This window comes from Apium graveolens, chromosome 4 (assembly GCF_009905375.1).
Source record: "Apium graveolens cultivar Ventura chromosome 4, ASM990537v1, whole genome shotgun sequence".
Lineage (NCBI taxonomy): Eukaryota > Viridiplantae > Streptophyta > Magnoliopsida > Apiales > Apiaceae > Apium > Apium graveolens.
Window position 1 is genome coordinate 141,592,876 of NC_133650.1, and position 72,089 is coordinate 141,664,964.

The 72,089-nt window shown below is 36.8% G+C and overlaps 1 protein-coding gene and 2 non-coding genes across 3 annotated transcripts in view; 2 read left to right on the plus strand and 1 right to left on the minus strand.

Annotated features, from left to right (window-relative positions):
- Positions 1–2,040, minus strand: part of LOC141719037 (uncharacterized) — a 12,371-nt gene extending 10,331 nt beyond the window's left edge. The window contains exons 1-2 of the mRNA XM_074521422.1: positions 1,865–2,040; positions 1,707–1,789 (exon numbers count right to left, since the gene is read on the minus strand). Of these exons, the coding sequence (XP_074377523.1) occupies positions 1,707–1,789; positions 1,865–2,040 (259 nt within the window). The remainder of the gene's footprint in view (positions 1–1,706; positions 1,790–1,864) is intronic.
- Positions 2,041–16,669: 14,629 nt separating this feature from the next.
- Positions 16,670–16,776, plus strand: LOC141722673 (small nucleolar RNA R71). The gene has a single exon (XR_012575679.1). It is a non-coding gene; the product is annotated as a small nucleolar RNA R71 (small nucleolar RNA).
- A 52,883-nt stretch (positions 16,777–69,659) lies between these two features.
- Positions 69,660–69,766, plus strand: LOC141722087 (small nucleolar RNA R71). The gene has a single exon (XR_012575119.1). It is a non-coding gene; the product is annotated as a small nucleolar RNA R71 (small nucleolar RNA).
- Positions 69,767–72,089: the final 2,323 nt, after the last annotated feature.

The window sequence follows — 72,089 nt, forward strand, 5'->3', positions numbered from 1 at the left end:
GACTTGTGTGCATACTTTAATCTGTTGCGATCTGTGGATGTTGGTAAGTAGGGTCACTGCATATTATTATTATCTTTTATTATATTTATTATTGTTATAAGCAGGTTTATATATATGGCGTGTGTGTTGTGGACCCCAAACTTCTGACCCGGGTTTGGAGGGCGCCATAGTTTTGGTGTTATTCCCTAAACAATACAACAAAAATTATAAAAGGGGGGATCCTTCGTGAATCCCACCGATTAATTAATAATTATTACCGCACGGAATTAATTATTTTATTTCACAAAACCCAGTCAATTAATCCCTGCAACAAATGAAACAAAATATTTAAAATTATTTCCACTATACACGCGTATAACACGCGCCAACATAGGACAAATCCATGGCCGAAAACACAGGAACCAGGCGGCACACTACGGAGCCAAAACAGCAGCAACACACATGACCCACGCACCCACATCACACACACCCACAATTTTACACACGCACATACAGTCGTAGTCACCCACACACACAGAAAACATACACACACATGCACAACATAGCGCACACACACACACTTATATATGTACGTATGTATATTTTCACAGCAACCAAACAGAGCATAGCCACAGAATTTCGCCAAATACAAACTAGCCGGAACAAAAAAAAAACCAGACAGCAACTTACCGGGAAACATGGAAAAAGACCGAAGGGAAATAGAACGGGAATACAGAAGAGGAAAAGGGGAAGGAGAGACTGAGAAAAGAAAGAGGTCGAGAGATAATTGAAAGGGAGAAGAGAGAGCTGTAATCGAAAGAGATACAGGGGAGGAGTTGAGGGTGTGTTTTGTGTATATCTATCTTTATTTATTATTTTATCATTTATTTTCTGTAAATCAACAATTGACACACATCAAATAATGACCCAGAAGTGCAACATGTGTCCTGTTTCCATCAGCGAGCCTGGATTTTGTCCCGATTTTTCAAAATTTACAGATCGAGGTGCACTTAAAACGATTTCAGAAAATCACGAAAATAGTCTAAAAATATTATAAATATCTCAAAGTTAATAAAAACATAAATTTCATAATTTTAAAGTCATTTCTGAAACGTAATTTATACCCGCTTTTAGCAATTAAACGAATCAACGCGCGGGTGAAACTAACTCCGAAAATTCCCAAAATAATTTTGAAATTCTCAGAATAATACGAACTTAATAAAATATAAGTTTCATAATTTTGAAAATTTCTATAATTAAATATGGATTTTACCATTAAACACACTCAGAAAATCATTAAAAAATAAATAATTAATGAAATATTGACTTTTCAATTTTATAAAGTCCTAAAAATAATTATTGAAATTATAAAGTCATAAAAACAATTTTAGAGACAATCCAAGTATTTATGGAAATAAAACTGTAATAATACCATTTTTAACAACGACACAAAATCATACAATTCATTAATCAACCACGCAATTCAATTCCATACACCAGTAATCACATACACATAGTGTCAGAGTAATAACCCACTGACTGAAACCACACAAATATTTTATTTAAATTATTTATTCCATAATTACACATTTAAATAATAATAAAAATATACCGGTCGTTATAACAATGGGTAGTCAGAACATAAGCCTAAGTATGTTTGCGGTTTAAATTTTGTAAGAATTAGAATCTGTACTTGTAGGTGTTTTGTTTTGGCTCCCACTACTAACTATTGCTGGGGTGAACAGAGGTGATCGGTTCGTCTTGGCTGACGGAGTATGAACGTGGGCCATTGATCCTGTTAACACGAGTGCTGAACAAACACAAACAGAAGTCTTATTTATATTCACACATACGAAGATAAGGTATTCAATAACAACTAACTTACCTGTGGTCGTACTCGTTACCTGTGGAAGAAGATAAAGCACAACGATCAGCAACAGCAGAGTCGACAACCACATTCTCTTTGTTACGATTCATATGTTTCGTTCTTCTGTACTTCCGACCATAATCTGCATTCAAATCTTCCAGGTTAAAGAACTTGTCACCTTCTTCACCACTCATACCTTGCACAATGAATCAACCCGTAGTCAAATTAACAACCGGAATTTGTATACACAATCTTCAAGTGGGTGAAGACACTATTCAAAAGAGGGGGATAAGTCACTAATTAACCTAAAGAAACAAATTAGAATTTGAATTTCAAATTCAAAAGTGTATAGGACACATTCTTACCTTTCAAAAGAAGCTTAAGAAGCTTTCAACATAAGCTTTCTTCTCATCCAATATAATCTTTATTCTCATCCAATATGTAATTTTAAAAAACTAATCAGCGGCAATTTTAGTAATTTTTTACAACTTGGTGGGTACAATGCTAAAAAGGGGTTGAAGTTACTATTCAAAAGGGACAGTAGGAACTATTATATACATAGATATGTGAATGGTAAAGTTAGCTATCAGCGGACTTCCCACTTCTGTACATACATCTTTCTGAATGGGGTAAAAAAGTCTTCTGAATTTATGCCTTTAGTTATCTAACTTGCATGAAATTAATTTTATGCGTTTTTGAATGATCATTTTAGTCAATACATAAATCATTATTGTTTTTCTTACCCAGAAGTATAATCCTACCCTTGGTGAAATGAAGGCATATGCGGAAGAAATTGATGTGAATAAAAGAACACTACTACTTATTAACAAGGTAGATCTCTTACCATTTTCCATCAGGTATCATATAGTATGTTAATCTTTATATAGATAACCTACTTTGTCATGTCAATATGGGGACAGAGTATAGCAGTGCAGATTATAAATAATAAGGGTTATTACCAGCTTAGTTAATATGTAGCTTCTTTGAGTGGCCCAGAAAATACTTATCAAGACCTAACATCAGAATGGCTATTTGCATACAGAATGCATTTGCACACATATATGCAGGCATTTGGTTCATGGTATTTCAACTCTGTATGTGAAAATCTAGATGTTATATCCATGTCTTATTGTTTATTGAGTGGTTGGAATGAGAAGCTCATTGTCATTAATCTGGTGACCAACTCCAAAATTGCAAAATGAGATTTTAAATCATTTCATTCCCATTGTCCTCCATCTATATGTGGGTTATGAAATTTAAAAAAACTTGGGAAGAAAAAAGTGAACTTTAATCCTCTTTAAATTAGGGAAAAATACAATTAACACTGCCAATGGGATGTACAAGTTAGGCTTGTAGAGAAAATAGGAATTATCCAATCAGAGAATCTCAGTGCATTAAATTTGTACTTCCTGGCCTAAATTATTGAACAGCACTAAGTAATTGACAATCTCATTACACACCGCAAACTGCATTCAAGGCCAATTTGGCAAAATGCTGCAATGTCAAAATAATTGCAACACTTAATACGGTAAGTAGATCATTAGTTAAAGAGTTGGAGGTTTCAAACAGATGACCATACTCGCCCAAATACATATGTAAGAGACTAACCGAAGCAGCAAGCCCTCTTTGCCATAAAAATTATTAATTACATTGTAACCTTTTCATGCGGAGAGATGTACAAGTTAAAGACACGGATTAACTTCTGATGATTTTGTAATATATAGTGATCTAAGGCCGCTCCTCCCGGTTGGACCCGACAATTTTGGATACGACACGATACGAAAATTTAGTGTTTGTGTTTGCATTTCTGGTACACGACACGAAAGTACGCGAACACGAAAGTACACGTTTGAAATTTAGTGTCGGTTTTGTGTTTAACCTTCGAGTACACGACACGACACGAATACTTCGACATAAATAAATATTATAATTAAATTTTAATATTTCTAATATATATATGTAGAATTATAATAAATGTATGTATATTTATTTTTAAAATATTATTTGATTTCCTTATATTGTATAAAATTGAGATCTAAATATGTATTTTTCATATATTTTATAATTTTTCTACCTAAAAATCTTATATTTTAATTTATATTAATATTAAATTTAATATATATTAATATTCAATTAACACGACATACACGACACGAAACGAAAATACACGAACACGAATGTACACAAACGCTAAACATGTCGGTTTTGTGGTTGGCATTCAAGTACACGAAAATATACGACATGAACGAATTGGCAGGTCTACTCCCAGTACTTCTAGACCAGCTGTCAAATCAAAGAAATTTTGGTCCTTGTATAGTAAATTATTAGCATTAAAGTATCTCCGAAACTTAAAAGCCCTTAGCTGTATATTACTTCTGATTGGTTACGCAATTATAACTTCTGATCATTTTGTTTTAGAGTTATCTTTACTATTTTTAGCTTATTTTTTTTATTTCAGAGTATTACTCCGAGTGCGCGACTCACCATTATCCCTGCTTTCCATATTACTCCTGATGAGAGGCTGTTCATGCTGCAATTTTGAGTAGTGAAGGTGATTTGAGCTTTCAAGATATGATATTGCTGGGTGTACTATGTTTTTAAAAATTTTCATTATTGCTAAAGGGGTTATGGATATTTTAATACGGAGGAACCTAATTCAGGTAACAAGAAAAATAGTGGATACACACCATTGCAAGCTTGAAGACATTCCAAATATGAGACTGGAAAAACATTAAAGCAAAGAGGGGATAACTTGATCCCAAAAAATTAGGATATCTTCGTAGTCTAAACATCTGAAACGGTAAGAAACTAATTACCAATGCTTATAGAAAATAGTATCAAATTTTATTCTAAAATTTTTTTTCAAAATAATTTAGGTGACATATACCTTCTTTTGTGAAGCAAAACTCTTACATGTTAACGACTGAAAGATTACCGCATTTTAAAGACATTTCTTATGGTAACTCATATTTCAAAGGCGCACACATAAAAAAACATATATCCTTTCTTAGTAAGTATAACTTTTGATCACTTTGTTTTAGAGCTATCTTTATTATTTTAAGCTTATTTTTTGGTAACCTTTCATTAGAATTTAATTTGTGTTATTTTATTTTGAATGTATTGTGGCTTAGTGCTCTAGATGCTTCTTCTTACAGAACAAGCAGCTCTCCATCTGGAGTTGATAATCACCTTCCAGGCATAAAGAGTCCCCATCCATGAATAATCTACACAGATATTATAGTCTTGAGCCAGCAGATCATAGGTTGTACCTAGAAAATGCGAGATGATTGTCTATCAAAGCGTAACATCATGGAGCACTTATGTCGAGCACTTGTGGTTTCTTATAGTCAATGATTGTACTAACCTGCAATTACTCTCGCAGAACTCCATTCTGCATTTTTTTTTATTTAACCTTCCTTATCTTGTGTTAAAGCATTGTTACTTCCTCTATTGCCCATCTTCTCCCTCAAACCTACATGTTTATTGATAGTCCATATGGCTCCTGGGAGAACCACCCCCAGGCCTTCAGCTCCATACAGCTCCTGGGAGGCCTACTCCTAGACTCCCAGCTCCATACAGCTCCTGGGAGGCCTACTCCTAGACTCCCAGCTCCATACAGCTCCTGGGAGGCCTACTCCTAGACTCCTAGCTCCATACAGCTCCTGGGAGGCCTACTCCTAAGCTCCTAACTCCGTGCAGCTCCGGGAATGCCTACTCCTAGACTCATAACTCCACGCAGCTCCTGGAAGGGATACTCCCGCACACTACCACTCCCGACCAGCTTAGTCCCGTAAGCGAAACCCTGATAAATCCCAACACGTGAGACGTTGGCCCAAGCACGTGACGGGGACAACTGTCACACATCAATCATGGGAATAATCAGGCCACGTGTCAGAGGATCCTCAAAACATTCCTCGACCTGTCCCGCACTGACGCGTGTAAAGCATCCACTCCCGCCAGGTGCCCTCCGCTCCCAGAACCAACGGCTACGATTCAAAGGTACCAACCCCAAAACCCTACCCTTGAGCTATAAATAGCCCAAGAAGGTGAGGTTTTGGGGTTAATCATTCTTTCACACTCATATACACACACAACCACCTTACATTCATATTCATCCTCATCTTCCCAAAAAGCTAGTTCTTACTCTCACGCCGGAGGCGCCGCGGGACTCCAACCCCCCTTCCGGTGTTGTTTTGTAGGAACCCAACCACAGCTACACCTCTATAGCGGCGAAGGATCCAGGACGGCGTCGAAGGAGCAGCCCCGCCACCAGGAGTTATCATTTATCACTTTAATTTTGTCTCCAAAAATCCAGAGATTAATGTCATAGTGCCATTTCCATTACAATTTTTGGGTGAGGATCATAACCACTGAGTTTGAAATCAGTAGCCTCAAATGAATCTGTGTCTATCTTCTAACAATCGATCTATAGAACCTACACATCAATTAAAAAATTAATTTCATATTGCATCGGAAGAGTATGAAAACGACAAAATCTTTCATTCTTAATGTTGTAACATCATCAATTTTAAAATACTCTTCAACCAAATATTAAAAACTCTTTTCATGTGCTATATATGAAACGTCAAAAAAAACTTTTGTTATTTCTCCTTAATATAATCTCAAATATTAAAAAAAATTTGGCAATTAATGCATTAAACAATTAATTTTGTTTGTTAAAATACAATGTAATTACTCATTTAACTATAGTATTTAAAACAAGAAAAATGTTTCAAATTGACAATAAAAATATATTATTATATATATGAATCTACGAATCACCAAAAATCATTTAGATCTTTTTTATTTTAATTAAATTAAAATTGATATTGTACAATTTTTTTAATTTAATTGCTATGGTAATATAAATGGATAAAAATACACAAAGCTAATTTCTATTTGATAAAAATTGTGTTAACACATAAAATTCAAATTATTCTAGCTAGCCCGTGCATCGCACGGGTTATAGACTAGTAATTATTTATTTAGAGAATTTGGCATTTATATTATCGGTCTAGACAATTTGGAGATTTAATATTATTTTGGAGATTTTTAGACTATTTAATTATTGTTTCGAAATATATTAGTGCTCTGTTTGCATGTTTATGGATTTTAAGTAATATCTCCTTTTAAATTTAAAAAGGGGTGTTACAGAGTTGGTATAAGAGCTTAGGTTCTTTCTTATAGAAAACCTACTTAGGTTGGCCTGTGAGTTTGGGTGGACGATAGGATGGGTGTTATATTTAATTTCGTTTTATTCCGCTATTTATCATTTTATTTTGCTTGATCCTTTTGAAATCTATTTGTAACTGCTTCATCATAATTGTTCTCTTAATCTTCGTTCGTTCGCTACCTTATATTGTAGATGCCTCCTAGACGTGATCCTTTTCACATTGACCCTACTGAGCTTACTGCGATGATAGGGCAAGCAGTGGCTCAGGCTGTACAACATGCTTTGGCAAACCAAGAAAATAAGAATGGCGACGGAAATCAAAATGGCGAAGGAAATCAGAATGGACAAGGAAATCAGAATGGAAAGGGAAATTAGAATCAGAATGGTTAGGGCCATCATTTGGAACCACTTATATGGTTGGAGAAGTTTGTAAAGAAGAAACCAGACTCTTTTAGTTCAACAAAGACTCCTATTGATGTTGAAAATTGGATTGTTCATCTCAAGAAGATTTTTGATGCACTTGGTAGTGATGAGATTCAGAAGGTCAGGTTAGTTGTATATAAGTTGGAGGGGGATGCTAGAGGGGAGAGGTATATAGAGACTTTGGAATGAAAGGGATTCAAGGAGGTGTTCTATGAGCAGTATGTTCGCTGTAATTCTAACGCGTACGCGATCACAAGTAGTATAAGATTCAAATCAAGTTCGTTCCCACAGAGAATTAGGCTAATTTTAGACTATGCACTTATACAATAATATATGGTTATCGCTCAATGCTTAGACAAGTGACAATTTGAGTTTTGATTATCTAAGGAATTATACTAAATAACATTAACTAAGAGAATTAAAAGTGATTTACTTATATGAGAATAAACATGAGATTCTAACTTTATTAAATACTTCATTCAAAATTTATGTTCTTTATCCTTAGCATGTGATGGTGATGAAAACTAATCAGATAACACGAAATTAGTATACGCCAACTTTCGTTGTTCGTATACCCTACTATCAAAAATCCATAATTAAGATAGAAGTCGAATAGACACCAATTATGCTCAGTCCCTATATGTCTATAAAGATTGAAAACATAATGGTTTAAGAGCAAGTTATCTATCATAATTACATAGGGTGAATAAGATGGTTAAAATTACCCACGAATCATGCACAACAGATATACATGAACCTATGATAGCATGGCAAGTTCTAAACCTCTCTATTCACTGTCGCTTCAATAGAGATTAACAAACAATCTTAGATGTTAGCTACGCATCAAAGACGAATAAGCACAACCAAAATAGGAAATCATAAATCACCACACACAAAGGATTATAAAACAATTAACTATTGAAATCCATAAATAAATCCGTTAGAACCCCATGACAATGATTAGTTCATAATCGAACTCATCGTCACCATGGGTTCTAATGAAAGCATGATATAAAAAAATATAAGAGTAATAGGGTTCAAAGTAAATCGAAAACAAGCATCTGAAGTACAACTATAATGAAACATACAAAAGTCTTGGTCTCCGTAGCCGTCTTGTGCTCTCTAGGTCTTCGTATTGCTCTCTTTGGTCTCCTCATTATTAAAAATGAGTTACTATGGGTTTATATAGCTTCTGGACGACCTGGGCCCTAAAAATCTTCGAATGCAAGTCAAATCAGGATTCTGTCAAAAGGACCTGGCGCGGCCGCCCCATGCTCCGCGCGCACGCTTCCTGCAACTCTGGCGCGGCCGTCTGGCCTTCCGCGCGGGTGCGTCGCCTTCCTACTCTTGGACTTCATTTCCTTGTTTCTTTTGTATCTTGAGCTCCGTTTGTCAGAATTTGGCGATCCAATAACTTGAGTCCAAAACACCAACTTAAGCTTGTAATGAAGCGTTCCAAGTAGATATAAAATCCACTTATCACACCCCCAAACTTGAATCGATGCTTGTCCTCAAGCATAAACAGACTCAAAAACTACAAGACATCTTAATGCATGAATGCAACTACGTGAATGCAACTAAATAATAATGTAATCGATCCCCTTAGAATAACCATAACCAACCAACAAGCCAATGCCTCTAAGAATGCAATGACTCTAAACAAAGTTCGAATAAATCCCACAAACCAACTCACAAACCAGAAACGTGCGTATGTGTACGCGTAATAGATATACTCTCGATACTAGATCAATAACCATAACTTATCTATCATCAAAATAATCACAAGTTTATAAATAGAATAGATGTTAAACACATAATGACTCACAACACCTCCTTTCTACTAGATTTATACACGGATTCACGCTATTATTAAAAACATAACAAAGATGCTTATTTGACCGTGCAATGAATGAGGTCCCAAAAGACTTATACAATAATACCCATGTAGCGAGCGTTAGGTTAGCGGATCCCAGGTTACAAAAGCCTTAGGTCACTAGGCACAAAGTCCCCTAGAACTTAATGACTCGATTGTTAAAGAGCTCACTCTTGGCCAATTATGCATAGCACAAATATATTTTTTTCTTTTCTTTTTCTTTTCTTTTTCTATTTGTTTTCTTTTCTTTTTTTTTCAACTTCTGAATGAGTGCGTTTCGCTCCATCTCATTCAACCCTAGACTACTCATAAATATGAGCCGGCTATTAGCCATTTGACGCCTAGCCTTATTCACAACTAGCAATGAAATCCAAGTTTTTCTCCAGTCTTAAAATCAGGGTTTTTACGTCATTACGAGAATACCAAAAATTCTAGATATAAACAAGTGATTAAATCTCAACAAGTAACAAGTATGATCATGATCTAGCTAAAAAGCAATCCTATAAGACTTGTGAATTTTTTTATATTTTTTTTGGCATGCAAATCAATTCATTAGACTTAAACAACCCTCTATTCGTCATCAACACACTCAAATTAACATCAATTTATTAATCAAAAATAACTCATCCTAAGGGATCATGTTATATGCATGCACATGCAACTATATGAACTCACATAAAAAATATAACAAATATGTCCTACATGAACAATCATGCAAAAATATGAATAAAATACAACTAAATATGTGACATGAATCTATATGAATCTATATGGACACACACACAAACTAATCCGTACATTATCTCCCCCAAACTTAAAATTTTCAATGTCCTCATTGCAGGTAATAATAAGGATTTTAGGCGTACCTAGTTATCAGAATCATCACCCTCCTCGGGTGGAGTATAAGGTGGCAGATACACAGAATCAGTACCAAACACCGGCCAATCAACCTCAACACTAGTGGCTCGGAAAGTAGTGCCCAAAGCCTGTGTTAAATCGGCAGCAAAATGACTGTGCATATCGTGCATAGCATTCATACGTCTGGCCAATCTCCGAAACTGCGCATCGCCCAACCCAGAACCATCTCCTTCCTCCTGCTGAACACATGAAGAACTAGCCTCTCCTCGAGTGGCTCTCCAAGCTGCATGCCTGGCCAGAGAAGAACCACCAGCATAAGTCCGATCGGCTAGCTGCCCACCGGGAAAATGATCATAACTGTAACCCAGACCCTTCTCATCAGCTTTTCCACCATACCATTCTTGCATCATCGTGATCATGGAGCTATCAATAGGAGCGCTCGGCATCTGCAACTGCTCCATCTCGGGCCAATGAACACCCACCAAAACATAAAGCTTCGTCACAATCGAGGCATGAGGAATTTCCCCCGATGTCCTGCTCCTCAGAAACCGCAGCATATTCTGATGTATCACCAGGCTGAGATCCACATACTCCTCATTCAAGATCCGTGAAAGTAAAATAGCACGATCAAAGTGTAACATCATGCTAATGTGAAGAAGGTATAATATTCACACACACAAAAGCATTCCATGCTTGAGCATACCTGTTCATGCATGCAGCCGGAAAAGTGAGCGGCTCATTCGTGCCCCTCTTGCACTTCCACTGTGTTCCCGGAACACACAACTTAGCCACAATATAATCAAGATCAAAATCCTCCCTTGTCTTTTTCATTCCTCTTGCGTCGGCTTCCTCACAGGTTGATTGATAACCCTACGAATAGCTGCCGGTGTGTAATTCACCGTCAAACCACGTACCACAGAAAACCCATTCTTATTAGCCCTTGCATTCGCATAAAACTCTCGAACAATGCTCATCGGGACAGCAGCAGGGACCTCGCAGAAAGTTTTTCATCCCATCTCAGTAATCATCTCCAAGAGTTTTTATCTCTCACAGTGGGTAAGAAACTCCTCTCCTTCGCAATTAATCTGGACATCAATCGATTAAACTCAGTTTCTGCCTCCGGAGAAGAAAATCTGGCCACTGATCCCCCAGCACTCAAATCCGACGAGGTACTAGACCTGCTACTCAATACGACTCTAGATCTTTTGGGTGCCATGAGAACAATAGAGAATTTGTGTGCAAGTGGTGAATATGAAAAACTAGGGTTTTGGAAATGAAATTTGTGATAGAGATGTGTATATGATGTATGTATATATAGGGTAGATGTGGGTTTAGGTTAGGAGTGTTTAACAAAAGGAATTAGGGAAGAAAAAGGAATAAAAATAGGATGGGGTGTTTTTGTTTTGATTTTTTTTGAAATTTTCTATTTTTTTTCCTTTTCTCCAGAACTGCCGCGCGGCCGTTCTGCATCTCCGCGCGGGCGCTCTGGGATCCTGTCAAACTCGCGTGGCCGCCCCGCTTTTGGCGCGGGCGCGCCGCGCTCTTGTCAAACTCGCGCGACCGCCCCGCTTTTGGCGCGGACGCGCCTTACTCTTGGAAAATCAATTTTTTTTTATTTTCTGCTTTTTTTTGTCGACGCTAATATACAACAAACATGGGTTGCCTCCCACAAAGAGCTTGGTTTACGTCACTAGTTTGACGTGAAATCTCGGATTCAAGTTGTTAAAAGAACTGCGCTCACCACCTCGCGGTTCGCCGTATCTCCATAGTAATGCTTCAATCTCTACCCATTCACCTTGAACGCTTGATCCGGATGCGTACCAAAAATCTCCACATCTCCATGTGTAAACACATTTTTGACCGTGAATGGCCATGACCATCTCGACTTAAATTTTCACGGAAAAAGTCGGATTTGAGAGTTGTACAATAGAACCTTCTGACCGGGCACAAAAGACTTGCACACTAATATCCTATCATGGCATCTCTTGACTTTTTCCTTGTACACTTTGTTATTCTCATAAGCCTGTAGTCAAAACTCCTCGAGCTCATTTAGTTGATGTATTCTTTTCTCTCCATCAGCTTCTAAGTCAAGATTTAACTTCTTCAAAGCCCAATATGCCGTATGCTCTAACTCCGCCGGCAAATGACACGCCTTCACATACACCAACTGGAAAGGAGACATACCAAGAGGAGTCTTGAATGTTGTTCTATATGCCCAAAAAGCTTCATCTAGCTTCAAAGACCAATCTTTTCTTGATGGACTCACCACCTTCTCTAAGATATGTTTAATCTCCCGATTAGACACTTCAGCTTTCCCATTAGTTTGAAGATGGTAATATGATGATTCACATGATACTTCTCCATCAATGCAGTGAACTTGTGATTGCAGAAATGCGATCCCTCATCACTGATTATGACTCTCGGAGTGCCAAAACGCGTGAATATCTGCTTCTGAAGGAAGTTAATCACCACATTAGCATCGTTGGTTGGAAAAGCTTTCACCTCAACCCATTTGGACATATAATAAACCGCCAACAGAATATACTGATTATTGCAGGACGAGACAAATGGCCCCATGAAGTCGATTCCCCAAACATCAAAAATCTCAACTTCGAGCATCACATTAAGAGGCGTCTCTTCTCTTTTGGATATATTTCCAACATGTTGGCAGCGATCACATCTCGAAACAAACTGATGAGCATCCTTAAACAAAGTAGGCCAGAAGAATCCTGCTTGAAGGATACGAGCAATTATCTTCTCTCCATCATAATGTCCACCATACTCAGTAAAATGACAGTCTCGTAAGATTCCCTCAGTCTCACTATACGGAATGCATCATCTAATAATCTGGTCAGCTCCCTGTTTGAATAAGAAAGGCTTATCCCATCTATACCACTTCACCTCATGTAGAAACTTCTTCCTTTGAGCATAAGAGAGTTCTGGGGGAATAACATTACTCACAAGATAGTTCACAATATCTGCAAACCATGGCTCTTCTTCTTGTACCCTCAAAAGTTGCTCATCGAGAAAAGATTCATTGATCAATGTCTTATCCAGTGAAGCCTTTCTTTGATCTTCCAAGCATGATAGATGATCAACTACCTGATCCTCTGTACCCTTTCGATCCTTGATTTCTAGCTCGAATTCCTGATTTTAGAGAATCCATCAAATCAACCGAGGTTTTGAATCTTCCTTTGAGACCAGATATCGAATAGCATCGTGATCAGTGTAAAATGTCACCTTTTTCCCAAGCAAATAAGATCGAAACTTCACAAAACCATAGATAATTGCCAGCAATTCCTTCTCTGTAGTAGTGTAATTCAGTTGAGCACCATTAAGGGTTTTACTATCATAGTAAACCACATGAAAAATGTTCTGCTTCCTCTGGCCAAGAACTGCTCCAACTTCATAGTCAATAGCATCACATATCATCTCGAATGGCTCATTCCAATCAGGTGCAGTAATCACAGGTGCTGTAGTCAAACTCTTTTTCAAGCTCTCAAAAGCAGCTAGAAATTCTTCATTGAATTTGTAGGGAACATCCTTTTCAGCAAACTGCATAAAGGCTTAGAGATTTTGGAGAAATCTTTTATGAATCGCTGATAGAAACCCGCATGACCAAGAAAACTGCGGACTCCTTTAACTGAGATTGGCGGAGGAAGATTTTCAATGACCCCCACTTTAGCCTTATCCACCTCAAGACCCTTTCTAGATACCTTATGCCCAAGAATGATACCCTGTTGCACCATGAAGTGACATTTCTCCCAATTGAGCACCAGATTGGTCTCAACACATCTTTTTAGCACCAACCTGAGATTTTGCAAACATTTGTCATAAGAAGTCCTGAACACGGAAAAGTTATCCATGAACACCTCCACATTAGTGCCAATCATATCTGAGAAAATGGTCATCGTGCATCTCTGAAAAGTAGCTGGTGTACCACAAAGTCCGGAAGAGACTTGATGAAAAGCAAAAGTGTCAAATGGACAAGTAAACGTGGTATTCTCTTGATCTTCTGGAGCAATGCAAATCTGATTATATCCCGAATAGACAATAGTACTCGTGACCAGCCAACCTATCAAGCATCTGATCAATGAATGGAAGCGGAAAGTGATCCTTCCTTGTGGCTTTATTCAGCTTTCGATAATCCATGCAAACTCTCCATCCTGTGACTGTCCGAGTAGGGATGAGTTCATTCTTCTCATTAGCTACAACGGTAATGCCTCCTTTCTTAGGCATACACTACACTGGCCTCACCCACGAACTGTCAGAGATATGATAAATGATTCATGCATCTATCCATTTAAGAATTTCTTTCTTCATAACCTCCTTCATGATAGGATTTAGCCCCTTCATTGCTTAACAGTTGGTTTGCTTCCTTCCTCAAGCAGAATTTTATGCATGTAATAAGAAGGGCTGATTCCCTTGATATCTGCTATAGTCCATCCAATTGCTGACTTAAACTCTCTCAAAATTCTCAAGAGCTTATCTTCATCACTTCCTGAAAGGTCAGATGTATTAATAACAGGAAAAGTAGATGCATCACCTAAAAATGCATACCTCAAGTGATCAGGTAGTAATTTGAGTTCAAGTGTAGGAGCTTCTTCAATAGATGGTTTGAGACACTTCGGAGAATTTTTCAGCTCTTCCAATCCAAGAAACTCGAACGGCAAATCAAACTTCCTCTTTCACAGGAATGCATTCAAATACTGCATTTGTTCTTCCCCTTCTTCGTCTTCACTATCAAAATCCCCCGTTAAGGCTCTTTCTAAGGCGTTTGTCCTTAGCAATTGATCAAGCTCCGAAGTTACTACAGGATCGATCAACTCTACTTTAAATCACTCATCTTCATCAGTGGGGAATTTCATTGCATTGAAGACACTGAACGTGACATCCTGACGTTGGAACTCTAATGGTTAGTTCACCCTTTTGCACATCGATAAGAGTTCGTCCCGTAGCTAAGAATGGTCTTCCCAAGATAATGGGAATCTTCTTATCTTCCTCAATATCTAGAATGACAAAACTATCAGGGAAGATGAGCTTATCCACCTTAACCAATAAATCATCCCCTAGTCCTCGCGGATAGGTGATGGAACGATCAGCCAGTTGCTAAGACATGTTCACAGGTTTTGGATCAGGTAGACCAAGCTTCTTGAAAACAGACAAGGGCATCAGATTGATGCTAGCTCCGAAGTCACACAAACATTTGTCGAATGACAGATTGCCAATGGTGCAAGGCATCGTGAAACTTCCTGGATCTTTAAGCTTAGGAGGTAGTTTCTGTCGCAGCACAACACTGCACTCTTCCGTTAGAGCAACGGTTTCCAACTCCTCAACTTTTAGCTTCCGAGATAGAATACCCTTCATGAACTTATCATAACTCAACATCTTTTCTAGAGCTTCAGCAAAAAGTATGTTAATATGCAACTTCTTGAAAACCTCCAAGAACTTAGCAAAGTGCTTATCGAATTTCTGCTTTTAAAGTCTCTTAGGATATGACGGCGGTGGGTAGACCTATTTATCCCCTGTATCACCTTCACGAGGATTGCTTTCAACAACTTTCTCCTTCGGTTCCACCTCGACATCCTTCTGCACCACTTTTTCAGCTACAATCTCATTTTCTAGAATTGGAAAAGGTGCAGATGCACCTGTATTCTGAACAGAATCTTCAGAATCTTCATCTTCCTGAATTTAGGGGCTTGTGACCTTTCCAGATCTCAATGTGATTGCCTTCAATTGCTCCTTGACTTCCCTCTTTCCTGGATTAGCTTTTGTATCACTAGGAAGAGTTCCTAGTTGACGATTCAACAAAGCATTGGAAATTTTCCCTATTTGATTCTCCAGAGTCTTGATAGAAACCGCTTGACTTTTGCACATAAGCCTCAACTCCTCCAATTCAGATTTTTCATTAGTAGATTGACCCGCCCTTCCATGCGGTTGCTGTTGAAGTTGGAGTTGTTGTCTTGGTGCATACTATTGTTGAAAACCAAGAGGATTGAATTGCTTTGCTCCAAACTGCTAATAAGGTTGTTGTACCACATTCTGATTGTTGCTCTAGCTGAAATTAGGATAGTTGCGGTTGTTAGGATGATAAGTGGCAAGAACTGGATGCTGCGACCTCTGAAAGTTGCTCACATACTGAGTTGACTCAATTGATATAGCACACTGCTCCGTCTCATGTGCACCAGCACAAAGCTCAAAAACACTAATGATCTGATTAACTCCATAATTAGCCAAAGAATCCACTTTCATTGTTAACGCCTTTAGCTGAACAACTATAGCTGTAGTTGTATCCACCTCCAGAATTCCTGCTACCTTTTCTTGAGGTAGTCTCTGAGTTGGGTTCTGATATTCATTCGCAGCCATCAATTCAATTAGCTCATAAGATTCATCATAGCTCTTAGTGCATAAGGCTCCACCTGATGCTGCATCGAGCATGGGTCTGGACTGCACTCTCAAACCATTATAAAAGTAATTGATGATCATCCAGTCAGGCATTCCATAACGAGGACACTTTCTAAGCATCTCCTTGTAGCGCTCATAATCTTCACACAAAGATTCTCCCGATTGTTGCATAAATTGAGTAAGAGCGTTCATGATTACAGTTGTCTTCGCCATAGGGAAGAATTTAGTAAGAAACTTCTGAGCAAGATCCTGCCAAGTAGTGATAGAACCTGGTGGTAGAGAATGCACTTAGCTTTATCCCTCAGTGAGAATGGGAAAAGCCTTAGCTTCACAACATCTTCAGAAATATTGTTGAACTTGAAAGTGTCGCAGATCTCGATGAAATCTCTAATGTGCATGTTGGGATCTTCCGTTGGAGAACCCCCAAACTGGACTAAATTTTGCACCAACTGAATCGTGCTAGACTTGATTTCAAAAGTATTATCCTCGATGGCTAGTCTGACAATGCTAGACTGAATGTCATTGATCTTCGGTTGAGAGTAATCCATCAAAGCTTTTGGATTTGCTACTGGTTCTCCCATTGCAATAACAACTTCTTCTTCAACTTTCTCAACTTTTTCAAAAACTTCTTCAACTACTTCAACTTCGTCCAGTGTTTCCTTACGAGATTGAAAACGTGTTTGTATACACGCCCTCTAGAGTACCTGAAACACCAACAAAGTAACAATTAAATAAACTATCCGAGTCAGTGAACTTTAACAGCCACCGATTTCAAACACATAAACTAAATTTAACACCGAACTCCCCGGCAGCGGCGCCAAAAACTTGTTGACTATAATTTTAATGTAAAAATACACGCAAGCGTACGCGATCACAAGTAGTATAAGATTCAAATCAAGTTCGTTCCCACGGAGAATTAGGCTAATTTTAGACTATGCACTTATACAACAATGTATGGTTATCGCTCAATGCTAAGACAAGTGACAATTTGGGTTTTGATTATCTGAGGGATTATACTAAATAACATTAACTAAGAGAATTAAAAGTGATTTACTTATATGAGAATAAACATGTGATTCTAACTTTATTAAATACTTCATTCAAAGTTTATGTTTTTTATCCTTAGCATGTGATGGTGATGGTGATGACAACTAATCAGATAACACGAAATTAGTATACGCCAACTTTCGTTGTTCGTATACCCTACTATCAAACATCCAAAATTAAGATAGAATACGAATATACACGTATTATGCTTAGTCCCTATATGTCTATAAAGATTGAAAACATAATGGTTTATGAGCAAGTTATCTATCTTGATTACATAGGGTGAATAAGATGGTTAAAATTACCCACGAATCATGCATAACAAATATACATGAACCTATGATAGCATGGCAAGTTCTAAACCTCTATATTCACTATCGCTTCAATAGATATTAACAAACAATCTTAGATGTTAGCTACATATCGAAGACGAATAAGCTCAACCAAAATAGGAAATCATAAATCACCACACACAAAGGATTATAAAATAATTAACTATTGAAATCCATAAATAAATCTGTTAGAACCCCATGACAATGATTAGTTCATAATCAAACTCATCACCGCCATGGGTTCCAATGAAAACATGATATAAAACAATATAAGCATACTAGGGTTCAAAGAAAATCGAAAACAAGCATCTGAAGTACAACTATAATGAAGAATATAAAATTCTTCTTCTCCATAGCCGTCTTGTGCTCTCTAGGTCTTCGTATTGCTCTGCCTGATCTCCTTGTTATTAAAAATGAGTTATTATGGGTTTATATAGCTTGTGGATGACCTGGGCCCTCAAAATCTTTGAATGCAAGTCAAATCAGTATTCTGTCAAAAGGACCTGGCGCGCCCGCCCCATGCTCCGCGCGGCCGCGCGCGCTTCCTGCAACTCTGGCGCGGCCGCCCCGCCTTCCGCGTGGGCGCGTCGCCTTCCTGCTCTTGGACTTCATTTTCTTATTTCTTATGTATCTTGAGCTCCGTTTGTCATAATTTGGCGATCCAATAGTTCACGCAAAGCTGTCGAGATGCTCTTCAACGTGATAATGGTCTTGATTTCAGAAGTTGACCTCCTTTTGACATATTTTCTTAAAAAGCCCATTTATTCATCCAACTAATGCCTGTAATGCAAAAACACAAAAACACATCAAAAATACCAATAACTTGAGTCCAAATCCCCAACTTAAGCTTGTAATGAAGTGTTCCAAGTACATATAAAATCCACTTATCATAGTATTTCTCTAATGCTGATAGGGAGGCTTATTTGAGGGAGTTTCATTCTATTGCGCAACACCATGATGAGAGCATTATTGATTATATGGCGAGGTTTAGAAGGTTGGATGGATTTGCTGGGACTGTTGTATGGACTACTGCACATAAGGCTAATAAATTTAAATGGGGGTTAAAGTCTTATCTGAGGGGTTCCATAATTTCTTTTAAATTTGATAATTTGGCAGAGGTGGCTAATACAGCAAAGGATGTTGATAAAGGGCGCATTGATTTTAGGACTTCCAGGTCTAATAGTGGTAGTAAGAGGATAAAGGATGATCAGGGTTTTGTACAGGGTAGATAGTGGTATAAAGGTCAGAGTGTTCAGCAAGGACAGTGGCGCGAACATAATTAGAATAGGGATGGTCAATCATTCCATGGTCGGAATCAGTATGTTGGTCAAAATCAGAATCAGTAATTTAAGCGATAGAAGTAGCCTAGGAACTGGCAGAATCGTCAACAGGGGCAGAGCCGTTACTCAGTGTATGGGGAAAACCCCATATGATTCCAGTGGCTCCTTGTGCTACATGTGGTGGACATCATCCAAGTAGATCTTGTTACAGACAAACTGGGGCTTGTCTCATGTGTGGTAGCATTTCACATATGGCAAAGGATTATACAGTGTCACACAATACTGGTGGAGGAGGAGCTGGTCGAGGAGGAGCTAGCGGTGGTAGTGGCAGTCAGTAGAATCTTACAGCCATAATGTTTTCATTAACTACAAATCAGGCAGCAGCTAATTCATGTACCGTTTCAGGAACACTTCTTGTTGGTAGACGTGATGCTTATGTGTTATTTGATACTAGTTTGACCTATTTTGTTGTGTCTTTAGAGTTTGTTCATCATCTTGGCTTTGTACCTTCATTATTATATCCTCATATATCTATTATTACCCCGATGGGAAATTTTGTTATTATATCTGATGTATATCAGGAGTGTTCGATAGTTGTTGGTGACAGAAATTATAAGGTTAACTTGTTTCCGATGGAGATGCATGACTTTGATATTATCTTGGGCATGGATTGGTTGAGTGAGCATCGTGCCATAATTGATTTTCATGGAAAAAAAAGGTGATCTTTGGGGATGCAGATAAACCATAATTTCTATACTAAGGGTCTCAGCCGTAGGGGGAGGTTAAATTGATTTCAGCTCTAAAGGTGAGTAATATTTTATCCAAAGGTTATGATGGTTACCTTATTTTTGTGAAGGATACATCGGAAGGTGAACCTTGGATTGAGGATTATCCAGTTGTGAAAGATTATGCAGATGTGTTTCCTGATGAGCTACCAGGTTTGCAACCACATAGAGAGGTGGAGTTTACTATTGAACTTGTTCCAGGTGCTGAGCCTATTTTTAAGGTGCCCTACCTTATGGCACCGCTTGAGTTGTAGGGATTGAAAGATCAGTTGCAAGAGTTTTTGGATAGGGGATTTATCAAACTAAATGTGTCTTCATGGGGTGCTCCTGTGTTATTTGTGAAGAAGAAGGATGTGTAATAACCCCAATTTTTGGAAATTTTTGAAACCCTTATGAATAGTATTTTTGCTGAATGAGAAAACTTTTCATGCCACACTATGTAGGGGTTCTGTTATGGATATTCTGAGATTTTATTAGTACTCTATATGGTATATAAGTGTATGTAAAGATCATCAGAATCCAATTCCGAACACTTTGATTTTTCCCGGAAATCCACTAGATACGGAAAGAATTGAGTATAAGGTAACATGATTAAAAGGATTTAAATTAAAGGATTATAAGAGAGGATCATAAAAGGAATATAATATATTGAGAAAGGTTAAGGGAACCTAAGTAATAAGATCCCGGGTATGATCCCTCAAACGAGAAACGAGAACGAAAGTTAAGCGAACTGTATAACAGATCAGCGGTCATTAGGCAAACAATTAGGAAGTTAATCAAAGAGATTAGAGGGGATGATGTCATCCAACCAATAGAAAGAGGACAAAGGAGGGGTGATGACATCACAAAGTGATGCAAGCATGACATAAGAGGGAAGGAAATGTGGTGGAATATTAACCACACAAAATCAAGGATAAATGGGTAATTGACCTAAAACAAAACAAAAACAACCAACCAAAAATCAAATCAAAGCAAAAACACAAAAATCTCTCTTTCTTCTTCTTCATGCTCTCGGATTTTTGAAGAAAAACAAGGAGGAGTTTTTCAAAAACTCAAGCTACACACCTTCAAAAATTATAAGGTTTGTTTCTTTAGCTTCCATAATTCATAACTTAGTTATGCTATAAGTTTGGATCCAAGAATCCAAGATTTACCTAGTTAATCAATTCCTAAAAGTTTAGGGTGAATAGTAACTTTCAAGAACAAATTTTTGATTCTTGATTTTATTTGTAAGGACAAGGTAGCTTAAGCATAGATCAAGGCTTCCATGGGAATTCCAAGGATCTTTCATTGATTAAAAGCTTCAAGAAGGTATAAAACTTCAAACCCTAGCTTTACTTTTGAGTATTAGGAATGGTTCATGAGGGGCATGATCCTTGTATACTTAGAGTGTGGTTGGATTTGTAATGAGTTTGAAGTTGTAAATCTTGATTATTGGTTAATGAACTTAAGTATAGCTTTTAGTTCATGTTTGAGGGTAGTATAAAGTTGATAATATTGGGTTTTGGGGCTGTTAGGATGTGATATGGATGGACTTTGATGGTATGAATGGATTGGGGTTGTTTGGTGATGGAATTGAATGGTATAAAATTGGGAAATCGCGTAAACATAGCCATCGTAATGTCCGAATTACTTTAGACTGCTTTTGTTCATAACATTAGGACCCGAGAACTCCCTGCTAGGTTTTGACCATTGCCATGATTAGATAGTCATGTTATGAGCTTCGTTTTGATATGTAGTTCGTTTGATTCCGATGTACGGTTTAGGAGAAACGGCCATTTTAAGTAACGGCGTTTCGCGAACAAAACATTATCCCTCGCCTTACTTTGAAACATTGGTTAATGACCCTAAAGGACTAATTGGAGTATGAATCATTTATTTAAAGTGTATTAGGCAAATGGTAAGGCACTCGCGAAAGAATCGCTTTAAAACTCATAATGGGTAATTTATTAAAAATGGTGGAGCCGAGGGTACTCGAGCGACTTAAGTAAATCGTTAAGCGCAAAACGAGCGTTAGAGTCTGAGTTGGTTAGAGTATAGATTTACAAGTGACTTTGGTTTAATTCCAACTTACTTGTTGCTTATAGGTTACCGAACTCGTCCCGAGCCATTCGTAACTCCCAGTCGCTCAGGCAAGTTTTCTATCCGTTATACTGTTGTTGTGATGTATATATGTATATGCATTATCTTGCGATAGATGCATGTTGGTTAATTAGCAAATGTTGCGATATATTGAAGCATGCTGATATGGTATATATATGCATGCTTGTTTCGTATTCTTGCCAAATATATCTGTTGGTTCAGTTGATAGTACATATGCTAGAGAATAGCAGTAATTTGCATATACCCTTAGTATAGGGACCCAAAGGTGAAAACATTTTCTAAAACCGGGAGTCGAGGATCCCGAGTAGATTTTATATATATATATTTATATATATATGGTTATAGTTTTCAAAACTATTAATTGAATAAGGTTTATTCGATAACTTTATTTTATTATTGAATATTATTTCGAATATTCATCTGAGGACTTATGACTCCTTTATTTTATTATTGAATATTATTTCGAATATTCATCCGAGGACTTATGACTCCTTTATTTTATTATTGAATATTATTTCGAATATTCATTCGAGGGCTTATGACTCAGTTATATTATTAATGATTATTAATTGAATATTCATTTGAGGATGTATGACTCCGTTATTTTATTTAATGAATATTATTTATAATATTCGTTCGAGGTATTATGACTCCGCTTATTATTTAATAATATTCTTTATTTTATTAAAGAATAATGTTTCGATAATCAAACTTATTTTCGATTATTCAAATAAAGATAGTACTTTCATATAAGTATATCTTTGGTTATTTAATACTCATTTCAAGTATAAGTCTTACAATTTCTACTTCAATTATTTGTATAAAGATTATTCTTTATGGGAATATTTTTTAAAATAATAATATTCAGATATTTTCTAAATATATTGGGAGTGATTTACTTCATTAAATCAGCATTACTCCAAACACTCTTTAAAGTGTTTTCGAGTCTTCAAAATGATTTTTAAAAGTTAGAGCGGATCCCAAAACTCATTTTTATATTTAAGATCTTCCTTTTAAAGGGGATTTAAATACTCGCTCAAAACCTGAGGGATCCGGCTCTGTGGGGTATTTTATATTCGCAACAAGGTTGCTGTTTTAATAAATGAATTGATTACTTACCCAAGGTTCGGGAAGTAAGTCCATCTATTAAGTCGGCATAAGCAACATGGGCTCAGTGGGCGTCCATGAAAGTGTAAGTGGCTCAGTGGGAGTCCATCAAATGCGTAAGTGGCTGAGTGGCAGTCCAGCATAAGGTCCTATTACGACCAGGGTGATGACCAGTGGGGAATTCGTCCATCTACTAGTAGAAAAGGTTACTTATTGGTATCTTTGCCTGATCAACAAGATATCAGGTTTATGCCAAGGTTTTCTCCTTTCCAAATTCATTGGATATTGCAACTCTGTTTATAATTTTCATAACAGAGGCTTTCAAGGAGTGTATGAAATGTATATATATATATAGGTGTATATATATATATCGGGACTTAATGAAGTATCTCGTAACTTCATTATTTATAAAGATATTCAAAGATTGAATCTATTCAAATCTTGTCTCGTAGTCTCATCTATGGGATGACCCTTTTGAAACTAATTATAACTTGAACGGTGGTAGTTCAAGTAGTATTTGGAAAAGATATAAGTATATTGGAGTATCTTGTAACTTCATATTTTCAACTTATATCTAGTTAATGATTATCTTATGCATATCAAAGATTTTCAGAAAAACATTGAGACAAGGTTAGATATATGAGATCACCTTGCAACGATATTTTTATACAGTTATACACTGGAACTCTGTGTGTATTATGCATGGAAGAGGACTTCCCATATTTTGAAAAGTATATATGTATATATATATACTGAATATTTTGCGACTTCATCGCATTAAGATATCAACTTGGTTCATTTCTTTTGACCAAGACTTTCATGAGTACTATGAGAAGGCTCATATATTGTTAATCATTATACATATTATTTTGGTGGGCTTGCTGCTCACCCTTGCTTCTTCTTTCATCACACAACATCAGATAGATAAGATGAACAGGACCAAGCTCCCAATTCGCAAGCGGATAGGAAACGTTCCGCAGCTTTCTGGAAGCGTTGAGGCCGCTGTAGCTGAGGTAGAAATTACCAATAGGCTAAGTTTTCAACTAATAATGTACCAGATTTATGTATACTTATGAATTGTAATAATGGCAAAGAAAATGTAAATTTATTCAGAAAACCTTTTAAGGTGTATTGGCAGATAATTGTGGAATAAAATGACTTGTGATTATTTTTGGATGTTCATCTCTGAGACTATAACGTGTGGTGTGTGTGTTTATTGTGGGGTCACAGTACAGAGTAGTTGATTAATTATTAAGATTGGGTGTTATTAAGGGAAATGGAACTCGTGACAACCCTGATCCCCGACCCCGGATTTGGGGGTGTTACAGAAGTGGTATCAGAGCTAAGCGTTATAAACCTCAGAGATGATGTGACGTTAAGATAATAAGTTCACTAAGATAATAAGAACTCTTGCCAAGTTCATAGTCGGGCTACCTAACGTAGTACCGACAGTTAAAACCCTTATGGGAACCCTTATAAATATCGTGATAGAAGCGTAGTTCCTTATCGTAGATGGTAGCGGGACTCCGAACCCTGAGGTTGACGAGCAACAGCGCGATGATGTTTTATTACTAATTGGAGATCGGATTGTGGATCCGATAGAGTGACCTAATGCAGGACCGGATGATGTTGATATTGAGGATGTAGCGGTTAAGGATGTTGTCCTAGAAGGGATAGTTGCTGAGGAGGATCCCATGGAGGATCCTGACAAGAATGAATAAAGGAACACTAATGAATTAATGACCATGGTTAGGTCGCCTACCAGAAGTAGGATTGGTCGATTACTATCGGAGGTTCGTTCAAGTTTGTAAAGATGGTAGCCCCTTTAACGCGGCTTACTCGTAAGACTGAGAAGTTTGAATGGACAGAGAAATGCGAGAACAACTTTTAAGAATAGAAGCAAAGATTGGTGACGGCCCCTATGATGGCGTTGCCGGATGGAAAAGGAGATTTTGTGATGTGTAGTGACGCTTCGCATAAAGAATTAGGGTGCTTCTTATACAGCACAATAAGGTAATCGCGTATGCGTCAAGACAATTAAGGGAATATAAAATTCGATATCCCCACCCATGAGCTTGGACTCATGGCAATAGTTTTGCCCTAAAGATTGGAGGCACTACCTGTATGGATAGAAGTGCGAGATTTACACAAACCATAGGAGCTCTATTACATTTTTACGTGGAAAGAGCTCAACATACGCCAGAGGAGGCAGTTAGAGCTAATCAAGAATTATGATTGGGAGATTCTTTATCATTCGGGGAAAGCCAATGTGGTGGCTGATGCCCTTAGTAAAAAGGAGAGACTCAAGATGAAAATGTATTTGGGAGAGTTTATAAGAGATTTTGGAGATAGAAGTGAAGGTAATCGGAGCCGGTACGGAAAAGCTGTTTGAGATTGCAATACAGACCGAATTTCTGGAAAAGAACATATTGTGCCAGAAAAAGTGATGAATGAAGGCAGAGAGTCAATGACTGAAGAAGAGATCCATACCGAGAAAGATGATAAGGGGATAGTGAGGTGTTCCTACAGAAATTGGGTTCCAAAAGTTCAAGAGCTTAAGGATGAGAACTTAGATGAGAGCCATAGTTTGAGGAATAAGATTTAGGGCAAACCCTGAATGTGATAGTCAGGGAGGTTGCCATCAAGAAAGAAAGAACCCATAACATAATAGAGTGGAAAGCAAGGTTTTTAATGTATAAGATAACCCCGATTATGGGAGAAGGTTGAAACATTTCATACTAAGGAAACAGAAAGTCGAGTAAGGAAAGGAGACCCGAGATGGTACTCCTATACGGAAATTCATGGACCTGTCTAAAAAGGACTTAGACTATTATCCCCAACCATCACCTTGAGGAAACAATGCGGTAGGAAATTCTTTCGTGACCTTTAAATCGCTAAGCTCACAGAGTTCCAAGGAACAGGTTGACCCAGTCGAGGCAAGAGCCTGGCTAAAGGAAATATAGGAATCATTTGAAATTCTAAATGATTGACGAATCACAAAAGACTATTTTGTCACCTACCCTCCTAAGAGAAGGGCCACCACTGGTGAAAGACCAAGAAAGGCACGGAGCCAGAGGTTAGAATAAACTGATTTAAGTTCAGTCAATTGTTTTCAGGAAAGTACTTCCCAAGGTTATGGAGATAGTGTAAAAGCTTTAGAGCCAGAACAAAGGCAGACGAGTATGATGAATTATGAATCTAAGTTGTAAAAGTTGTCAAGATTCGTTCTAAGGGCACGAATCCAGAATGACGGGATGTTTGAAATCAATGCTTATGTTGTGTTGGTTCATGAAATAATGATAAGAGAAAGGAATAAAAAGGCAATAGAGTTTGAGGTATGATAAGGGAGTTGAGTATGAGGAAGTCTTAAAGACTTGTAGCAATATGTAAGTTGGGAGGATTCGAGGAAACCTTGAGATAGTTCGAAGGATAAATAATGAGACGCGGATAGACTAAGGAGACAAGAAAGTAAGAAAGTAGGAAAATTGGATGAAGGAAGCGACCTTCAAGAATGTGAAATGTAAGACCGGTGGCTCGATACCCAGAAAGGGAGACGCCAGGTATGAGAGATATTCCAACATTGAGATGACTGTTGAGATAAACAACAAAAGTAAATGAGGAATTATTAAGAAAAAGTTCACGTTGAACACGACCGATATCTTCCAGAACATCCCTGTTGTCATTACCAAATTAGAAAGAAAAGCGGGTAAACATTGTTATCTTTTGGAGGCCATATTGATTGACCCCATTTTGAATACAGATGTTATTGTGAAATTAGGTATATACTATCGAGGTGGGAATGATTGAATAAGACACCCTTGTCAGGGATATATGACTTGATTTATCTATGGAAGGATGCAGGTACCTTTTAAAGGTGGAATTAAGGATAGAACATCGGTAACTTAAAATGAATCCTAGGGGAATGCATAAAGGTTGGCATTTCACCCTTAATAGGGACATCATGAGTTTTGACAGTATGATTTGGAAAGGGGTTAAGGTAACAACAACCTTTAAGAATCAGTGGAGAAATTTTTCAGATAACCTTAGAGGTTTTACAAGGAGAAAGGTAATATTCAAAATTCTCAAGAATAGAAATCTTAATAAAGGAAATATGACGTAATTATAATGTTGCCAAGTGGGGCACGTGTTAAACCACGAGAAAGTATGGATCGAACCAGTAATGGTCGAAATTGTTCATGGCAATTAGGACTTAAGATAAAAGATGTTCTAAGTATGATTGAGAGTCAGTCGTGACAGTGATTAACCTCTAAAGACTGAGGCAATAACTTATGGAAAAATGGTGATATTTTTTTTACTCATCAGATTTTAAGGAAAACATCTTCACATAAGCTGTGATTGAAATGAAGTAGAAAATTTATTTGGAGGTGGTTAAAATGACATTGACTGTAAGGAAATATTACTATCAGGAAAGGCCAAAGAGGTGGCCGACACTTTAAAGGTAAAAGGATAATTATAGGCACTTATACCAAAAGAATACAGTGATGATGGTTAAAGCTATGAAGGTTGTGTTATGGTTCGGAAGATTGACATTCCTTCTGATGACTGTGCAATACCCAACCGTAATAGTAGTTGGTAAAGGTTTAATTCGTGTAATCGCCATGAGCGGGCTATCTATCTTAGAAGGTCCTATCTTGAGAATAATCCAGGACCATATTTCAAAAAGGACTAAACGAACCTTTGAGTTAAGTCTTCTATTGAAGGCATATGATTAAGAATGGTATTAACCTGCTATCGTTGCTTTGACTGAAACTCTTCTACACTTTTATCTGCTTCATGTCATGTATGTATGTCAGGATCAGGAGTGTTCTTCATGAATCATGAATGGTGATTATGTTACCTCCTTAGAAGGATTTGATACGACATGTATGGACTCCGTATGGTTAGATATTAAGATTTCATGGAACGTGAATGACGACAGTAGGTCAGTGGTGGGCCATAGTAATGTAGCAATGATTCCGCGAGTAATGAGCTGATTACAACCGTGAGAGTTGTATTGGAATGGATGTTGAGGTTGAGTACCACTAATCGGGTCGTGGTAGTGTATAAGTTATCATTGATAGACTAATTACGTAGAGTATCTACCTATTGAATATTTATTCCCTCTTATCAATAGAGAGTCGTATTATTATACGAGGAAGGTTGCGGTGCAAGCATATAATTCTAGTAACGATGATGTCTAGAATGAGATCCCAGGTTCGATTTTCGTTATCGAGGGAGTTTCAAAGGTGATTGTGTATAAGCTCGAGGGAGAGCATGGGTCCATAGAATGATGGACGAAATAGCAAAAATATTTAGGCATGTGAAATACGATGCTATAATACTTGATGTTGATATAAATACATATATGTTTTGTTCTACTATGACAAACCTCTATAGTTCAGAGGTAGGTTCCAAGCCAGATATTTTGTGGCAGTATATTTTTTTTCATATATACAATTCTCTTCAATTCGTTCTTTTCTCTTCTTTTCATTTCATATAAACTGAGAAGAACAACCCTTCCAGAAGGGGAGGTATTTCCGAATGACTATCTATCTGTGTGATAGAAGCTGAGTAGGATACCAACTATTGTTTAATTGCTTGTCAAGTACTAAAGGCTGGCCACCTTCTGTACTAACTATGCGATATAACAAGTGTTCATGATCACAGTGATCTCTCAACAAATTCCTTTACTTCTATATGATTGATCAAACTTTGGAAAATAGAAACAGCTGAAAAAGGAGTAGTGAATCTATGGTGGTATTCGGGATGGAAACACATTCGTGATACTAAGGTTGACGTGGTTATTAAAAGGTTATAGAACGCTAATGAGCAAAAGTATAACCCATATAATATTAGGAACGGAAGGTAGTAGCGATTACGAACTGGAAAAGAATGGGTATTGAGAAGCCAAAGCTCTAATGCTAAAAGCTATAATGAGAGTCTGTGCAATAGACTTGAAAGAAACTGGAATGATCACTTAACGCGGATTGAGTTTTCTCACGACAATAGATCATATGTCAGTATTGAGATATCGCCTTATGAGATCCTTGAGGGAAGACAATGTCGATCTCCCTTATGCTAGGATGAAGTTGTAGAGCGCAAGATGCTCGGACCAGCAGTGGTCCAAAGGACCAAGGATTTAATAGATTTAATCAGAGGACGGCTGGTAGTAGCCCAAGATGGACATAAGAAGTATGTTGATTTGACACAAAAGGACAAGGAATGGGAAGTAGGGAACCTAGTGTTGTTATAAGTATTCCCTTGGAAAGGAAGGATGAGGTTCGGAAAGAAAGGGAAGCTAAGTCCACGAATTGTTGGACCCTTGGATATATTAAGACGTATTGGGAAGATAGCATATGAGCTAGCCCTACCCCCGAATATGTAGCAAGTTCATAACGTGTTCCACGTATCAATGTTAAGAAAGTGTAATTCGTATGCCAGATAAATAGGGGCATATGAGCGCATAGACATGCAACCCGACGTAACCTATATGGAGCAACCAGGAAGGGTTATAGAGTGAAAAGGAACAAGTTCTTAGGAGAAGGATTATCAAACTAGGCAGAGTTTAGTGGTAGGACCACAATGTGGGAAAATTTACTCGAGAGTTAGAAAGTGCAATGCTAAGAGAGTATCCCTATTCATTTTCTATCTGATTCCGGGACAGAATCCTTTTAAGGAGGGGAGACTGTAATAACCCCAATTTTTGGGAATTTTTGAAACCCTTATGAATAGTGTTTTTGCTGAATGAGAAAACTTTTCATGCCACACTATGTAGGGGTTCTGTTATGGATATTCTGAGATTTTATTAGTACTCTATATGGTATATAAGTGTATGTAAAGATCGTCAGAATCCAATTCCGAACACTTTGATTTTTCCCGGAAATCTACTAGATACCGAAAGAATTGAGTATAAGGTAACATGATTAAAAGGATTTAAATTAAAGGATTATAAGAGAGGATTATAAAAGGAATATAATATATTGAGAAAGGTTAAGGGAACCTAAGTAATAAGATCCCGGGTATGATCCCTCAAACGAGAAATGAGAACGAAAGTTAAGCGAACCGTATAACAGATCAGCGGTCATTAGGCAAACAATTAGGAAGTTAATCAAAGAGATTAGAGGGGATGATGTCATCCAACCAATAGAAAGAGGACAAAGGAGGGGTGATGACATCACAAAGTGATGCAAGCATGACATAAGAGGGAAGGAAATGTGGTGGAATATTAACCACACAAAATCAAGGGTAAATGGGTAATTGACCAATAACAAAACAAAAACAACCAACCAAAAATCAAATCAAAGCAAAAACACAAAAATCTCTCTTTCTTCTTCTTCATGCTCTCGGCTTTTTGAAGAAAAACAAGGAGGAGTTTTTCAAAAACTCAAGCTACACACCTTCAAAAATTATAAGGTTTGTTTCTTTAGCTTCCATAATTCATAACTTAGTTATGCTATAAGTTTGGATCCAAGAATCCAAGATTTACCTAGTTAATCAATTCCTAAAAGTTTAGGGTGAATAGTAACTTTCAAGAACAAATTTTTGATTCTTGATTTTATTTGTAAGGACAAGGTAGCTTAAGCATAGATCAAGGCTTCCATGGGCATTCCAAGGATCTTTCATTGATTAAAAGCTTCAAGAAGGTATAAAACTTCAAACCCTAGCTTTACTTTTGAGTATTAAGAATGGTTTTGATTGTTATAGTTCATGAGGGGCATGATCCTTGTATACTTAGAGTGTGGTTGGATTTGTAATGAGTTTGAAGTTGTAAATCTTGATTATTGGTTAATGAACTTAAGTATAGCTTTTAGTTCATGTTTGAGGGTAGTATTGTCACACCCCCAACTTAAATAGCGAAATAAATATAGCTATTAGTACCATAGCTGCTAGCTGTAATATAAGGGTAAAGCAAGAAGTGAGCCAAAAGCTCAACAAGTGCTAATAGTACAACGCAAAACATAAATCGAGATATACCTTTAGGATTGACAATGGAAAGACATAATCAATGATAACGAGAGATAAAACTTATGTGAGTTGGCATCATTTTGCTTGCATTAAAACAAATTTTAAAAATCATTCTTAATCAAAATCATTTTATGACGCTACGGATTACAGCCGGTGATCAGCCACGAAGTAATCCCGAACCTCGCTGGGTTCTAAAACATTATTGGGAATCCCTAGGCAACTTTTAAGCCTAATATAAGTGTGGAAAGGACTCGCGTCTCAGTCCAGATCCACCATTCAACGAAAACATTTATCCCCCTTTGGGACTGAAAAATCCACATTTTAATCATTTTAAAAACTGATGCCGATTTATGACAAAATCTCTTTCGACTGTAATCATTTTTATCAAGGGATTATAGATCAACTTGAAACACTGGAAATATGACACTAAATCTCAGGGCCATGATCCACTAGACTTTACTATATTAGGGTAATTGAGAGGTTTCCATAAACAAGAACTTTGACAAGGAAATTGAGCAAGGCTATTGGATAATATGAAAGAGTAATGCCAAACTAGGCTTAAAGCAATGGTTGTAGATAAGGTATAGGTATTAGAACATCAAGAAGATAAGCATCACTGGTTCCAATAGGATAGAGGTGTTAAAATATAAAGAAAGTGATCATCAGCTCAAGATATAACAGGGTATCAAGCTTTTAGGGTAAGGATAGGGTTATCAAACAATCATGAATGAATTTAAGAAATGATTGGCTTTTAGGTATCAAGATAAAGTTTCTATCGAGGTTATTTCAAGAGTTGAATCAAAGCATCAGGGTGCAATATCAAGATTTCTCAGGGATCAATAGCATGATAATCAAAAGGATCAATAAGGTATTATAACAAATCTCTATTTTATCATGGCATTAAACTATCATGAAAGACTTTTGAACTACTTGCAATACGTACTCGAGGGTTCATAACATCTCTATGTAACTCAAAGATAAACAAAAGATACGCTTGATTTAAATATATCAAAATGACTCAGGATAATTGCATCGATATATATATGAACTGTTTACAGTAAATACGAAGGTCAAGTTGAATCACTTGCCTTGAGATAGACTGGTCTGGTCTGACTGGTAGGAGCAACAACTGGAGCTTCACTCGACTTTTATGGCAAGTTTTCCCTCGTCTCGAGATCCTACATAAATAATAATAATCCTCATTATAATATATTCTTACCATCTTAACCTATTTACAACCCGAAATTAAACATGGATGGCACTTAGGCCTATACGCACTTAATTCATATCCACCATTATATGTTCAAATGTACACACGTAGCCACATAATCACATATCGTATATTAATACCAAATAACATCATATACACCATAATGCCACACTAGGCTTGGATGATCTCGACTCACCACTTAAGTCACTTGGTCGCTAACTAAACAAAGTCTTCAAATTTGGGCTTCCTAACTCAATGTGCCTTTCCTAAATTATCCAAAACCTATTGACCCTCACTTGTGCCTTTTTCTCTACTGACCTTATACTATCTTACAACTATGGTGGTTGACCTAATACTCACTTCTAAGTGTTCTAAAACTATGTGATAAGTGAAAGTGCTCACTGGTGCAAATTTCAGAATGGTAACTAAGGTTTCTTGAGTGCATTAGACACTCTTAAACTACAAGTTTTTCTTCAAAATTTTTACACAAGACTCTCCTGACCTAAGGGCATCTCACAAGCTTGATGTGGCTCAAAGGCCTGGCTTGGGCCTTCTTGGGCCTAAGCTAAAAGTCCAAGGTTCCCCTGTTTTTCTGGGCAGAAAATGCCCTGACTTGAATTAACTTGTGACACATGGTTCTAGCTCATATCCTATGAACTATGGTTGGAAAAACTTCTCTGACATACCCTCTAACTAAGGCCCAATTGGGCCTAATGAGGGCCTACCCATGACATGGCCAAATCTCCCTATTTCTAAGTTGCAACAAAACTGTCCCCTGCTGGACAGATTTTGTTATTCTACCTGTGCACCTAACCAAATGACATGCAAACCTCCAACCAACTCCTAAAACCTATTATATACTCCCCATACTAACTTCTGGTATCTTGGGCCTCAAAGTGCACATCAATGACATGGTCAAAACTCACTCTAAACCTCAGGGTATTAAACTGATTTTTTTCTGCAGAAACTATAACTCTCATTTTTCCAAGGTTTTGACTTGACAACTCAACTAACAAAAACTCAATACTTAAACCAAGACTTATACATGGTAATCTACTGAACTAACTCCTTTATTCTCAAAATAACATTGGGTGAGATCATCCATGCCTAAAAACAACAACATGCAACTAAATATATAACATGCAACTCATGGAAAGCACATAACAAGATTTCGGCTAGGCATAAAGTTGTAAATGCTTGTAAAATCGACTTGCACCTAATACTTATCCTTAATAATTATGAAATATAACTCCTTTTAAGTATTAATAAGAAATTCATCATGGAAACAATCTATTTAAGCACATCTATTTTGAATTTTATAGATAACAACATGATTTCGAAAAGAATAGCATGCAAAACATGGTTGATCATCATTTTAATGTCTTAAAACTAGCATGCATGGCTAAACATAAATTTATAATGAGATTTCAGTAGCATGCAAAGGATTTTAAAGCATGATATCTCCATAAAACACTTAGTTAGCACATATACATAATATATCTCATAGAGAGCTCTTGAATTTACAAGAATCAAGAGTTTCTCTTTGGAGATCACACAAAACTACACATGCAACCATGAAACTTCATCTTTCAAATCACAAAACTCTTGGGAAGTATATAAAATAAATGTAGGTGAAAGAATTACACTAGGGAAGATGAGAAATGGAATGAAAAATGGAAGGGAGTGGGGGAAATTGGGTTCGGCCGAGAGCAAAAGGGAGGGAGGGGAAGAGAGAAATTTTTGTGGTGTGTTGGAGTGTGAAATGATGAATGACTTCTCTCCACTTTGATTTGTTTGTTTTATGCTATTTGGTTGACAAGTAATGAGTGGAAGTGAGAACTTACAAAAATGTCCCTTGGCTAAAGTTAGGCCATTTTGCATGCAAGGCTAAGGTAGTAATTTGGTAATAATCAAATGAGTTAGCGGGGTTGGAAAAGTCTTATTTGCCCTTTGAGAGAATAGAAAGAGAGTTTGCATGCAAGGTTATTCATGTAATTTGATAATTATAACAAATAAAATTTGTAAAGATTTATTTTTATAAAATAAAATACAAGTTCAAAAATTATAAAATTTATACCATAAAATAACTTGTATTTTTAGAGACTTTATAAAATCATTTTCAAAATTTGTGATCAAAATGCCTTTTAAAAGAAGATTTTTCCAAAGCTTAGAATATTCCTTATAAATCAAAAATAAAGAAATTAAATAGACTCTTGCTTTGAAAAATCATATACTACCCAAAGCAAATTTATAATGCAGAAATTTTCACTCACACAAACGTACAATCATTGAATATATTTTCATTTGACTTAATATTATACCAAATTCACAAATAATATTACATAAAATGCCGGTCGTAACATCCTCTCCCCCTTAAGGGATTCTGTCCCCAGAATCTAAGAGAACAGATGAGGATACCGGGAACGCATATCAGACTCTAACTCCCAAGTCGACTCTTCGACCTTAGGGTTCTTCCAAAGTACTTTTACTAACTTTACTGACTTATTTCTAAGACTCTTTACTTGCCAGTCGAGTATTTTAACCGGTTGCTCCACAAATGACAGGTCTGCCTGAATTTCTACGGGTTCATATTCTATCACATGGCTAGTGTCAGGATTATATTTCTTAAGTAATGACACATGGAACACGTTATGCACATGCCGATACTGAGGTGGTAAGGCCAACTCGTAGGCCACCTTTCCTACTTGACTCAAAATCTCAAAAGGACCTATGTATCTAGGTGTTAACTTTCCTTTCTTCCCATATCTCATCAACCCTTTCCTAGGTGACACCTTTAGCAACACAGCTTCGCCAATTTGGAATTGAACATCCTTACGCGCTGGATCCGCATACTTCCTCTGTCTATCTTGAGCAGTAAGCAACCTTTTCTGAATTAACTTGACTGAGTCATGCAACTGTTGTACCAATTCTGAGCCGAGAATTCTTCCTTCTCCTACTTCATCCCAACTTGTTGGTGATCTACATTTTCGCCCGTACAAAGCTTCATATGGTGGCATGCCGATACTGGAATGATAGCTGTTGTTATATGAGAATTCAATCAATGGCAGGTGGTCGTCCCAACTTCCTGCAAAATCGATTGCACAACTGCGCAACATGTCTTCGATTGTTTAAATCGTCCTTTCGCTCTGACCATCAGTCTGCGGGTGATACGCCGTGCTCATATTCAACTTCGTGCCAAGACATTCCTGGAATTGCTTCCAGAATCTCGAGTTAAATCGGGGATCTCTGTCTGAAACTATTGATACGGGTACTCCATGCCTTAATACAATTTCGTGCACATATAGATGAACCAACTTGTCCAGTGACGACTTCTCATTTATTGGAAGGAAATGCGCCGACTTCGTAAGATGATCAATTATAACCCATATTGCGTCATGTCCGAATTTTGTTCGCGGTAGTCCTACTATAAAGTCCATAGCGATATTTTCCCATTTCCATTCTGGAATCTTCAGGGGCTGAATTAATCCGCTTGGTCGTTGATGTTCTGCCTTTACTTTCTGACAAGTATAGCACTTCGCAACCCATTCTGCCACGTCTCGCTTCATATTTGGCCACCAAAAGTTCTTCTTTAAGTCTTGATACATCTTGGTGCTTCCCGGGTGGATTGAAAATTTCGAATGGTGGGCTTCATGGAGGATCTTATTCTTTAATTCAGGTACATGAGGAATCTATATTCTGGATGAAAACCTTAGTATTCCTTGCTCATCCCATTTAGTATTAATCTCTTCTCCAGATAACTGATTTTTCTCTTTTTCCATTACTTCCTCTTGACACTTCTTTATCTTTTCCATTAGTGTTGGCTGAAAGGTCATTGCACGACAAACTTCTTTGACTTTCCCATAAGCACAAAGTTCCAATTCAAATTTTCCGATTTCTTCAGATAACTCTTTTGATGTTATCATCATATTCAATCTCTCCTTCCGACTCAGCGCATCGGCCACTACGTTCGCCTTTCCAGGATGGTAATTTATCGAATAGTCATAGTCCTTGATCAATTCCAGCCATCTCCTCTGCCTCATATTGAGCTCTTTCTGAGTAAAAATGTACTTTAAACTCTTGTGATCCGTGTAGATTTCACACTTCTCTCCATAGAGATAGTGTCTCCAAATCTTGAGTGCGAACACTATGGCGGCTAGTTCCAAGTCATGCGTCGGATACTTTAACTCGTGCGGCTTCAACTGCCTTGACGCATATGCTATTACCTTACTGTGTTGCATCAACACACAACCCAAACCCTTATGTGAAGCGTCGCTGAATATTACAAAATTCCCTTGATCATCTGGAAGTACCAACACCGGAGCTGTTACCAACTTCTGTTTTAACTCTTGAAAGCTATTTTCACATTCTGCACTCCATTCAAACTTTTGATTCTTTCTGGTTAACTTGGTCAATGGCGTGGCGATCTTCGAGAAATCCTTGACGAATCTTCTATAGTATCCGGCCAATCCTAGAAAACTTCGCACTTCCGTAGGAGTCTTTGGCCTCTCCCAACTCATAACTGCCTCAATCTTCGCCGGATCCACTTTAACTCCCTCATTTCCAATAACATGCCCCAAAAATTGAACTTCCTTTAACCAAAACTCACATTTGGTAAACTTGGCATACAACTTCTCTTGTCGGAGTATCTCCAATGCTATCCAGAGGTGCTGCATATGTTCTTCTTCCGACTTAGAATAAATAAGGATGTCATCAATAAATACCACGACAAATTTATCCAAATACTTCTTAAATACTCGATTCATCAGATCCATAAATGCGGCCGGAGCGTTGGTCAATCCAAACGGCATTACTAGGAATTCATAATGCCCATATCTGGTCCTAAATGCGGTCTTGGGAATATCTTCTTCCTTGATCTTTAATTGATGGTATCCCGATCTCAAATCAATCTTCGAAAAGCATTTTGCTCCCTTTAACTGATCAAAAAGGTCATCTATCCTTGGTAGAGGGTAGCGGTTCTTGATCGTTACTTTATTCAACTCCCGGTAATCTATGCATAGACGCATACTCCCATCTTTCTTCTTCAAAAAGAGAACAGGTGCTCCCCATGGCGACGTACTTGGTCGTATCACTCCCTTATCCAATAATTCTTGTAGCTGGCTCGCCAACTCTTTCATTTCTGCTGGTGCCATCCTATACGGAGCCTTTGAAACTGGTTCCGTGCCTGGAGCAAGGTTGATCTCGAACTCAATTTGTCGATCTGGTGGTAAGCCTGGTAGTTCGTCGGGAAACACATCGGGGAACTCATTAACTACAGGAATATCTTCCATGCTGGGGCTGCCTCTCTCTGAATCCACTACATATGCTAGGAACGACTCACAACCTTTTCTAAGTAACTTCTTAGCCTGAATAATTGTAAGAAATAGTTGCCCTTGCCTCTGCCCCTTAAATACTACCTTCTCTCCACTCTTCGTCTTTAAATACACTCTCTTGGTCTTACAATTTATCTGAGCGCTATTCTCTCCTAACCAATCCATTCCTAAAATTATATCAAACTCTCCCAGCTTGAAGAGTATCAAGTCGGCTGAGAACTTATATCCCGAAATATCAATCTCACATTTTGGACAAAATTGATTCACAGGAATCTTCTCTTGGTTCGCAATTACCACATTTACTACCTCACTCATAACCGTTTTATCACATTGGAGCTTATCAACAAAAGATTCTGATATGAAAGATCTTGTTGCTCCCGAATCAATCAATACTTTAGCTTTGACATTATTGAGTAAAAGTGTACCTGCTATCACCTCAGAATTCTGAACAGCATCTTTCATCTTTAGATCAAATGTCCTTGCTGTTGCTTGCGGGGTTGGTGCGGGTGGTGGAGGTAACGCCAATACCTCAGCTGGCATGCTTGCACTGGTACTTGCCACGTTCATCAGAGCTCTGACTGGTCCTGTTGCCTTACACTCCCTAGCCATGTGTCCAGTCTTCCCACACTTGTAACACGTAACTCCTGGCTTCGGCATCTTGCACTCGTTTGCCAAATGACCCTTCTGATTGCACCTATAACAGGTCATACTCAGCTTATTGCATACTCCGGGGTGCCTTCTTCCACAGTGCTTGCATTCTGGCCTCTGGAACCTGTTTTCTCCAACTTGCCCTTGGCTTGCCTGATTGTTCCCTTTTGATTCTTGCCTTTTGCCCAAATTTCCCTTCCTTTGAAAATTTCCGCCCTTCTGGAAACCAATCCTCTTTACATTCCGATCTTGCGAACTTCCAGCTTCAGACTTTTCTCCATAAAATGGAACCTTCCTCTTCTTGTTATCCCTCTCTTTCCTTGACTGCATCCCATTATTCTCAATCAGAGCAGCTTTCTGTACTACTCCCGCATAAGTTTCAAGCTCAAACATAGCCACCCTATCTCTGATCCAAGGCTCCAATCCTTGCTGAAATTTCTTTGCTTTTTCCTCCTCAGTGCTGGTATACTTTGTCACAAACCTTGACAACTCAGTGAACTTCTTCTCATACTCCAATACAGTCATGTTCCCTTGCTTCAACTCAAGAAATTTTAGCTCCATCTGATTCTGCATGTACTTAGGGTAATACTTGTCCAGAAATAACTTTTTAAATCTCTCCCAAGAAACCTGCTGAGTGACTTCCATAGCTTTTACTGATTCCCACCAATAGATGACTTCTCCCTTCAAGAAGTAAGTGGCATACGGCGTCTTCTGATCGTCTCCTAACTGTACCAACTCAAAAGCCCTTTCCATCTCCTTGATCCAGGTGTTTGCTATCACTGGATCAGTGGTATCATGAAATACAGGTGGATTCACATTCTGAAAAGCTTTGAAAGTGACAATTTGTCTAGGTGGTACTGGTGGTTCAGGTGGTTGGTGTGGCTCACGGTTATCTTGGTTTTCAATTCGTTGTTGAAGGGTTAGTTGTTGTTGAGCTATAGCATTGGTTTGCTGTTGCAAGGTTTCCAGTAGTCGAAGAATATTTGGGTCTGTGGTGAAGGTGGTTGTTGGGTTCTTCTTTTTGGGAGGCATGATCCTGAAATAAGAGTTGTGTCATAACAAATATGAATGATAAAATGATTCGAGGGTATCGCATGGCATTCTCATTTACATATGGGGTCAAGTTTCCAAATTAAGCAGATATGATGATAAAAACATAAAATAACAGTTGAGAGCAAATGGAACAATAGCACATAATTATTGAAATTTTTAAAGGTCACAGTACATAGGATTGGGACATAGTCTGATTCTAGGAATAACAGGCTTATTTAAAGGAATGACGGAAACAACTGGGGATTCCATAGAGTCTGATAGTACAACAACATGAAAGGTAAATGGAAAGAACTAAGGCTCCACTCCATCTGAACGGGGCTTGGTAGTCTTTTCCTCTCGAAGCGTCTTCACAATGCTCTGGAGCTCATCCGCCACCATCTGAATGACATACTGGCTGGTACGGTCCCGGTGTGCTGGCATCTCCTCAAGCTTAATGTTGACGTACTGAACCAAGGTGTCAAGTCTCGCAATCATCTGCTCCTTGGGCTTCTCTTCGTAGTTTCGGCTGTCCGGATACACGTTCTTCAGTCGGTCTATCAGTCGGTCGTACTTGCCCTGAAGCATGTCGAACTCGCGCCTCAACTCAGCATACACGGAGAAAGCAATAGTGTCGTCCGACCCAGAGGATGACGAGGAATGCGCCCTTTGCTGACAACCAATAAGAGGAGTATTAATAATAATTTACTTAACCTACTCTCTCGCATAATATCTATAACCTACACACAAATCCTATAACCTATTTGGGCTGTCCAAGGACTCTAAACCGTAGCTCTGATACCAAAACCTGTCACACCCCCAACTTAAATAGCAAAATAAATATAGCTATTACATCTTTTTAATGAAGAATACACAACCAAAATCCAAGATCTTACAGTTTAAGGTTTGGAACAGCCCAACACTACCAACTATTACATCTGATTACAAATACCGAGTCCTCACACAACTATTATTACTTATTCTACCTGAGCTCGAACATAAGCATCAACATCACAGGTCTTACGGGCAGTCTGCTTGAATCTAACCATAGCTGCTAGCTGTAATATAAGGGTAAAGCAAGAAGTGAGCCAAAAGCTCAACAAGTGCTAATAGTACAACGCAAAACATAAATCGAGATATACCTTTAGGATTGAAAATGGAAAGACATAATCAATGATAACGAGAGATAAAACTTATGTGAGTTGGCATCATTTTGCTTGCATCAAAACAAATTTTAAAAATCATTCTTAATCAAAATCATTTTATGACGCTACGGATTACAGCCGGTGATCAGCCGCGAAGTAATCCCGAACCTCGCTGGGTTCTAAAATATTATTGGGAATCCCTAGGCAACTTTTAAGCCTAATATAAGTGTGGAAAGGACTCGCGTCTCAGTCCAGATCCACCATTCAAAGAAAACATTTATCCCCCTTTGGGACTGAAAAATCCACATTTTAATCATTTTAAAAACTGATGCCGATTTATGACAAAATCTCTTTCGACTGTAATCATTTTTATCAAGGGATTATAGATCAACTTGAAACACTGGAAATATGACACTAAATCTCAGGGCCATGATCCACTAGACTTTACTATATTAGGGTAATTGAGAGGTTTCCATAAACAAGAACTTTGACAAGGAAATTGAGCAAGGCTATTGGATAATATGAAAGAGTAATGCCAAACTAGGCTTAAAGCAATGGTTGTAGACAAGGTATAGGTATTAGAACATCAAGAAGATAAGCATCACTGGTTCCAATAGGATAGAGGTGTTAAAATATAAAGAAAGTGATCATCAGCTCAAGATATAACAGGGTATCAAGCTTTTAGGGTAAGGATAGGGTTATCAAACAATCATGAATGAATTTAAGAAATGATTGGCTTTTAGGTATCAAGATAAAGTTTCTATCGAGGTTATTTCAAGAGTTGAATCAAAGCATCAGGGTGTAATATCAAGATTTCTCAGGGATCAATAGCATGATAATCAAAAGGATCAATAAGGTATTATAACAAATCTCTATTTTATCATGGCATTAAACTATCATGAAAGACTTTTGAACTACTTGCAATACGTACTCGAGGGTTCATGGCATCTCTATGTAACTCAAAGATAAACAAAAGATACGCTTGATTTAAATATATTAAAATGACTCAGGATAATTGTATCGATATATATATGAACTGTTTACAGTAAATACGAAGGTCAAGTTAAATCACTTGCCTTGAGATAGACTGGTCTGGTCCGACTGGTAGGAGCAACAACTGGAGCTTCACTCGACTTTTATGGCAAGTTTTCCCTCGTCTCGAGATCCTACATAAATAATAATAATCCTCATTATAATATATTCTTACCATCTTAACCTATTTACAACCCGAAATTAAACATGGATGGCACTTAGGCCTATACGCACTTAATTCATATCCACCATTATATTTTCAAATGTACACACGTAGCCACATAATCACATATCGTATATTAATACCAAATAACATCATATACACCATAATGCCACACTAGGCTTGGATGATCTCGACTCACCACTTAAGTCACTTGGTCGCTAACTAAACAAAGTCTTCAAATTTGGGCTTCCTAACTCAATGTGCCTTTCCTAAATTATCCAAAACCTATTGACCCTCACTTGTGCCTTTTTCTCTACTGACCTTATACTATCTTACAACTATGGTGGTTGACCTAATACTCACTTCTAAGTGTTCTAAAACTATGTGATAAGTGAAAGTGCTCACTGGTGCAAATTTCAGAATGGTAACTAAGGTTTCTTGAGTGCATTAGACACTCTTAAACTACAAGTTTTTCTTCAAAATTTTTACACAAGACTCTCCTGACCTAAGGGCATCTCACAAGCTTGATGTGGCTCAAAGGCCTGGCTTGGGCCTTCTTGGGCCTAAGCTCAAAGTCCAAGGTTCCCCTGTTTTTCTGGGCAGAAAATGCCCTGACTTGAATTAACTTGTGACACATGGTTCTAGCTCATATCCTATGAACTATGGTTGGAAAAACTTCTCTGACATACCCTCTAACTAAGGCCCAATTGGGCCTAATGAGGGCCTACCCATGACATGGCCAAATCTCCCTATTTCTAAGTTGCAACAAAACTGTCCCCTGCTGGACAGATTTTGTTATTCTACTTGTGCACCTAACCAAATGACATGCAAACCTCCAACCAACTCCTAAAACCTATTATATACTCTCCATACTAACTTCTGGTAGCTTGGGCCTCAAAGTGCACATCAATGACATGGTCAAAACTCACTCTAAACCTCAGGGTATTAAACTGATTTTTTTCTGCAGAAACTATAACTCTCATTTTTCCAAGGTTTTGACTTGACAACTCAACTAACAAAAACTCAATACTTAAACCAAGACTTATACATGGTAATCTACTGAACTAACTCCTTTATTCTCAAAATAACATTGGGTGAGATCATCCATGCCTAAAAACAACAACATGCAACTAAATATATAACATGCAACTCATGGAAAACACATAACAAGATTTCGGCTAGGCATAAAGTTGTAAATGCTTGTAAAATCGACTTGCACCTAATACTTATCCTTAATAATTATGAAATATAACTCCTTTTAAGTATTAATAAGAAATTCATCATGGAAACAATCTATTTAAGCACATCTATTTCGAATTTTATAGATAACAACATGATTTCGAAAAGAATAGCATGCAAAACATGGTTGATCATCATTTTAATGTCTTAAAACTAGCATGCATGGCTAAACATAAATTTATAATGAGATTTCAGTAGCATGCAAAGGATTTTAAACCATGATATCTCCATAAAACACTTAGTTAACACATATACATAATATATCTCATAGAGAGCTCTTGAATTCACAAGAATCAAGAGTTTCTCTTTGGAAATCACACAAAACTACACATGCAACCATGAAACTTCATCTTCCAAATCACAAAACTCTTGGGAAGTATATAAAATAAATGTAGGTGAAAGAATTACACTAGGGAAGATGAGAAATGGAATGAAAAATGGAAGGGAGTGGGGGAAATGGGGTTCGGCCGAGAGCAAAAGGGAGGGAGGGGAAGAGAGAAATTTTTGTGGTGTGTTGGAGTGTGAAATGATGAATGACTTCTCTCCACTTTGATTTGTTTGTTTTATGCTATTTGGTTGACAAGTAATGAGTGGAAGTGAGAACTTACAAAAATGTCCCTTGGCTAAAGTTAGGCCATTTTGCATGCAAGGCTAAGGTAGTAATTTGGTAATAATCAAATGAGTTAGTGGGGTTGGAAAAGTCTTATTTGCCCTTTGAGAGAATAGAAAGAGAGTTTGCATGCAAGGTTATTCATGTAATTTGATAATTATAACAAATAAAATTTGTAAATATTTATTTTTATAAAATAAAATACAAGTTCAAAAATTATAAAATTTATACCATAAAATAACTTGTATTTTTAGAGACTTTATAAAATCATTTTCAAAATTTGTGATCAAAATGCCTTTTAAAAGAAGATTTTTCCAAAGCTTAGAATATTCCTTATAAATCAAAAATAAAGAAATTAAATAGACTCCTGCTTTGAAAAATCATATACTACCCAAAGCAAATTTATAATGCAGAAATTTTCACTCACACAAACGTACAATCATTGAATATATTTTCATTTGACTTAATATTATACCAAATTCACAAATAATATTACATAAAATGCCGGTCGTAACAAGTATAAAGTTGATAATATTGGGTTTTGGGGCTGTTAGGATGTGATATGGATGGACTTTGATGGTATGAATGGATTGGGGTTGTTTGGTGATGGAATTGAATGGTATAAAATTGGGAAATCGCGTAAACATAGCCGTTGTAATGTCCGAATTACTTTAGACTGCTTTTGTTCATAACATTAGGACCCGAGAACTCCCTTCTAGGTTTTGACCATTTCCATGATTAGATAGTTCATGTTACGAGCTTCGTTTTGATATGTAGTTCGTTTGATTCCGATGTACGGTTTAGGAGAAACGGCCGTTTTAAGTAACGGTGTTTCGCGAACAAAACATTATCCCTTGCCTTACTTTGAAACATTGGTTAAGGACCCTAAAGGACTAATTGGAGTATGAATCATTTATGTAAAGTGTATTAGGCAAATGGTAAGGCACTCGCGAAAGAATCGCTTTAAAACTCATAATGGGTAAATTTATTAAAAATGGTGGAGCCGAGGGTACTCGAGCGACTTAAGTAAATCGTTAAGCGCAAAACGAGCGTTAGAGTCTGAGTTGGTTAGAGTATAGATTTACAAGTGACTTTGGATTAATTCCAACTTACTTGTTGCTTATAGGTTACCAGACTCGTCCCGAGCCATTCGTAACCCCCAGTCGCTCAGGCAAGTTTTCTATCCGTTATACTGTTGTTGTGATGTATATATGTATATGCATTATCTTGCGATAGATGCATGTTGGTTAATTAGCAAATTTTGCGATATATTGAAGCATGCTGATATTGTATATATATGCATGCTTGTTTCGTATTCTTGCCAAATATATCTGTTAGTTCAGTTGATAATACCTATGCTAGAGAATAGCAGTAATTTGCATATATCCTTAGTATAGGGACCCAAAGGTGAAAACATTTTCTAAAACCGGGAGTCGAGGATCCCGAGTAGATTTTATATATATATATTTATATATATATATGGTTATAGTTTTCAAAACTATTAATCGAATAAGGTTTATTCGATAACTTTATTTTATTATTGAATATTATTTCGAATATTCATCCGAGGACTTATGACTCCTTTATTTTATTATTGAATATTATTTCGAATATTCATCCGAGGACTTATGACTCCTTTATTTTATTATTGAATATTATTTCGAATATTCATTCGAGGGCTTATGACTCAGTTATATTATTAATGATTATTAATTGAATATTCATTTGAGGATGAATGACTCCGTTATTTTATTTAATGAATATTATTTATAATATTCGTTCGAGGTATTATGACTCCGCTTATTATTTAATAATATTCTTTATTTTATTAAAGAATAATGTTTCGATAATCAAACTTATTTTCGATTATTCAAATAAAGATAGTACTTTCATATAAGTATATCTTTGGTTATTTAATACTCATTTCAAGTATAAGTCTTACAACTTCTACTTCAATTATTTGTATAAAGATTATTCTTTATGGGAATATTATTTAAATAATAATATTCAGATATTTTCTAAATATATTGGGACTGATTTACTTCATTAAATCAGCATTACTCCAAACACTCTTTAAAGTGTTTTCGAGTCTTCAAAATGATTTTTAAAAGTTAGAGCGGATCCCAAAACTCATTTTTATATTTAAGATCTTCCTTTTAAAGGGGATTTAAATACTTGCTCAAAACCTGAGGGATCCGGCTCTGTGGGGTATTTTATATTCACAACGAGGTTGCTGTTTTGATAAATGAATTGATTACTTACCCAACGTTCGGGAAGTAAGTCCATCTATTGAGTCGGCATAAGCAACATGGGCTCAGTGGGCGTCCATGAAAGTGTAAGTGGCTCAGTGGGAGTCCATCAAATGCGTAAGTGGCTGAGTGGCAGTCCAGCATAAGGTCCTATTGCGACCAGGGTGATGACCAGTGGGGAATTCGTCCATCTACTAGTAGAAAAGGTTACTTATTGGTATCTTTGCCTGATCAGCAAGATATCAGGTTTATGCCAAGGTTTTCTCCTTTCCAAATTCATTGGATATTGCAACTCTGTTTATAATTTTCATAACAGAGGCTTTCAAGGAGTGTATGAAATGTATATATATATAGGTGTATATATATATCGGGACTTAATGAAGTATCTCGTAACTTCATTATTTATAAAGATATTCAAAGATTGACTCTATTCAAATCTTGTCTCGTAGTCTCATCTATGGGATGACCCTTTTGAAACTAATTATAACTTGAACGGTGGTAGTTCAAGTAGTATTTGGAAAAGATATAAGTATATTGGAGTATCTTGTAACTTCATATTTTCAACTTATATCTAGTTAATGATTATCTTATGTATATCAAAGATTTTCAGAAAAACGTTGAGACAAGGTTAGATATATGAGATCACCTTGCAACGATATTTTTATACAGTTATACACTGGAACTCTGTGTGTATTATGCATGGAAGAGGACTTCCCATATTTTGAAAAGTATATATGTATATATATATACTGAATATTTTGCGACTTCATCGCATTAAGATATCAACTTGGTTCATTTCTTTTGACCAAGACTTTCATGAGTACTATGAGAAGGCTCATATATTGTTAATCATTATACATATTATTTTGGTGGGCTTGCTGCTCACCCTTGCTTCTTCTTTCATCACACAACATCAGATAGATAAGATGAACAGGACCAAGCTCCCAATTCGCAAGCGGATAGGAAACGTTTCGCAGCTTTCTCGAAGCGTTGAGGCCGCTGTAGCTGAGGTAGAAATTACCAATAGGCTAAGTTTTCAACTAATAATGTACCAGATTTATGTATACTTATGAATTGTAATAATGGCAAAGAAAATGTAAATTTATTCAGAAAACCTTTTAAGGTGTATTGGCAGATAATTGTGGAATAAAATGACTTGTGATTATTTTTGGATGTTCATCTCTGAGACTATAACGTGTGGTGTGTGTGTTTATTGTGGGGTCACAGTACAGAGTAGTTGATTAATTATTAAGATTGGGTGTTATTAAGGGAAATGGAACTCGTGACAACCCGGATCCCCGACCCCGGATTTGGGGGTGTTACAGGATGGTTCCATGAGATTGTGCATTGACTATAGGGGGTTGAATAAGGTGACTATTAGAAACAGGTATCCTCTACCACGCACTAATTACCTGTTTGATTAGTTACATGGGGAAAAGTACTTCTCAAAGATAGATTTGAGATCTGGTTACCATCAGTTACGAGTTAGGGAGGAAGATATTCTGAAGACTGCATTCCGCACTTGTTATGGTCATTATGAGTTTCTCGTGATGTCCTTTGGGTTGACGAATGCACCAATGATATTTATGGATTTGATGAATCGGGTCTTTCATGATTATCTGGATAAATTCGTGATGGTCTTCATCAATGATATCTTGATATACTCTAGGAGCAGATATGAGCATTTACGTATTGTACTTGAAATTTTTGAGGGAGAAGAAGTTGTTTGCGAAATTTTCCAAGTATGAATTCTGGTTGGAGGAAGTGGCATTCTTGGGACATATTGTGTCTGGTAGGGGAATTGATCTAGATCCTGTGAAAGTCGATGCTATTACTAATTGGCCCAGACCTAGTAATGTGACAAAGGTTAGGAGTTTATTGGGTTTAGCAGTTTACTATAAGCATTTTATGGAAGGTTTTTCGTCTATAGTTTTTCCGTTAACTCAACTCATAAGGAAGGACATTAAGTTCAAGTGGAATGATGATCGTGAGAAGAGCTTTCAAGAGTTGAAGAAGAGGTTGGTGTCCGCTTTAATACTTGTGTTGCCATCAGGAAGTAGAGGTTTTCAGGTTAATAGTGATGCTTTCAAGAGAGGATTGGGGTGTGTTCTTATGCAGTATGGGAAAGTGATTTCTTATGCCTCTAAGCAACTTAAACTTTATGAGGTGAACTATCCTACCCATGACTTGGATTTGGTGGCTATAGTATTTTCTTTAAAGATTTGGAGGAAATATTTGTATGGAGAGACTTGTGACATCTTTATTGATCACAAGAGTCTCAATTATATTTTTACTCAAAAGGAGTTTTGTGACATCTTATTGATCACAAGAGTCTCAATTATATTATTACTCAAAAGGAGCTTAATATGAGACATCGAAGGTGGCTTGAACTTCTTAAGGATTATGATGCTAATATTCAGACCATCTAGGAAAGTAGAATGTAGTGGCAGACGCTCTTAGTAGGAAGAACTTGGGGAGTGTTGCATCTCTCATTACTCAACCGCACCGTATTTTAGATTTGGAGCACTTGAGTGTTGAGTTGTATGTTAGAGGATCAAGTGGTAGCATTGCATGTTTGAAAGTGGAACCAAATCTTTTTTCCAAGGTTAAGGAAGCTTTGGAGACTGATACAAGTTTGGATGTTATTTGATATGAGGTGGCAAGTGACAAGCAAAAACATTTTTGTGTTGATGATGAGGGTGTGATATGGTTGGGTAGTAAATTATGTGTGGCCGCAAACACGACAATTCATGAGGAAATTTTGAAGGAGGCTCATAGTTCTTCATTCTCTATTCATCCAGGTTCCACTAAGATGTATGGAGATTTGAAGAAGAACTTTTGGTGGAGTGGAATGAAAGGAGACATAGTTAAATTTGTGGGAAAATGTCTTACATGTCAACTAGTAAAGATAGACCATCAGAAGCCTAGTGGATTGTTGCAACAGTTAGATATTCCATTTTGGAAGTGGGAAAACATTATGATGGATTTTGTGACTCATTTTCCAAAAACGTTTAGGAAGAATGATGTCATATTGGTGATGGTTGATAGACTTACTAAGTCTGCTCACTTCTTATGTTAGATATAATTGATGATATCAGGATATAAACTATCAGAGTTTATTATCAGGACTTAATATCAGTATTTACTGGAGGTGACATCATCAGTACTTGTCCATCAATACTTGATGACCAGCAGTTGATGTCATTAGGATTTGATCACTTCAGTAGATATCCTACAAGGAAAAGGATTACATAATTCAAGGCTGTGAAGGACTTTATTCAGAAGCAATCATACATGAATATGTATTAGGTTTCCTTATTGTAATAGAATAGGATTCATTATTGATTGTGTAAATGTGCACTATATAAGCACATATTAGGCTTACTCTATATGAGTTGCGTTAACGAATTATAATATCTTTCTGATAACCTAGCAACTCTCAAGGATAATTATTCATCCTTTGAAAGAGTACTTGTGTAACATTTTTTATCAGATTAATATAAAAACTGTTGATTCTATTAAACCTTTATCGAATTGATTGCATAAACTGTATTCACCCCCTATATAGTTGATTATGGACCTAACAATTAGTATCAGAGCTTGCTGTTGATACAGAAACAGTTTAAGATCTGAAAATTCAATCTTTAATGGCAGACAAAGAAGAACAACAGAATCCACCACCACCCCAGCCGCACCAGCAAATCAATCTATAAGTCATAATATGAGCATATATGAGGCTATCAAGATTCCAATTCTGAAGATCCATGAATATCCAATCCGGAAAGTTAAGATGGCCATGTGCTTGGAAGCAACAAATCCTGAATATCCAAGCAGGATTTATGATGGTTCTTATAGACCAATGAAGGTAGTTATTGCTATTGCAGGTGAAGAAGAAAAGATGGTTGATAAGGATTAGAAGGACTACACTCCTGAGGATCTATCATCAATCATGATGGATGCAAAAGTAAGACATATTCTTCACAGCAGTCTTGATAGTGTTATGTCCAATAGGGTTATTGGATGTAAAATAGCAAAATAAATTTGGGATACTTTAGAAGTAAAGTGTCAAGGTACTACTGCTATCAAGAAAAACAGGAGGACAGTACTTATATGGGAATATGAGAACATTGACTCAAGACACAATGAGTCCTTAACTGAGATCTATGTTAGATTTGAAAAGTTGTTGAATGATTTGTCTCTGGTCAATAAGGAATATTACATTGAGGACTCAAACTTGAAGTTTCTACTTGCCCTCCCTGGAAAGTGGGACTTTAAGGTCACATCAATAAGGGATAATTATGAACTTGATGAGATAACTCTATATGAGATCTATGGTGTGACGGCCTCAACCCCGGGGTCAGGAGTTGACGTCATCAACAACAATAATAACAATCATAATTCAGTCCAAATCATTAATAATACATAAATACGACCCCTTTACTAAGACCTTTTCCAGGTTTAAGTATGACTTAGGTTACAACTATTACAACCTAACTAATTTCTAACAATCCTGACATAACTAACCTAACACAGCAACTCAATAGATCATATTTGGTCCAACACAACTACCTCAGAGGAGCCTGACATGAAAGGAGCTGGAACTCTGCCCTGACTACCACGCAAGAATCTCTTAGGCATCTGCAATACATATGTAAAATATTCCGCAAGGGTGAGCAATCAATTGCTCAGCAGTACCACTATATGAATAACAATAAAATAGTTTATGATAAAGCGGTGATAGGAACAGAGATTATAGCTCGTTTACAAAACATGTAAAACATTTCATAAACTGGATACTCAAAACTAGCATGCTATTAACAAAGCAACGCAGTAGTGTGCTGTGTACAAATACCAGAGTTTAATTCTAGCATGCCATTTTCATTTTCAAATCCACTATATAACTCACTTATTCCATTACGAGAATCACAAAGCCAAATCATATATTTACGGATATGTGAAGACAGCTGATCAGGCTATCAACACCGGACAACTCCCACTGCCATCCTATATACCTGTTCCGGAACTCAGAGACTAGCTAGGTCTCTGACCTGCTGGACTAAATGGTTTTATATTGCACGCAACCGAATTAGCCTCTTACGCCACCTCAATAGGCCTACTCTGACCCCAATGTATCCCATATCTGACCGTTTTGTCCAGTTTTCAAAACACTTGTACCTATCTCCTTTCAAAATCATTTATTTAACCAGCATACATAAAAATAATCCAGTTCAAAAATCATTTCATTCGAGATAGGTACCTTTCGAAGTTACTTTTCCCCAAAATAATTTGAAAATAGTGATTTATAACTATAGGAGATACGTAACTTAAAACGTTTATGTTCCATTACAAGAATAAAACATTTAGCTATTAATATATATTGAACCATAAAAGAATGGTCAGGGGTATTTGCCTTGCAGTGCTTACGACTATCTCTGATTGACCTTGGACTGACTTGGACACTCGGTTTTATCGCCTTACTACCAGACTACCCTGGATCCGATTTCAGGGCTCAGGTCGTTCACTTGGAACCTCGCTACGCTTGTCGACTGATCACTAGGTTATCCTTAGTTCGACTTCATTTCTGGAGTCCTTTAGCTAGAACCTACAGAGTTGAGATACCCTATGTTAGACGACCATGTATGCTTGACATATCCTCAATAACACATCTACCCGTCGATATCAAATCCCGACTCGTAGTATACATGGCTTTATTGTGCAAGAAGCAGCTAGGGTCCACATACTAAAAACTTGGTTTGACATTTACTTTTGTAAAATACATTTAAGCGACGTTTCAGTAAATCAGGGTCATCGAATATTTTGCAAAATATTTCATCACAACACATAATTATGATTTATACAATATTACAATACACGCATCAAGTTAGGTTTCATGTTCTCGAAAATCGGTTCGGTGCTCGTTTCCAGAAAATATGTATATTAGTTATTTTACGAAATTAGGGTTATTGGTTTTGGTAAAACAATTTACCACTATATATAATCAGGTTCCGTACAAAATATATGTATATACATATTTATACTCGCTCGACGTTCCGATAATTACAGGGTACGTCCCGCATTTTCGAATTTAATTTCCAAAAATTTGGGCAGCACCTCCTATGTTTATCGGTCTACCCGTCGACCAATTCGACGTCAAACCAACAAGCAAATTCACAACATCAATAATTCACTATCCAACCGATAACGCAGTCAACAATCATACAATTCTAGTCCCGACCAAACACACTAATCAACAATCTCGAAACTAATTATTTACAATTATTTTATTCCAAATATTCTAAAAATAAAATTTATAATTTATTATTAGGCTCAAGAATCATCATTTCCAATAATCCGCTAGCTCAACGAGTTTATTGCCGACGGTGGCATAGTTCCGACGGTTCCCTTACGGGCTTCCTGTCGAATTCACCATAATTTTACAATCCCAAGATGTAACACCCCCAGATCCGGGGTCAGAGATCCGGGTCGTCACGGTCTTTCTTTCCACAATATCACTTCACTTAATTAATAATAAATAACCTCATGCTGTGACCCCACACTAACACACACCACAACCCGTTATAGTCTCAGAGATGAAATTGAAATAAGTACAAGTCCTTGAATCCACAATTTAAAAGTTCTTACAACCCAAAATGATTACTTGATAAATTTACAGTTAATTGCCATTATCTGCCACAAGTTATAATTATACAATATTTGGTTCCCAAAAGTAGAATGTATGATCTACCAATAGGTCTACCTCTGCAGCTATAGCAGCTACAACATCAACGGGAAGACGCGGGACGCTTCCCATGCACTTGCGCTGGGTCTGCTTGAGTCTGGCCATCTTTCCTAACTGTTGTTGTGTGATGAAGAAATGAAGCAAGAGTGAGCATTACAGCTCGCAAGATAATATATAGTGTAAACAATAATACAAGTATCTAAATGGATAACTTACTAAAATCCTTTATCAAGTGTAAGGTAATTACTTACTGGATATAAGTTTAAAGGAGGATGAAGTTACCAATTACTTCACTATACTTATACCATTTTTAGAAATCTACTTGAACTACTACTGTTCACAGTATAATAAGTTTTAAAAGGTCATCCCATAGATGAGACCACAAGTTAAAACTTGAATAGATTCAATCTTTGAGATATTTTTAAAGGAAATGAAGTTACGAGATACTTCATTCAATGGAAACACCATTATAAATGTTTAACTTTGTCAAAGCTTCGGCAACCACCCATTCATAGCCTTTCGATCAAAATGCTCTGGGTAGTGTTGCAGAATTGTCCAACTGGATGATGAACTCATTACGGGAGTTTTGTCGTGCCAGGAAGACCACTTACGATGATCAGTCGTAGTAGTGCAACCCCACCATTTTTTACATGTAGAGGAGAACCTGTCGGATTTAATTGTCAACCGAACACTGGACTTCTAAGGAATGTACCTTCTTGCGGAACTTCCAGGCCATTTGGGCCAATATAATCAGGCTGGGCCGACGCCACTCGACCACTTACGTCACTCATAGTTCAGATGAAATCCATGACTCTGAAACGTAAAGCTCGTCCCCACTTTTCCCAAGTAGAAACTTGTTGATACGGCTCCACCAAGAATTCGTATCTAGTTGGAAAGGAAAACTCACCGATATTTCCCAGGCGATGCCTGTTAATGGATTAACTTGTTCCAAGAATTTTACTTCCCGAGTATTGGGTAAGTAATCAAAAACTCTTTTATCAAAATAACAACCTTGTTGCGAATATAAAATACACCACAGAGCCGGATCCCTTAGGTTTTGAGCGAGTATTTAAATCCCCTTCGCAAGGAGGATCTTAAATATAAAATGAGTTTTGGGATCCGCTCTAACTTTTAAAATCATTTTGAAGACTCGCAAAACATTTTTAAGAATGTTTGGAGTAATGCTGATTTAATAAATAAATCAGTCCCAATATATTAGAAAATATATGAATATTATTATTTAAATAATATTCCCATAAAGAATAATCTTTATAAAAATAATTGAAGTAGAAGTTGTAAAACTTATACTTGAAATGAATCTTAAATAATCAAAGATATACTTTATACGAAAGTAATATCCTTATTTGAATAATCAAAAGTAAGTTTGATTATCGACACATTATTCTTTAATAAAATAAAGAATATTAATTAGTACATAATCGGAGTCATAAGTCCTCGAATGAATATTTAAAATAATATTCAATAATTAAAATAAACGGGGTCATAAGCCCTCGAATGAATATTTAAAATAATATTCATTAATAAAATAAAGTTATCGAATAAACCTTATTTGATTCATAGTTTTAAAAAATATTCATATATATATATAAATATATATATATTATACTCGAAAGCATCGACTCCCGGTTTTAGAAAAATGTTCACCTTTGGGTCCCCTATACTAAGGGTATACGCATCTACTGCTTATCTCTAGCATAGGTATTATGCAACTTATAAGCAATTGAATCAACAATATATATCAAGATTACGAAACAGACATGCATATATACCATATCACATACTCCAATATATCGCAAGAATTTGCTAAATAACCATTAGGCATCTATCACAAGATAATGCATGTACAAATGTATACATCACAACAACAGTATAACGGATAGAAAACTTGCCTGAGCGACTGGGGGTTGTAAATGGCTTGGGACGAGTCTGGTAACCTATAAACAACATATAAGTTGGAATTAAACCAAAGTCACTTATAAATCTATGCTTTATCCAATTTAGACTCTAACGCTCGCTTTGCGCTTAATGATTCTCTTAAGTCGCTCGAGTACCCTCGGCTCCACCATTTTTAATAAATTAAGCATTACGAGTTTTAAGGCGATTCTTTCGCGAGTGTCTTACCAAATTCCTAACAAACTTTACATAAATGTTTCATACTCCAATTAGTCCCTTTAGGTCTTTAACCTATGTTTCAAAGTAAGGCGAGGGGTAATGATTCGTTCGCGAAACGTCGTTACTTAAAACGGCCATTTCTCCTAAACCGTACATCGGAATCAAACGAACTACATATCAAAATGAAGCCCGTAACATGAACTATCTAATCATGGCAATGGTCAAAACCTAGCAGTGAGTTCACGGGTCCTAATGTTAATAACAAAAACAGTCTAAAGTAAATCGGACATTACAACGACTATGTTTACGCGATTACCCAAATTTAAACCACTCCAAATCATCTCACAATCAACTCACAATCAACATCCCAACCAAAACTCCATCCATTCTTCATCATAACAGCCCCAACAACTCCACATTATCAATTTATACTATTCTCAAACATGAATTTAAACTACACTTAAGTTCATTAATCAACAATCCAAGAATTACCAGTCCAAAAACTTCACCAAACCAACTAATCTCTACTTTCACAACAAACAAGCCTCTCATGAATTATAACAACAAAACTAAACCTAATTACTCAAATAAAGTTAGGGTTTGAAGGGGTTATACCTTCCTTGGAGAGTGGAGAATCAAGTAACTAGCTTGGAATCACCCTTAAAAGTCCTTATCCAAGCTTAATCTAAACAAAAACTTAAGAACAAAAATTTTAGTTCTTGAAAAACACTATTCACCATATTCTTCCATGATTTTTAGGAATAGATTGTGAATTATTTAGGAGCTCAAACTTATAGGATATCCATAACTATGCATAAGGAGTCTTAGATAATTACCTTGCAATTTAACAAAGCTTGGAACTAGGATTTTGATTTTTCTTTCTTTGGAAAAGAAGAATCTTATTCCTTGAACTATGACTTTCATCAAAGATCTCATCTTTAAGCTCTTGAACATTTGGAACCCAAATTCTTTAGGAATACCTCATTATTCCCTTATCATATTTCTCGGTATTAATCTCATATCTATTTGTTGGCTCTCTGCCTTCATTCATCACTTTTTCTGGCACAATATGTTCTTTTCCGATAATTCGGTCTGTATTGCAATCTTAAACAACTTTTCGGTACCGGCTCCGGTTACCTTCACTTCTATTTCCATTTTCTCAAAATCTCTTATAAACTCTTCCAAAGACATTATTATCTTGAGTCTCTCTTTTATACTAAGGGCATTAGCCACCATTTTGGCTTTCCCTGGATGATAAAGAATCTCATAATCGTAGTCCTTGATTAGTTCTAACCATCTCCTATGGCGCATGTTGAGCTCTTTCTACGTGAAAATGTACTAGAGCACTTATGGCTTATATAAATCTCGCACTTCTCTCCATACAAGTAGTGCCTCAAATCTTTAGGGCAAAACTATTGCCATGAGCCCAAGCTCATGGGTGGGGATATGGAATTTTATATTCCCTTAATTGTCTTGACGTGTACGCGATTACCTTACTGTGCTGCATAAGCACGCACCCTAAGCCCTTGTGCGAAGCGTCACTACACTTCACAAAATCTCCTTTTCCATCCGGCAACGCCAGCATAGGGGCCGTCACCAACCTTTGCTTCAGTTCTTGAAAGCTGTTCTCGCATTTCTCTGTCCATTCAAACTTCTCAGTCTTACGAGTAAGCCACGTTAAAGGGGGCTACTATCTTTACAAACTTGAACGAACCTCCGGTAGTGATCGACCAATCCTACCTCTGGTAGTTGACCTAACCATGGTCATCAATTCATCAGTGGTCCTTCATTCATTCTTGTCAGGATCCTCCATGGGATCCTCCTCAGCAACTATCCCTTCTAGGACAACATCCTCAACCGCTACATCCTCAATATGAACATCATCCGGTCCCGCGTTAGGACGCTCTTTCGGATCCATAATCTGATCTCCAATAAGTAATAAAACATCATCGCGCTGTTACTCCTCAACCTCAGGGTTCGGTGTCCCGCTACCATATACGATAACGAACTATGCTTCTATCACGATATTTATAAGGGTTCCCATAAAGGTTTTAACTGTCAGTACTACGTTAGGTAGTCCGACTATGAACTTGGCAAGAGTTCTTATTATCTTAGTGAACTTATTAACTTAACGTCACATCATCTCTGAGGTTTATAACGCTTAGCTCTGATACCACTTCTGTAACACCCCCAAATCCGGGGTCGGGGATCCGGGTTGTCACGAGTTCCATTTCCCTTAATAACACCCAATCTTAATAAATAATCAACTACTCTGTACTGTGACCCCACAATAAATACACACACCACAAATTATAGTCTCAGAGATGAATATCCAAAAATAATCACAAGTCCTTTTATTCCAAAATTATATGCCCTTACACCTTAAAAGGGTTTCTGAATAAATTTACATTTCTTTGCCATTATTACAATTCATAAATATACATAATCTGGTACATCAAAAGTTGAAAGCCTAGCCTATTGGTAGTTCCTACCTTAGCTACAGCGACATCAACGCCTATAGGAAACTACAGAACGTTTCCTATCCGCTCGCGAATTGGGAGCTTGGTCATGTTCATCTTGTCTATCTGATGTTGTGTGATGAAAGAAGAAAACAAGGGTGAGCAACAAGCCCACCAAAATAATATGTATAATGATGAACAATATATGAGCATTCTCATAGTACTCATGAAAGTCTTGGTCAAGAAGAAATGAACCAAGTTTGATATCTTAATGCGATAAAGTCGCAAAATATTTAGTATATATACATATATACTTTTCAAAATCTTGGAAGTCCTCTTCCATACATAATATACACAGAGTTCCAGTTTATAACTGTATAAAAATATCGTTGCAAGGTGATCTCATATATCTAAACTTGTCTCAACGTTTTTCTGAAAATCTTTGTCATGCATAAGATAATCATTTACTAGATATAAGTTTAAAAGATGAAGTTACAAGATACTCCAATATACTTATATCTTTTCCAAATACTACTTGAACTACCACCGTTCAAGTTATAATTAGTTTCAAAAGTTCATCACACTGATGAGACTACAAGACAAGATTTGAATAGATTCAATCTTTGAATATCATTATAAATAATGAAGTTACGAGGTACTTCATTAAGTCCTGATATATATATACACTTATATATATATACATTTCATACACTCCTTGAAAACCTCTGTTATGAAAATTATAAACAGAGTTGCAATATCCAATGAATTTGGAAAGGAGAAAACCTTGGCATAAACCTGATATCTTGCTGATCAGGCAAAGATACCAATAAGTAACCTTTTCTACTAGTAGATGGACGAATTCCCCACTGGTCATCACCCTGGCCGCAATAGGACCTTATGCTGGACTGCCACTCAGCCACTTATGCATTTGATGGACTCCCACAGAGCCACTTACACTATCATGGACGCCCACTGAGCCCATGTTGCTTATGCCGACTCGATAGATGGACTTACTTCCCGAACGTTGGGTAAGTAATCAATTCATTTACCAAAACTGCAACCTTATTGCGAATATAAAATACACCATAGAGCCGGATCCCTCAGGTTTTGAGTGAGTATTTAAATCCCCTTTAAAAGGAAGATCTTAAATATAAAAAAATGAGTTTTGGGATCCGCTCTAACTTTTAAAAATCATTTTGAAGACTCGAAAATACTTTAAAGAGTGTTTGGAGTAATGCTGATTTAATAAAATAAATCAGTCCCAAGATATTTAGAAAATATCTGAATATTATTATTTAAATAATATTCCCATAAAGAATAATTGAGGTAGAAGTTGGAAAACTTATACTTGAAATGAATAGTAAATAATCAAGATATCCTTATACGAAAGTAATATCTTTATTTGAATAATCAAAAGTAAGTTTGATTATCGAACATTATTCTTTAATAAAATAAAGAATATTATTAAATAATAAGCGGAGTCATAATACCTCGAATGAATATTATAAATAATATTCATTAAATAAAATAAAGGAGTCATACATCCTCAAATGAATATCCAATTAATAATCATTACATAATATAAACTGAGTCTTAAGCCCTCGAATGAATATTCGAAATAATATTCAATTAATACAATAAAAGGAGTCATAAGTCCTCGGATGAATATTCAAAATAATATTCAATAATAAAATGAAGGGAGTCATAAATCTTCGGATGAATATTCGAAATAATATTCAATAAATAAAATAAAGTTAAAGTTATCGAATAAACCTTATTCGATTAATAGTTTTGAAAACTATAACCATATATATATAAAATATATATAATATACTCGGGAACATCGACTCCCGGTTTAGAAATATGTTCACCTTTGGGTCCCCTATACTAAGGGTAAACTCAAATACCGCTTATCTCTAGCATAGGTATTATGCAACTATAAGCATTTGAACCAACATATATATAAATCAAGAATATGAAACAGGCATGCATATATACCATATCACATGCTACAATATATCGCAAGAATTTGCTAATAACCAATATGCATTTATCGCAAGATCATGCATATACACATATACATCACAACAACAGTTATACGGGTAGAAAACTTGCCTGAGTGTCCCCGGATAGACTTAAGCTTAGAGTGGGTCCGATAACCTATGAACAACAACATAAGTCAGAATTAGACCCCGGTCGCTTAAGAAACTAGACTTTAACCATTTAGAGTCCTAACGTTCGCTTTCGCGCATAACGATTCACTTAAGTCGCTCGAGTACTCTCGGCTCCACCATTTTTAATAAATTAACCATTAAGGGTTTTAAGGCGATTCTTTCGCGAGTGTCTTACCAACTTCCTAACACACTTAACATAATTGTTTCATACACTAATTAACCCTTTTAGGTCTTTAACCTATGTTTCAAAGTAAGGCGAGGGGAAATGTTTCGTTCGCAAAACACCGTTACTTAAAACGGTCGTTTCTCCTAAACCGTACATCGGAATCAAACGAACTACATATCAAAACGAAGCTCGTAACATGAACTATCTAAAAATGGCAATGGTCAAAATCTAGCAGGGAGTTCTCGGGTCCTAATGTTATGAACAAAAGCAGTCTAAAGTAAATCGGACATTACGACGGCTATGTTTACGCGATTTCCCAATTTTATACCATTCCAATTCAATCATCAAACAACCCCAATCCATTCATACAACCAAAGTCCATCCATATTACACTACAACAGCCCCAATCAACTCAATATTAACAATTATACTTATTCTTAAACTTGAATTTAACTATACTTAAATCCTTTAACCAAACCATAAGATTTCAACACTCCATTCACCACCATTCCAACCCAAACTCTAAACAAACAAGCTTCAAGCTACTCTTTACCATAACTATCAAAATCATCCTAATATACAAAGTAAAGCTAGGTTTTGGAGATGTTATACCTTCCTTGAAGCTTTTAATCAATGAAAGATCCTTGAAATGCCCATGGAAGCCTTGATCTATGCTTAAGCTACCTTGAACTTTCATAAAAAATCAAGAAAACCAAAGTTATTTCTTGAAGGTTACTATTCACCATCTTCTTCCTTGATTTATTGGAAGAGATTGTGAAGGAATTAGAAGCTTAAACTTATAGGATATCCATATCTATGTACAAGGAACCTTAGATAATTACCTTGTGATTTAACAATGCTTGGAACTTGATTTTTGGAAATTTCTTCTTTGAAAAAGAAGAAAAGCCGAGAGCAAGCTTGGAAGAAAGAGAGATTTTTGTGTTTTTGCTTTGATTTGATTTTTGGTTGGTTGTTTTTGTTTAGATTTTGGTTAATTACCTTAATAACCTTGAACTTTGTGTGGTTATCATTCATCCACACCTCCTTCCCTCCTATGTCATGCTTACATCACCTTATTGTGTCATCATCCCTTACTTGTCCTCTCCTTATTGGTTGGATGACCTCATCATCCCTAACCTCCTTGATTAACTTCCTAATTGTTTGCCTAATGACCGCTGATCTGTTATACGGTTCGCTTAACTTTAGTTTTCGTTTATCGTTTGAGGGATCATACCCGGGATCTTATTACTTGGGTTTCCTTAACCTTTCTCAATACATTCTAATCCTTTTATGATCCTCTCTTATAATCCTTTTATTTAAATCCTTTTTATCCTGTTACCTTATACTCAATTCTTTCCGTATCTAGTGGATTTCCGGGAAAAATCAAAGTGTTCGGAATTGGATTCTGACGATCTTTACATACACTTATATACCATATAGAGTACTAATAAAATCTCAGAATATCAATAACAGAACCCCTACATAGTGTGGCATGAAAAGTTTTCTTATTCAGCATAATCTGCAAAATCACTATTCATAAGGGTGTCAAAAATTTCCAAAAATTGGGGTTATTACATAACTTTTGCTGCAGCACAGCACTGCATTCTTCCGTTAGAGAAACGGTCTCAAGGTTATCCAGGTTCACCTTCCTTGAAAGAATACTCTTCATAAACCTCGCATAACTAGGCATTTGCTCCAGAGCCTCAGCGAAAGGTATATTGATGTGAAGTTTCTTGAACACCTCCAGAAACTTACTGAACTGCTTATCCAGCTTTTGTTATTGCAATCTCTTAGGGAAAGGTGGTGGAGGATAGAGCTGTTTCTCCCCTGTATTACCCTCAGGCAGAGTGTGTTCAACAGTAGTCTTCCTGGGTTCCACCGCTTTCTCCTTTTGCTTAGCTTCTTCATCTCCAACTTCAGCTTCTCCTTCTTTTGCTTTTTCAACATCAGCAACCTTTCTAGACCTTAAGGTAATAGCCTTGACTTGCTCTTTAGCTTCCTTCCTTCCTAGCACTTCAGTGTCACTGGGAAGTGTGCCAGGTTGACGATTTAGCACTACATTGGCTATTTGACCAATTTGATTTTCCAAGGTCTTGATCGACACTGCCTAACTCTTGCACAACAGCTTAAGTTCCTCAAAATCAGCACTAGTGGGTGCTGCTGCACCTCCCTGTTGAGGATATGATTGCCTTTGAGCATATTGCTGCGGTTGCTGGAATCCAGGTGGATTGAACTGCTTACTCACACCTTGCTGATATGGTTGCTGAATAGCATTCTGATTATTACCCCAGCTGAAATTTGGATGAATTCTGTTATTAGGATGATAAGTAGCTAGCACCGGCTGCTGTTGTCGCTGATAATTGTTCATATACTGAACAGATTCATTAACAAGAGAACACTGATATGTAGCATGAGAACCTGCACAAAGCTCACAGACCATAGCTATCTGATTGACTCCATAGGTGGCTAAAGAATTGACCTTCATAGACAGCGCTTGGAGCTGCGCTGTAATAGCGGTGGCTGCATCGACTTCCAGAATACCTGCTACTTTCCCAGGTATCATCCTTTGAGTTGGGTTTTGATTCTCATTTGCAGCCATAGTCTCAATAAGATTGTTAGGTCCCAATGTGTTTGTAGAAGGGGGGGTTGAATACAAACAGTACCGAATAATCGAATTAAATGCGGAATAAAAAATATGAAACAAAATTCAAGTTAAATAAGAATATTATTAAACTTGAAAGGTGTTACAACAACTGTATCGATTACAAGGAATTAATCTCAAATTAATTATCACAAATTTAGAATAAATTCGACATGAACTTTTTCTATTTTTGCAATAATTAGAATCAAATGCTAAACGCGATTTGAGATTAAGTTCTAGGGATTTTAATCCGCTAGATTGTTACACAAGAGCAAGATAAAGATTTCTAGTGGATTGGATTTAACTTTACAATCTAGAAATTTAATCTTGAAGTATGCAGATGAAAAGATGAAATATTTCTTCTTGTTTTTCTTTTCTGCTTTGTTCTTGACTTCTGTGTTCTGGATGATTGATTTTTTAAGTTGAATGACTTCTGCTTCTATTTATCAACAGCCGAATTAATTGAACTGGAATGACAATCCTTTAAGCTTGTATGACAATCGGTGTGACTATCCTTTTGAGCTAGCAAGACAATCGTTTGAACCAGCATGACTATCGGTAGGACAATCTTTTGAACTGGCATGACAATCGGTATGACAATCCAGATTGTCATGCTAGTTCATTTTCAATTGTCTTGCTGATTTAAGATTGAATTTAATCCAATTAAACTTCTGAAAATTCCTAAAATTAATTCTGAATTAATTAATCAATTAATTTAATTAATCAATAAATTAATCTTTGCAGATATAATTTATTTTCTTAATTAAATTATATGACTTAATTAATTAATAGAGAATTAATACTAACCCTGAGCAGCATCCATTCTTCTGAATATCTTCTGAAAATCACTGAGAATTATGAATCAATTCCACCACTTCAACGTTGACACTCGATGTACTGTCTGGTTCATGAGTGACTAACTTCCATGACGTTTCTTCATGTCTTGACTTTGACACTTTGATTTTCTTCAGATTAAATCCTTGTAATTAATGATACTCTGACGAGATCTCTGTCACTTGATTAAATCCACGATCTTGATTTATATCACTGAGGCATGATCAAATTCTTGAACTTCTTCCAGTGAATCTTCAAGTCTGCAGATGAACAATGTTTCTTTATCCTTTGACAGATGTTACTTTGCGAGATCTCTCTGACGGTAGATCCACTATTTACTTATTACATTCTTATTTGAGTTGAGTTGAATCCTCGAATGTACAAATAGGTCTCTGACATATGACTTACAATCTCCCCCTATTTGTTTGTTAGACAATAACACACAAATACCTAGAGGATAACTCAACTAACAAATAAGAAAAAAGATATAAAAAGAAATGCAAAGTAAATAGTAGAAAAGTTCTGGACTAGATTTAACATTTTCCAGATTCCAAGTAGATGTTCCTCTAGACTGAACATATCTTCAAGTAGTTCCATCTTCATTTGTACAACCACATTTCCTGTTGAGAAGCCCATATCTCTCTTGCTTCTCCCCCTATGAGAATCAACTGATTAAAGAAGATCACCTTCGTTTACCACCTCTCCCGTACAATAGGATCCGCAGATAAAAACTAATGGTACTCCCCTTTTGAAAGCAGCTTCTTCCCTTACTAGAAAATCACCTTGTGTTTACCACCTCTCCCGTACAATAGGATCCGTAGTTACAAACAACAATGGTGTGGTGTAGTGTACATATGATCTTTTTCTTCCTCCCTGCTATTTCTCCCCCTTAGTTGAGGAATCCTCCAAACTATTACTTAAGCTTTTATCTCCCCCTTAAAGAAGGAATGTATGCCGTCGTCTGAAGGAGTTCTCATATTTCACTTGGTTGGAAAAGAAATAACAAGAAGTTTCTCTTTCTTCCTCACTGTGAGTGTGTGTTTCTGTTTAATGTATCTCATATGTGTTTCACTCTTCTCTCCACTCGTGTTTACACTCATTCTCACAAGTGTATCACTCTTCTCTCATAGCTCCATAATCCAGCTGTACCTGCAAGGAAAATCACCTTAGCCATCCTTAAGGAGGTCACAGGTGGTGCAATGGGAGTTCGCAAATCCCCATCCTTGTTAAACTCGTCAGATGAATCTGAGTCATAATTTACAAGTTGCTAGTTTCCCTTTTAGGGTTCCAGATTTGAATTCTGGGAAGGTAAACAATGATCCAACGAATTTAGCATAAAGATCAAAGTTCCCTTCTAATGTCTGTGAAGACATTTCCTTGTGACTTATCAGGTAATATCTGAATCATTGTCAACAAGTTGCCGATCTGCACCTATGTCAGATCCACTATCCGCAGATGCATCCAGGGGATTTAAGCCTGGGGAGGTAGACACTAACCACTGACATATGGCTTTTGGATCAGTATCCTCTCCTAACACCTGTAAAGGCAATTGGTCCACTAACGAACCTTGAACAATCGAATCTGACCTTAAAATGGTCGAAACTCTTGTTTCCGTCAACTCATCCTTTGTGTGTGTAACCTCTCCTTGTGCATCAAGAATTGATTATGTTTGAAGTGGTGACACTACATCGGATACCTTGGCCGACAGGCAAAATTCAATAGACTCACCCTGTTGAGAGAATGAATCTAGTAACTGTTTTTGTGCCTTTTCAGCCATTACATCTTTTTGAGAAGATGTATGGGGGCTAGCAGTTGTCTCGGTTTAAATACTACTCATCTATGTATGAGACAGAGCTACTGGGTTGACTACAGAACCTTCCTTATGTGGTGCACTAAGGCACTATCTCCCTCACGCTCATTCATACTACATTTAGTGGTAAGAGAGTGTTGGTTGGTTCTGTTTCTGTGTTTGTCTTTACAGTCTGGGATAGACGTTGTGGGTTTTCAACCTCATGACTGTCAATGAAAGAAAGTCATTGGAGACTGAACCTGTATCATAAAATATATGGTAATAGAGAGAAAATGATTTACAATAGTGATTTCAAAAGATTTTACATGAAATAAGAAATCACTAATGTAGAAAGAAGTTTAATTTTTGTTTTTCAATATGAATGAGTTTTTGATAAAACATTGATCACTTAGGGTAAAGTCTAAGTAATTCTCATTCATGTCAAAAGCTTACAAATATCTGCAACATAATGTTAACAAGATATCATTGACCGATACTTGTCAAGTACTTTAGATACTAATTGTTATGTTGCATAATCAATATACCACTGCACATATAAAAAAATATGATTGTGCTTAGTGATAAGATAGTTATAAATATGACGACTCTACTTATTCATATAAAATTGTAACTGCAGTTAGAGTACCATACCATGTCCTTGACGATTGCTTGAGCAGTATACTAGTTCATACCAACCTGAAGTGAGATTGTGAAGAAGAGATTGCATAGTCCAATAGATCTGCAGCTGCAAAGTCCATGAACTGTGGTGCATTGACTTCCTCTTTTGACTCACCAACCAGGAGTACACTTGTACACATCTTACTAGAGTCCAATTCCAAGTGTAATGTGCAGCAGGTGCCTGATATGTCATAATATTCTCAAGTCTCGTCACTGGTGCTATATGTTAGATGATGCTTCCTGATAATAACCTAACACACTATACAAAATTTTCAATGATAACATTCCCAGCTTGCAAACAGCCATATCCCTCAGATAAACCTTTGCTGTTATCTCCAAAGGTAACCAGGGGGCCAGCTTTCTCAATCCACATTTGATAGCAGGGCTCTATCTCTGGTCATATGTCTTGGTGATCCACTGTCAAGAATCCACACTACCGGTTACACCTGTTTAATGCCCTGCACTTCAAATGGATTAGACCTTCTTCGGAACCCAAACTTGGTTGGGCCCGACATACTTGTAGAATTGTCCTTTGTCAGGCAAAACAACATTTTTAATTTTAACGATCTCAACATCCTCAATGACTGAACATTTGACCTTGTAAATAGCCTTAAAAAATTTTTGTTTAAGCTTAGGCACAAATGTCTCCTTTCTAGCCTTAGAAGGACTAGCAGTCTTAGACCTATCATGCTTCATGTTATTCACATGCTGACGAGGAGTAGTCTTATCATTAGACACATGCTTACCATTAAAATAAGCATACATCATATTAAAAGCACAAGACATACAATTAGCAACACCACATGCTTTATGAGAGTGATTAATAGCAGGCAATTTATGCATGGCAGACATGGCATTTTTGTTATCCAACTCATGTGTGTCTGAGTTAGTCTCAGTTGCTTTCACAACTTTGACTGGAACTTTCGACACACTTGACTTGGAAACAATCTTCTCATTAGCATGATCTTCAGCACGTATTTCTTCTTGAATAACAGAAGAGGTCGCATCAAATGGTTCAGCAATTGATGCTTTATAGAGGGGTTCATCAACACCCTTAAGCACATGTGGTACTTCCCTCCCTTTAGCACATACATGAGGAGGGGAGTTTATGCCTAATTCTCCAATAGCAACATTGTAATCATAACCTATTCCAGATGTTTGATTAACAGCTTGCTTACTGTAGAACTCTTTAGCCTTCGAACAAGAATTGAAGTAGGCTCTAACCTTAGTCTCAAGACCGGTGATCTTGTCTTTGAGAATAGTTTCGAGTTTTCTATAACAGTTAACTCTATTCTCTAGAAAAGATACCTGTTCTTTTAATTTGTCTTGATTAATGTGCACAAGTCTTAATTCATTGACCTCTTTCTCAAGGTCTGTGATCTGTAAACTTAACAGTTCATTATCACGACGTGCACAATCTAAGTTACCTCTTAGATGATAAACCATTTCAGCATCAGAAAGTTTTACCTCTATTCTTGACGATGAAGCTTTTCCATCAACAGCCATAAGAGCAAGATTTCCTTCTTCTTCATCTTCACTGTCAGTATCATCCCAGCTTCTTCCCTTTGCCAGATAAGCCCTTTCAGAGTTCTTTCTTACTTGCTTTGGCTTCCTACATTCTGTGGAAAAGTGTCCCAACTCATTGCAGTTATAGCATCTAATGGTGCTCCGATCAACCATCCTTATTTTGTATCCACCACTGCTGGTGTTAGAGGATGAAGATCCACCTTTCTGGAATTTGTTGTAGTTGGACTTGTACTTAAGCTTGGGATTCCTCTTGAATCTGACATGGGAGAATCTCTTGACAATTTGGGCCATTGACTCATCTTCCAATTGCTCCAGCTCTTCCAAAGAATAAAAATCATCACTTGATTGATTTGTAGTAGGAGGATCATATTCTGCTACTAACTCATTTTCCTCACCCTTGGAAAACTGTACCATTCTTTCTAACTGTTGAGATTGTTGTTGTTGTTGACCTTCAGCTACAAGTGCAGTAGATGTACTGACCATTCTATCATTCCCGTAGACTTCCTTCTGTTGAATCTGCTCCAACTCATAGGTTTTTAACACTCCATAGAGCCTGTCCAAAGAAATCTCACTCAGATCTCTAGCTTCTCTAATGGCAGTGATTCTATGTTCAAGATGAGCTGGCAGTGTTAAAAGGAACTTTTTGTTGACCTCCCTGATTGAATAATACTTTCCATTGATGTTCAGGTTGTTGATCAACGCATTGTACCTCTCAAACACTTCAGTAATTCCTTCTCCTAGATTTGATTTGAAATGTTCATATTCAGAGGTTAGGATTTCCAACTTGTTCTCCCTAACTTCCTCTGTGCCTTCATTAATTACCTCAATAGTTTCCCACATGTGTTTAGAATTTTTACAGTTCATCACATGTCTGTTCATCAAAGGATCAAGGGAATCAATTAATATTAATTGAAGGCTGGCATCCAAGGAGGTTTCTTCCTTCTCAGCAGGAGTAAAATCTTCGGGCTCTTTTGGATAGGTTCTAGCTTTAGTAGTCACCACACCATCTATTATTACCTCCGGTTCAATAACCATCGGAGTTTTTATACCCTTCTTTAACAAGTTTGAATATTTGGGATTTGCAACTTGTAAAAATAAGAGCATCTTCTTCTTCCACATAATATAATTCTCATTATCAAATTGTGGAATTTTAACGGTTCCAACTTTGTGTGAAGTCATTATGAATTTTTGAATGAATAAAAATTCAAAGAGTTGAAAAATCACAAAAGTCTAGGATCTTGATTTGTTCGTTAATCAGAAGGCTCTGATACCAATTGTTAGGTCCCAATGTGTTTGTAGAAGGGGGGGTTGAATACAAACAGTACCGAATAATCGAATTAAATGCGGAATAAAAAATGTGAAACAAAATTCAAGTTAAATAAGAATATTATTAAACTTGAAAGGTGTTACAACAACTGTATCGATTACAAGGAATTAATCTCAAATTAATTATCACAAATTTAGAATAAATTCGACATGAACTTTTTCTATTTTTGCAATAATTAGAATCAAATGCTAAACGCGATTTGAGATTAAGTTCTAGGGATTTTAATCCGCTAGATTGTTACACAAGAGCAAGATAAAGATTTCTAGTGGATTGGATTTAACTTTACAATCTAGAAATTTAATCTTGAAGTATGCAGATGAAAAGATGAAATATTTCTTCTTGTTTTTCTTTTCTGCTTTGTTCTTGACTTCTGTGTTCTGGATGATTGATTTTTTAAGTTGAATGACTTCTGCTTCTATTTATCAACAGCCGAATTAATTGAACTGGAATGACAATCCTTTAAGCTTGTATGACAATCGGTGTGACTATCCTTTTGAGCTAGCAAGACAATCGTTTGAACCAGCATGACTATCGGTAGGACAATCTTTTGAACTGGCATGACAATCGGTATGACAATCCAGATTGTCATGCTAGTTCATTTTCAATTGTCTTGCTGATTTAAGATTAAATTTAATCCAATTAAACTTCTGAAAATTCCTAAAATTAATTCTGAATTAATTAATCAATTAATTTAATTAATCAATAAATTAATCTTTGCAGATATAATTTATTTTCTTAATTAAATTATATGACTTAATTAATTAATAGAGAATTAATACTAACCTTGAGCAGCATCCATTCTTCTGAATATCTTCTGAAAATCACTGAGAATTATGAATCAATTCCACCACTTCAACGTTGACACTCGATGTACTGTCTGGTTCATGTGTGACTAACTTCCGTGACGTTTCTTCATGTCTTGACTTTGACACTTTGATTTTCTTCAGATTAAATCCTTGTAATTAATGATACTCTGACGAGATCTCTGTCACTTGATTAAATCCACGATCTTGATTTATATCACTGAGGCATGATCAAATTCTTGAACTTCTTCCAGTGAATCTTCAAGTCTGCAGATGAACAATGTTTCTTTATCCTTTGACAGATGTTACTTTGCGAGATCTCTCTGACGGTAGATCCATTATTTACTTATTACATTCTTATTTGAGTTGAGTTGAATCCTCGAATGTACAAATAGGTCTCTGACATATGATTTACAAAGATTATAAGCCTCCGTATAGCTTTTGGCCCACAAGGCTCCTCCAGCTGCTGCATCGAGCATGGGCCGAGATTGGGCCCCCAAACCATTATAGAAACCAGTGATCACCATCCAATCGGGCATTCCATGATGTGGACACTTTCTCAACATGTCCTTGTAGCGCTCCCAAGCTTCGCACATAGATTCTGTAGGTTGCTGCGCAAACTAAGTAAGAGCACTCCTCATAGCAGCAGTCTTTGCCATTGGATAAAACTTCACCAGAAACTTTTGCGCAAGATCTTGCCAAGTAGTGATGGACCCAGCTGGTTCAGAATGTAACCAGTCCTTAGCTTTATCCCTCAGAGAGAATGGGAAAAGCCTCAGCTTGATAGCCTCATCAGTCACACCATTGTATTTGAAAGTACTGCAAATCTCGACAAAATTCCTTATGTGCATGTTGGGGTCTTCAGTCGCAACACCTCCAAAAGAAACAGAATTCTGCACCATCTGAATAGTGCCCAGCTTGATTTCAAAGGTGTTAGCTTGGATAGCCGGATGAAGAATGCTTGACTGAATGTCATCAATTTTAGGCCGAGAAAAGTCCATAAGAGCTGGATCTGCCGGAACATTACAATCACCAATGATTACTGGCTCTTTCTGCTCACTTCCTGAATCCGAATCTTCAAAATCTATCTTCTCCGGAATATCAAGAACTTCGTCTGTCTCCTCAGCTGTATCTAAAGTCCTCTTGTGAGTACGAGAATAAGTTTGCATAAACGCTCGCTAAAGTACCTGAAACACAACCGAAAACAATAAGTAACACGTCTTAATCACTGAGTCCTAATGACCAATGATGGTAAGTACATAAACCAAACAAATACACCGAATCCCCGGCAGCGGCACCAAAAACTTGTTAGGGCGAAATCACGCGCTAATAATACACGTAAGTATACGCGTTCGCAAGTAATATAGAATACTTTCTAGTTCTTTCCCACAGAGACTCAGACTAATTATTGTTCAATTAAACTCACTCACCAATGTATGATTACTTCTCAATGTTAAGACAATAACACTTAGAATTGATTAACTAATTATTAACTACAATTAACTACTACAACTGAGCACTTAATTAATACTTAGAATTAACAATATTAAAACACTCATAAGATCACAACTTCATTACTACTTCCTTCAATAGTCATTGTTATTACCCTTAGCATGCAACAGTGATGATATTAATCAAATAACATGAAACTGATAAAAGCCAACTTTCATTGTACTAATACCATTCTACCAAACATCCACAATTAAGATAGAAGTTGAATAGGCATCAATAATGTTGAGTCACTATATGTCTACAGAAATTGATAACATAATAATTTAAGAACAAGTTATTCCTTTTGATTACACAGGGCGAATAAAATGGTTAGAGTTACCCACTAATCATGCAACATCATACATGAACCTATGCTAGCATGGCAAGTTCTAAATCTCAAGATCCACCGTCGCTTCACAAGAGATTAACACCCTATCTTATATGTTCGCGACGCACATAAGACGAATAAGCACAACCAATACTAGATATCATACAATCATCACACACTAAGGTATTAAACAACTAACTAAAGAATTCCATAAAATCCGTTACGACCCCATGATCACGATTAGCCCATGATAGCACTTATCGTCATCATGGGTTCATATGAAAACATGATAAATAAACACAGGAGAATAATAACTAAACTAATTATATTAAACCAGAGCACGCCACAAGAGTAAATAGGTTCAAAGTAAGAAAACTAGCATCCAATGTTACAACAAAATAAAGAATCACAAGAAAATATGCTTCCTCTTCGTTGCGGTGTGCTAAAACGAACTTCTTCCTTATCTTCTTCGCTCTTCGATTAATACAACGATCCCACCTCCTTGAAACGTCTCTGAAATCTACTTATATATGAGTCCCATAAAACTCAGATTACTCAGAAGTTGGAAGCCAAACAGAAATAGACAATTCCTGACAGATTCCAATAGCATTTCCTGAGTTCTCGATAGACAATTCCTGAGTTCTCGATAGGTCTTTCTGAGTTCTCGAATGACTTCTCTATAACACTAATTCTGTGACTTGTAGAGATCTTGACTTAGAATGTTTTTCACCAAACAGAATTATTCAACTCCAAGCTTCTTCATAATTCTTCTGAGGCATGACCTTCTTGATCTTCTTCTAGATAGAATTCTTAGGCTTGACACTGTTTAGGGAAAAATGCTCCAGTCTGCTCCATTTACATTTTACAGACATTAAGTGTTACAAGTATAAATTACAGATTAAGGTTACAATATAACTAATCTTAGGGTTGTCAATATGACTTAGTCTTGTTATGATACAGACATGTCTTGCACAACAATCTCCCCCAATTTGTGATAAGATTGCTTATCACAAATTCATGCATGTTAACAAGACTAACCCCAAGTTAAAGAATGAAAATAAAACAATACAAAAGCCGATACAACACTTGTACATTGAACATTTGACAGTTTAAAATAGTTAAGTAAAGACTGAGCTTTCTGATCCTTT